This window comes from Brassica napus, chromosome C3, assembly GCF_020379485.1.
Source record: "Brassica napus cultivar Da-Ae chromosome C3, Da-Ae, whole genome shotgun sequence".
NCBI classification, from domain to species: Eukaryota; Viridiplantae; Streptophyta; class Magnoliopsida; order Brassicales; family Brassicaceae; genus Brassica; species Brassica napus.
Window position 1 is genome coordinate 17,220,522 of NC_063446.1, and position 72,089 is coordinate 17,292,610.

General features: G+C 36.5%; 6 protein-coding genes and 1 non-coding gene across 8 annotated transcripts; 5 read left to right on the forward strand and 2 right to left on the reverse strand.

Moving 5' to 3' along the window:
* Positions 1-819: 819 nt before the first annotated feature.
* On the forward strand, positions 820-926 carry LOC125584677. Its single transcript, XR_007321587.1, has one exon. It is a non-coding gene; the product is annotated as a small nucleolar RNA R71 (small nucleolar RNA).
* Positions 927-19,736: 18,810 nt separating this feature from the next.
* Positions 19,737-20,743, reverse strand: BNAC03G72760D. The gene has a single exon (XM_013877099.3). It carries the CDS (start codon positions 20,376-20,378, stop codon positions 19,920-19,922), a length of 459 nt encoding a protein of 152 aa, XP_013732553.1. The 5' UTR covers positions 20,379-20,743; the 3' UTR covers positions 19,737-19,919.
* Positions 20,744-28,210: 7,467 nt separating this feature from the next.
* LOC106436148 (structural maintenance of chromosomes protein 3-like) lies at positions 28,211-37,192 on the forward strand. The gene is made up of 27 exons (XM_048749422.1): positions 28,211-28,273; positions 28,712-28,787; positions 28,906-28,944; positions 29,070-29,137; positions 29,235-29,306; positions 29,454-29,533; positions 29,617-29,695; positions 29,793-30,197; positions 30,384-30,629; positions 30,787-30,908; positions 31,064-31,208; positions 31,365-31,537; positions 31,606-31,705; positions 31,788-31,924; positions 31,999-32,200; positions 32,368-32,455; positions 32,537-32,686; positions 32,781-32,932; positions 33,026-33,217; positions 33,282-33,465; positions 33,562-33,632; positions 33,709-33,860; positions 33,932-34,100; positions 34,173-34,328; positions 34,461-34,544; positions 34,630-34,804; positions 34,946-37,192. Exons 1-27 carry the CDS (start codon positions 28,211-28,213, stop codon positions 35,128-35,130), a joined length of 3,765 nt encoding a protein of 1,254 aa, XP_048605379.1. The 3' UTR covers positions 35,131-37,192.
* Positions 37,193-42,413: 5,221 nt separating this feature from the next.
* LOC106385518 (inactive protein RESTRICTED TEV MOVEMENT 2-like) lies at positions 42,414-43,483 on the forward strand. Its single transcript, XM_013825433.3, has 2 exons — positions 42,414-42,658; positions 42,757-43,483. Exons 1-2 carry the CDS (start codon positions 42,547-42,549, stop codon positions 43,335-43,337), a joined length of 693 nt encoding a protein of 230 aa, XP_013680887.1. The 5' UTR covers positions 42,414-42,546; the 3' UTR covers positions 43,338-43,483.
* Positions 43,484-52,611: 9,128 nt separating this feature from the next.
* Positions 52,612-54,456, forward strand: LOC106385517 (pentatricopeptide repeat-containing protein At1g08070, chloroplastic). Its single transcript, XM_013825432.3, has one exon. The coding sequence runs from the start codon at positions 52,612-52,614 to the stop codon at positions 54,454-54,456; it is 1,845 nt and encodes a 614-aa protein (XP_013680886.2).
* Positions 54,457-55,323: 867 nt separating this feature from the next.
* On the forward strand, positions 55,324-59,018 carry LOC106388401 (protein FAR1-RELATED SEQUENCE 3-like). 2 transcript variants are annotated; one of them, XM_013828465.3, is made up of 6 exons: positions 55,324-55,464; positions 55,543-57,625; positions 57,709-57,798; positions 58,004-58,153; positions 58,525-58,641; positions 58,724-59,018. In XM_013828465.3, exons 2-6 carry the CDS (start codon positions 55,601-55,603, stop codon positions 58,766-58,768), a joined length of 2,427 nt encoding a protein of 808 aa, XP_013683919.2. In that variant the 5' UTR covers positions 55,324-55,464; positions 55,543-55,600; the 3' UTR covers positions 58,769-59,018. The 2 variants fall into 2 exon arrangements, with proteins under 2 accessions (XP_013683919.2, XP_013683918.2); XM_013828464.3 differs by having other exon boundaries at positions 55,359-57,625.
* A 9,901-nt stretch (positions 59,019-68,919) lies between these two features.
* On the reverse strand, positions 68,920-70,012 carry LOC106385516 (NDR1/HIN1-like protein 13). Its single transcript, XM_013825431.3, has one exon. The coding sequence runs from the start codon at positions 69,873-69,875 to the stop codon at positions 69,105-69,107; it is 771 nt and encodes a 256-aa protein (XP_013680885.1). The 5' UTR covers positions 69,876-70,012; the 3' UTR covers positions 68,920-69,104.
* Positions 70,013-72,089: the final 2,077 nt, after the last annotated feature.

Consider the following 72,089-nt stretch of genomic DNA (forward strand, 5'->3'; position numbering starts at 1 on the left):
AGGTAACTCCTTACCACTCCTGAGAGTGATAGATTTCATGGTTTCCTTTGGGTTTTGCTCAGATTTTCCAGGTAGAGAACCTTGTTGGCGATTTTGTTGAGTGTTCATGGCAGCAAACTGGTTCTCCAAAGCTCTGAACTTGTTGTTGAGCTCATTGTAGCTCCCATCAATCTTTGAGTGAAGGTTCTTCAACTCATAGCCAACATGCTTCTCACTTCTTGTTTGAGACTCCAGGATTTGTTTCAGTACTGAGGAGTTGAGGTAGAGGGATTAGATTGCTGTTGGGAAGAATGGTTGCCCTTGTTGTTGAAACCAGGGGGAGGGTTTTGCTGAGGTTGATAGCTGCCTTGCTGATTATTCCGAGGTTGATAACCACTCTGTTGGTTGTTGGAATAGGATTTCTGTTGGTAGTTGTTATACTGAAAGTTGGGCTCTTTCTTGTACCAGCTACCATTGTTGTTGATGAAACACAGCTCTTCCTGACCTTCCAAACCCTCAACTTCATGGACAACAACTGGTGTCTCTTGGCTTGGGTTGCCAACAAAGTGCAGCTGCTCTTGGGTAGCTTTGTCAGCAATGAGGATGTCTATCTTATCTTGTAGAGCCTTCAACTCCTTCCTCGTCTGCTTATCATCTGTTCTACTACCTCTGTCGTGGTCTCCACTGTAGACTGCATCACTTTTAACCATGTTGTCAACCAGCTCCTCTGCATCCTCCTCAGTTCTCCCCAAGAAGAACCCATTGCTAGCTGTATCCAGTCTGGCCCTGTACTTAGGAAGAGCACCACGGTAGAATGTGCTCAGCAAACTCTCCTTAGAGAAACCATGGTGTGGGCATTGAGCTTGGTAGCCCTTGAATCTCTCCCAGGCTTCACTGAATCCTTCCAAGCCCTTCTGTTGAAAGCTGGAAATCTCATTTCTCAGCTTAGCAGTTCTTGAAGTAGAGAAGAACTTCTCCAAGAATGCTCTCTTGCAATCATCCCAAGTGGTGATAGAGTCGCTGGGTAGAGACTTCTCCCACTGACGTGCCTTATCCCCCAAAGAGAAAGGGAATAGCTTGAGCTTTAAGGCATCTTCGGACACACCATTGGTTTTTGACAACCCACAGTAGCTGTCGAACCTGTCCAAGTGATCAAATGGATCCTCTAGAGCCAAGCCATGATACTTGTTGTTCTCGATCACGTTGAGGAGTCCTGATTTGATCTCAAAGTTGTTGGCTGCCACAGCGGGTGCTCGGATTCCCAATCTATGACCATGAATGTTGGGGCGATCGTAAGTGCCAATGGGTCGAGCTGCTCGCTGTTGGTTAGCTGGAGCATTGTTATTAGCGCCATTGACGCCTGCATCATGCTGATGAACGTCTCCCATATCAGTGTTCAGTCTTTGCAGTTGAGCCTGTTGCTCTTCTTCTCTTCTCTTTCTAGCACACTCTCTCTCTAAAGCTCTGATGTCTGCAGCTCGTGGAACTAGGTTTGATGGACCGTTGCTCCGCAAGTTCATACACCTGTAGAATAAGAGGAGGTGAAAAAGAGTCAGTAACAAAAGAAAATAAAAATGACTTAGTCTCAAGCAATTGACTAAATCTCAATGTTTAAATCTACTCAGAATTTGGCAACGGCGCCAATTTGATGTTAGGAGTTTTCAAGGCTCCTAAGACAAATGTTGTAGTATAAATGATTGTCGAACCAGTTCTGAGAGATATGAAAGCACCGAGAATGCAAGTAATCACTTAATCTAAGTGCAACCAATGGTTTTTAAAAGGGTTTTTAAACTATAACTAACTAAAAGGAATAACTAAATGATACTCTCTTAACTATGGGAAAAGAGAACTCATGGATATAGGGATTAGACATCGGGTGATCAAGTTTCGAACTAAGGATGACAAACGATCAATCAAACTATCAACCTTAAGCTTAGACACAATCCTAAACAAACTCTATGTCTAGATGAATGTTCATTTACTAACACAATCCAAGCATCAAATGTCTTTGGTTGAATGATATGAAAGTAATCATAACTAGCAAGTCCAATGGCTATCTTAGCACCTCTAACAACAAATGTCTTTGGCAAAGTATGCTAAAAGCTAAGAAGAGTTGTCTCGGGCATTTCCTCGAACACCTTTCGGGTGAGAAATGCCTAAGGATCGATCAACAACTGAGTGGCCAACTCAGAAGATGCATTAGGTTCACTCTGCTAGCAAGGAAATATGAATGATCTACACTAAAACATCCTAGCTCTAACCTAATCACCCTTAATCTCCCTAACCCATGAATTCAAAGGGGGATTACTCACTAATCTCCATGATTCCTCTTAAACCCATGTTGGATTTCAGATTAATCATGTAGAGAAACACAAAGAAAATAAATATAAGAACACAGAATTTCAATAACAAAACTGATCAATTGATTCAAGAGATCACTTTCCAAGAGTTTTTGGTGGTTTTTCTTAAGAACAAAGATGATCTGCCTCCTGGTGGCTTACAGAGTATTAAAACATAGGTTTAGAAAATAAAAACGTGCATCATGAAATGACCAAAAGGCCCTTGAGAAATCATAAGTTCGAGCAGAAATAAGACGCGGAGCGACCTCCGCTCGTCGCTCCGAGTAGTCGCTCCATGCTTCGGGAGCGACCTCGCTGTGTCACTGCGAGAGGTCGCTCCGGACTCGTTCTCGCGTTTCCGAGTGATGAAAACGCGAGCGACCTCCGCTCGTCGCTCCGAGTAGTCGCTCCGTGCTTCGGGAGCGACCTCGCTGTGTCGCTGCGAGAGGTCGCTCTGGACTCGTTCTCGCGTTTCCGAGTGATGAAAATGCGAGCGACTCTTCCCTGTCGCTCTGGTAAGGTCGCTCTGATAGGGAGATCAGAGTGACTTGACGGTGTCGCTCCGGACTGGTCGCTCCGGTAAGGTGCTCGCCCAATGATCACTTTAAACACTTCTTTTGGACTCCAATTGCACCCAAATGTCTCCAAGAACTCCATGTGGTACTCCAATACCTGATAAGGACTCATGTATGCAAAATGCAACCTAAACATGGCTAAATCCTAATCTATATGATCAAAATGCACATGGGTGAATGGATAAAACATTAGAAATATGCAAGATATCAAAAGGTAAAGGAAAAGCACACGCTAATTCTCCTGCCAAGCCTTCCAAAACTAGGCTAGGTCATTTTAACCTGGACCCGAAGACCCGAACCGGAAGCGACCCAAAAATACCCGACCCGGAATCAGACCGGAAATTTACAAGTACCTTTTGGGTCTAAATTTTTTTTACCCGAAAGAACCGGAACCGAAAAGGAACCGACCCGAATAGACCCGGACCCGAAAAGAACCCCGAATAGACCCGACCCGATAAGAACCGATTTGTACCCGACTTAAGAACATGTATATCTAAAACTATAATGTTTTTGTGTTCTATTTTATATATATATATTATTTTATGATTTAGTTGAAATATCTTTTGTTAACAACATTTGTTATTATTTTTTAACATTTTTAAAGTAATATAAAGTTTTAAAATGTAAAATTTAGAGTTTTAAAATGTTATATTTTAATTATTAATAGTTTCATTTAAGTTGTTTTGTACAATTTTAGATATATATGACAAATATTCAACTAAAGTTGATGGAATTGGGTATATCAAATCCTTTTCAGATCTTAAATACCCGGACCCGACCCGGACCCGATATGGACCCGAAAAATTACGGGTATTTTATGGGTATTTTAATTATAGACCCGAACCGACCCGGATCCGAGAAGAACCGACCCGAACCCGAACCAAAAATTTCTAAGTACCTATTGGGTCTAAATATTTAGGACCCGAAAAGATCCGGATCCGAAAAGAACCGACCCGAACCCGACCTGAAGACCCGAACGCCCAGGCCTTTCCAAAACTGCTGCAGCCTTGAAGGCTTCTGGAAAAAACTTCAAGAACAAAGGTATTGAGATCAATGCGAATGTGGAGAAGTTCAAGGGAAAATGTCACTATTGCCACAAAGTGGGGCACAAGACTGTTGAGTGTCGCAAAAAGATCAAGGATGAGAAGGCTCAGCCAAATCTAACTAAGGAGGATCTCGTTGCTGTGGTGACTGAAGCCAACATGGTTGAAAGCAACAACCCCAAGGAATGGTGATATGACACTGGTGCAACCACCCACATTTGCACCGATAGGGCGATGTTCAGCACCTATCAGAAAAGCGAGACTCAAGAGAAGCTTAGGATGGGAAACACTGCAGTCTCCAAGATTGAAGGACACGGCAATGTGATTTTGAAAATGACATCTGGACGTGAGGTCACTCTGACGAATGTGAAGCATGTGCCTGACATGAGGAAGAACATGGTCTCAGGAACCTTTCTCAGCAAGAATGGATTCGCCACAAGTTTTGAGGCGGACAAGCTCGTGATTAGGAAGAATGGGATGTATTTGGGAAGAGGGTATGTTAAGGGTGGACTTGTCAAGTTGAATGTAATGACAGTCCCTCTGAAAGTTGTAGCTCCAAAAGTTTCAATGAATAAGAAACAGCCAGTTGCTTATTTGGTTGAGTCTTTTAATATATGGCACGAAAGATTAGGCCATGTAAACTACAAATCTATACAAAGATTAATGAATTTAAATCTAATTCCTAAATGAAAAACAAGTAAACAAAAATGTGAAGTATGCGTACAGGCTAAGCTCACAAAAACGCCATCACCTCGTGTTGAAAGAACTAATAAACCTCTAGATAATTCACGCTTATTTATGTGATTTAAAATACATACAAACTAGAGGTGGAAAAAAGTACTTTGTGACCTTCATAGATGACTGCACAAAATATTGCTATGTATATTTATTACATAGCAAAGACGAAACCTTAGAAAAATTTAAAGAATTTAAATTCGAGGTCGAAAATCAGCTTAAAACAACTATTAAAGTAGTTAGAAGCGACAGAGGAGGCGACTATGATGGTCCATTCAATGCATTCTGTAAAGAACATGAAATAATCCATCAAACTACAGCTTCTTACTCACCAGAATCTAATAGAGTTGCTGAACGCAAAAATCGAACTCTAAAAGAGATGATGAATGCAATATTTCAGGAATCTGGGTTACCCCAGAACATGTGGAGAGAAGCGTTGCTTACCATTAATTATATCCTTAACAAAATTCCACACAAAGTAACTGGCAAAACTCCATATAAATTATGAAAATGTAATTTACCTTCGTATAAATACCTCAAAGTGTGGGGGTGCTTGGCAAAAGTTGCGGTACCACCACCAAAAAAAGTCACTATTGGACCTAAAACAGTGGATTGCATCTTCATCGGATATGCACATAACAGTAATGCTTATCGATTTCTAGTACATAAATGAAATATCAGACATTCATGAAAATACAGTCATGGAATTAAGAAATGCATCTTTCTTCGAAATTTTTTTTCCATATAAGGAAAAACAAGGTTCAAAACGAACTCGAGAAGAAAGAGACAATGACAAAAACTCAGAAACTGAGACAAACGTCGAGATTTCTATAAATGATATTTCAAAAAATGAAGAAAAAGATGAACCTCGAAGAAGCAAAGGAGCTCGAAAGAAAAAATCTTTTGGAGAAGATTTTCTAATGGTATTTTTAGTAGAAAATGTTCCAAAAACTTTGGCAGAAGCCATGGCTTCACCAGAAGCTCCATTTTGGAATGAAGCTGTCAGGAGTGAATTTGATTCGATCATGCAAAATTATACTTATTACATAACGGATTTACCACCTGGTTGCAAAGCATTAGGGAATAAATGAATAATGACACGAAAACCTGGTGGTAAATACAAGTCTAGGCTTGTAGTTCAAGGATTCCGACAAAAGGAATGCCTTGACTATTTTGATACATATTTTCCAGTGACGAGAATAACATCAATAAGACTGATGATAGCAATCGTAGCCTTAAGAGACTTAGAAATCAATCAAATGGATGTAATAACTGCTTTTCTAAATGGTGATTTAGAAGAAGAAATTTACATGAAACAACCTGAAGGTTTTGTCATTCCCAGAGAGGAAGACAAAGTATGTCGACTTGTAAAGTCACTTTATGGGCTTAAACAAGCTCCTAAACAACGGCACGGAAAATTTGACAATACAATGATGTCAATTGGTTTCAAAATAAATGAATGTGACAAATGCATATACTACAAAACAACAAAAAATGTGTATGTTTTGCTATGTCTATATGTAGATGATATGCTCATTACTGGAAGCAATAAAGACATTATCAATCAAACAAAGAACATGCTCAAAGGGACATTTGAGATGAAAGACTTGGGATTAGTAGATGTAATTCTCAGGGTTAAAGTCACAAGAAATTCAAACGGAATTATTTTAACTCAATCTCATTATGCTCAAATAATATTAGAGAGATTTAAAAATTACTCTAATAGTATGCGAAAACTCCGTTAGATCCCCAAATGCACTTGACAAAGAATTTAGGTGAAGCGGTTTCACAAAACGAGTATGCACGTGTGATCGGAAGTCTCATGTACTTGACCAATTGTACAAGACCAGATCCGGCGCATGCAATAAACGTACTTAGTCGATATACAAGTAATCCAGGTCATACACACTGGAAAGCTATAACGAGGGTACTCAATTACTTGCGCTACACCAAAGATTTTGGGCTTCACTATGGTAAAGAACCAGCAATTTTAGAAGGATACAGTGATGCTAACTGGATATCAGACTCGAAAAACTCAAAATCGACGAGTGGATATGTATTTACACTAGGAGGAGCATCAATATCATGGAAATCTACCAAACAAACAGTGTTAGCCAGGTCAACCATGGAATCTGAGTTCATAGCCTTAGACAAAGCAGCAGAAGAAGCTGAATGACTTAGAAATTTTTTGGAAGATATTCCTATGTGGGAGAAACCTGTGCCAGCTATACGCATACATTGTGATAGTCAATCAGCAATAACTCGGGCTCAGAATAATCTCTACAATGGTAAATCTTGTCACATCAGCTGACGACATAAAACCATTAGACAACTTATCTCAACTGGTGTAATCACAATAGACTACATCAAATCGGCTGACAACCTAGCGGATCCATTTACTAAAGGTTTGCCACGAGATGTTGTTGCTAAATCATCAAAAGGAATGGGTTTAAAGCCTATAACGAATGAGGATGCTTGATTGCACTTGAGACACAGTAGTTTCTTCCCAGCTCTTAAGATGATAAAAGTGCTAACAAATGTGAGAAGGATAAGCATAAGCTTTTAATGATTCCATAGCTTCTAAGCGGAGTGTTACTCAATACTTTTCATGGTTAATCACCTAATGAGTGTGAAATGGGGCCGTTTCTAGGAGAATGAATGCAAGGCTATATTTATATTCTCTAAGTTCACTCATGAAAAACAGGAATAGTTCAGGGCCAAAATGAACACAATAGAGAACTAAGTTCTACGAGAAACACTACAAGAAAACACATGCTTAACAACGAAAATTAACGAGGAAAAACAATCCTCGTAAATTTGCGTCGAGTTTACGACGAATTTACGTGAAAAACTAAAGTCATCGTTATTTCCTCGTAACGTAACGACAAAACTGTTTCGTCGTAAAGTGGATGTAATTTTACGAGTATTTTACGAGGAAAAACTATTTCCTCGTAAATACGACGTAAACTTTGCGTGGTATTTACGAGGGAATAGTTTACGTGTATTTAGCGAGGAAATTTTTGAATCCACCAACTTCATAGGTGTTACACGTTTTTTTTGCCCACCTAATTAATTTTCGTCGTAAATTCATAGCAAAATTACAACTACCAGATTCGAATTTTCCTATAAATATGGATGTTTGAACATCATTTTAAACACACCAACAACAAAAAACGTGAAAGAAAAAAAATGGCTGGCTCCGGGACTATTTACGAGTTGCGGAAGTGGATGTATATGCATAGAGATGCTAACGGGAGAGTGACGAAAGAATACCTTGCGGGTCTGGAGACATTTATGCATCAAGCAGATTCAACACCGCTCGCCCAAGAAAGTGGTAAGATGTTCTGTCCTTGTCGGAAATGCAACAATTCGAAACTGGCAAACCGTGAAAATGTTTGGAAGCATTTAATAAATAGAGGTTTCACGGCAAATTACTATATCTGGTTTCAACATGGAGAAGGTTTTAATTATGATCAGAATGAAGCTAGTAGTAGTAATAGCAATTTTCAGGAAAAAGAACCGGTTGATCATCATTTGCATAATGAACATAGTTACCATCAGGAGGAGATGGTAGATTATGATAGGGTTCATGATATGGTAGCTGATGCATTCGTAGCTCATGATGAAGATGAAGAACCTAATATAGATGCAAAAAAGTTTTACGAAATGTTAAACGCGGCGAATCAACCACTTTACAGTGGTTGTAGAGAAGGTCTCTCTAAATTGTCGTTAGCTGCTAGAATGATGAATATTAAAACTGATCACAATCTACCTGAAAGTTGCATGAACGAATGGGCGGACTTGTTTAAAGAGTATTTGCCGGAAGACAATGTGTCTGCTGATTCTTATTATGAGATTCAGAAACTGGTTTATAGTCTTGGGTTGCCTTCGGAGATGATAGATGTTTGCATCGACAACTGCATGATCTATTGGGGAGATGATGAGAAGCTAGAAGAATGTCGATTCTGCAAGAAGCCACGATTCAAGCCGCAAGGACGGGGACGTAATAGGGTACCGTACCAAAGGATGTGGTACCTACCAATTACAGACAGATTGAAAAGATTGTATCAATCAGAGCAGACTGCTGGAAAGATGAGATGGCATGCCGAGCATACTCAGACGGATGGTGAGATGACTCATCCATCAGATGCAAGAGCCTGGAAACATTTCAACAAAGTACATCCAGATTTCGCTAGCAATATCCGGAATGTGTATCTCGGATTATGCACAAATGGATTTAGTCCGTTCGGAATGTCAGGGAGACAATATTCATTGTGGCCAGTCTTTCTTACTCCATACAACCTGCCACCGGAGATGTGCATGCAACGGGAGTTACTATTCTTGACCATATTAATACCTGGTCCGAACCATCCAAAAAGGTCCCTGGATGTTTTCCTACAACCACTGATAAAAGAGTTGAAGGATTTGTGGTCAACAGGGGTGAGGACGTATGACTGTTCAACGAAGATGAATTTTACGATGCGAGCGATGCTTTTGTGGACCATAAGTGATTTCCCTGCCTATGGGATGTTGTCTGGATGGACTACACATGGGAGACTAGCTTGTCCATATTGTAATGGAACGACAGATGCGTTTCAACTGAAGAATGGTAGGAAGACAAGTTGGTTTAATTGTCACCGTCGATTTCTTCCCATTGGCCATCCTTACCGAAGAAACAAGAATTTGTTTAGGCACAAAAGGGTTGTGAGAGACACTCCTCCTCCATATCTAACTGGAGAACAAATTGAAGCGCAAATCGACTACTACGGAGCTAACGAAATAGTTCGTTGGGGTGGTAATTGGCATGTCCCTCGTAATATGCCAGATTCTTACGGTGTTCATCACAACTGGCACAAGAAGAGTATATTTTGGGAGTTGCCATATTGGAAGGATCTTCTTCTGCGCCACAACCTCGATGTGATGCATATAGAGAAGAATTTCTTTGAGAACATCATGAATACAATATTGAATGTCCCAGGGAAGACAAAAGACAACATAAAATCGAGGTTGGACTTGCCGGATATTTGCTCAAGAAGCGAGTTACATATTAAAATCAATGGACAAGTTCCCGTTCCGATATTCAGATTATCTTCAGAAAAAAAGTCGGTGTTGTTCAACTGGGTGGCATCAGAAGTGAAGTTCCCCGATGGGTATGTTTCGAATCTCTCTAGATGTGTTGAAAAGGGTCAAAAGTTCTCCGGGATGAAGAGTCATGATTGTCATGTATTTATGCAACGACTACTGCCCTTTGCATTTGCGGAGCTACTTCCAACAAACGTACATGAAGCACTTGCAGGTACGTAGTGTATTATATCACAATAATTTATAAAATAATATATGACTAACAATGTGTTTAATTTTTTTTTTAATATAAAAGGCATTGGAGCATTTTTCAGGGATCTGAGCACACGCACTCTTAAAGAAGAAGTTGTGGAACAGCTTCAGGAGAACATTCCCATCTTATTGTGCAACTTGGAGAAGATATTTTCTCCCGGATTTTTTGACGTCATGGAGCATCTAGCTGTCCACCTCCCATATGAGGCATTGCTTCGTGGACCTGTACATTACGGATGGATGTATCAGTATGAGCGAGCCATGAAATATTTGAAGGGAAAAACAAAGAACCTCGCCAAAGTTGAAGGTTCTATAATTGCTGGAAGTTTGACGGAAGAAGTTTCTCACTTCACATCGTACTACTTTGCGTCAAAAGTACGTACACGGAGAAGAGCTCCAAGAAGATATGATGATGGTGGTGTTGCGCCAACATATGCAGTTGCTGGTGTTCCAGACATCTTTAGCCAGATTGGGCGACTCGGTGGGAAGTCTAAAGAGGTTTGGTGGTCGAGTGAAGAAGACGCTCATAGTGCACACACCTATATTCTACTCAATTGCGAAGATCCATTGATGCGTTATTTTGAAAGGTAACATATATTGACACTTCGAAACACATATAAGTATAATTAATTGTATAATTGCGAGAGATTCATTCCTATAAAATGTGATTTTACAGCCTATTTGTTTCTCAAGTCGAAGAAACATTTCCTGGTATATCCACAAGTGACGTAGACAAAAGGAAAGATCAACACTTCATTAAGTGGTTGCGGAATCAGGTATTAACTAAAACGTTTTTTTCATAAATTATCTGTATTTCATTAACATTCTCTTTATTTTTGCAGGTTGATTATGACGACGACGATGCAGATTATCCTAAGTGGTTACACGAAGTAATTCAATCTCCACTTGTAAAGGTCACCACATCACAGATGTATTTCACACGAGGCTATACTTTTCATACATATGACTATGGTAGACAGCGGGCGACCAGTAACTATGGAATATGTGTGAAAGGGGAAACAGATTTCTACGGGATCTTGACGGAGATTATTGAAGTCGAATTTCCAGGGATACTGAAGCTGAAATGCGTCCTCTTCAAATGTGAATGGTTCGACCCCGTCGTCAACAGAGGTGTTCGGTCTAACAAATTCGGTGTAGTTGATGTCAACGGTGGACGAAGGTACAACAAATTCGAGCCTTTCATCTTAGCTTCACAAGCAGACCAAGTTAGCTTCCTTCCATACCCTCGGATGAGAGATTCAGGTATACCTCGTAGTGTAAAAACTAGAAAAAAGGGAAAAGGATCAAAATATCAGAATAACATGTGGCAAGACTTCCAGCAATTATAATACGTAAGTCTCGCCCACATGAATTCTAATATCTTATCCTTTTCCTATTTTTTTCAAATATTTATAATTTGAATATGATTTTGCTGAGGAATGTGATTTCAGATAGGTGTGTGATTTGGGAGTTTATGTGTGGTTTGAGAATGAGAGTTGTGGGTATATTTATAGGAAAGCAAGCCTCGTTAATTCCACGTAGGCAAAATCGTCGTTAATACCTCGTAAACAAAAACACGGGCCTTTGTGATTCCTCGCAATTTCCTCGTAAAAAAAAACACGGGCCTTTGTAACTGCTCGCTATTTCGTCGTAAACTTACGACGAATTTGCGACGATATGTAATCTTATATATACACCCGAGCGCTCACTCTTTCTTTCCTCTCTACTTCCTCTCTACTTCCTCTCCATTTCGTAGCAATGGTAAGTCTCTCTGATTCCTCTCTAATTTGGTTAGTTTAGGATAGATTAGGTGGTTAGTATAGGGAATTTAGATAGGTTTGCGGATTTATGTTATTTAGTGTTGATTAGGTGGATAATGTTGGGAAATATATTGTTGATGTTAATTTTAAAAATTTCATTTTTTTCCCAGGTTCGAAAAGGAAGACTTACAGCCCATTACAGAGAGATCTTCGGTGAGCCGGGTTGTCGTTTAGACCCGGCCTCTTCTTCCGCTCCCAGTTCTTCGGGCCAGGAGACTGTCCCCGAGACTCAGTATACTCAGAGAGTCTCTGGGTCTACTTCTTCTAGTGCACCATCGGCTCCTCATGTGCCTCCTCCGATGCCTCCTCCTGTGCCTCCTCCGATGGCACCTCCGATGGTCGCCGATATTCATCCTGATCTGATGGTGCCTCCGAGTGCTCCTTACTCGCAGTACACTGTAGAGGACATTCTCAGTCTGCCAGGCAGAGAAGGTTTACCAGTCATCGACCCAGACCGAACGGACGGAACGTTGTGGTATGTTGCATTAATTTTTTTTTTAATTCGTTTAAATTTCTTTTATAACATTAAAAATAATTTATATTTTAAATTTGTATTTTCCAGGTGGGGGGTTGACGGATGTCTTGCATCGGACGTAACCGACACGATCAAGGGTTACTTCTCCATGGCACATCCAAACTGGAGTAAGACGCCTCACTACGTCAGAAAGACGTGGTTCAAAATTTACGCCGTAAGTTTCTATTAATTAATTATATATATTTTAATTTTTTCATGATTTATATATATACTTTCTAAAAAACTAATTGTTAATTTATTTTTTCCAACAGCAAAAATATAATTGGGCCTTGGGGATCACTGAGAGGGTGAGGAAGAAGTTTAATGCGAAAGCGAAAGTTCGCTTGTTGGACACGGTCTCCAACTGGAAGGGTGACTGGATCGTGAAGGGGTATGAGCGTGGCAAACCCGCTGAGCTCACCACGGATGTGTGGGATGGCCTCATCCGTTATTGGCGCCTTCCTGATTCCATTAGAATCGCCCAGGCTTGCTCTAACTCCCGTAACACGGTCGATGAGCACGGGAACGGGCCGATGCTTCACACTACGGGCCAAAAACCCCACGCCGGTGTCCGTTTGGAAATGGTAATTAAATATTTTATTAAATAATTTTTTTAATACATATATTAATTTATTCTAACTTTTTTTACTGTTTTTTAGGCTAAAGAGACATGACATCTCCCGTCTCTTATGGAACTTTACGAGAGGACCCACAAGAACAAGGCGGGCGTATTTGTAGATGGCAAGTCCGAGCAAATCTACAACGACGTAGTTGCTCGGGTTGAAGACCGCCAGACTCAGCTGACCCAGCAGTCTACCGACGGATTACCCGTCACCTTATCCACACTTGAAGTGGATAAGATTTACGAGGAGGTAAATTTTCAAAAAAATTAATTTTTAATTATTCATTTAATTTAACTTTAAATTTTTACTTACAATATTTATTTTTTGTTTTTAAGGTTGTCCCTAAAAAAAAGGGACGGACGTTGGGTATTGGTTCCGTCAACGATGTTCCGAGAGCGACATCGTCTTATGGTCAGCGACGGGATGATGAAGTCACGGAGCTGCGTAGAGAGTTCGCTCAGCTGCGTAACGAGTTGACCGCGACAAAATCTAGTATGGGTGGAGTCGAGGGCTTCTTGGACGTTATTGCGGCCACAAATCCGGAATGGGAGTCCATGTTGAGGAACATGCGACAACAACATCCCATTCAAGGCAAGTCATCCGACGTACATAACGAGGCGGATGTTACGAGGAGGAGTGATGAATTCTACCGGGCGATGAACGACCCTTAGTTTTTTTTTTTGGTTGTTGTATTATATAAATTCAAAACTTATTTATATATAAAATATTTTCATATTGATTTATTTTTATTTTGAATTTTAATTTATTATTTAATTAAATAATTTTAATTGTTTTTTAATTATATTTTTAAATTCTGTAAAATAATAAAAACGAAGTAAATTCGTAGCCAATGTACGACCTCTTTACGTGGAAACCTTACGAGGAAATGACGAGAAACATTTAACGAGTAGTTTACGAGGAATCATTTACGAGGAAATAACGAGGAAAAGTTTACGACCATTTTACGAGGAAATCATTTCGTGGTTGTTACGTGTATTTTGCGAGGAAACTCTTTCAAGGTATTTACGTGTAGGTTACGAGGAACTATTTTCCAGGTATTTACAAGGTATTATAGCGACGTCCTTACGTGGAATATTGATGTGGTCTTTACGACGAATCGTCCTACTTCGTCTTTACGACGAAATATATTCCTCGCTAAGTTACGACGAATTAGCGAGGAAATATGTGTTACGACAGACGTGTAACGAGCAAACGCGTTTCCTCGCTAATTCGTCGTAAAGCCTTTTTTACGACGAATTAGCGAGGAAAACCGCCCTCGTTAAGATTATGTTTTCTTGTAGTGAAAATGAAGCTGCGTTATGCATGTTGTCTCGGTCTACATAAAACACCGGTTGGTTCAAGACATCATGTTCACCTTCTGGTAAAGTAAACCCGACAGATATTAACTATGAGTGGTTCAAGGCTTAAAAATGCCACCAACTCAAACACAGTGAATTTTTCGCAAACACTCTCGATAAGTCTGTCTAGTCTAGTCAGGATTAGAATAAGTATAGTTTTTTAGAGTCTATCGAGTCTTCATTTAGTCTGCATATGTTTAGAGTCATTTCTATTCATGTGGGGGATTGTTGGATTAATTAAATGCCTTTGGGCTTTAATTAAATTGTGAATGTAAATGACATGGGCTTTAGATATAATAAACCCAAGTTAATGTCAAGTAAATGAAAGATGGCTAAGGGGAAGAGTCCCACATCGGCCAAGAGGAGAGAATTGGAGTGATATAAATATGCCTTCTCACTATGAGAGCTTAAACAGTTTAGAGAGAGAGGAAGGCTTCCCACGCGCGCGCCGCCGCCGCCATCCGGTTCGGCTCGGCTCGGCGTGGGCGTGGGCTTGGGCGTGGGCTTGGGCGTGGGCTTGGGCGTGGGCTTGGGCGTGGGCTTGGGCTTGGGTCTTGGGTCTTGGGTCTTGGGTCTTGGGCCTCCGGCCCAATAAGATTCTTTTTGGACCAAGTTAAGCTCAACGTTTTTGCCATTTCATTTCTAAAAAACAGCATGACATTTGTGTATAAACTACATGTAGTTTGTCTAAAAACGACACGAAGTTTATCTGTTCAAAATGGATCAGAACCGAGTCAACAAGAGAGAAACTTGCAGAGAAAGTTTCTCAACGTTCCACTCCGAGATCCTTGAGAGATTTTCGGAAACGTTGGCAACAGTTTCGAAAAACCGCTCCTCGTCTCCTCTTTATATATCGACTCTCTTCCTTCATTTTTTGAACGTTTTTCCACAACCAAAAGCAGCAAATCCTTTAGCGTAAGTTCTAGAGAGTGTTTCGTAGAAATGTTAGTTCGTAGAGGTTCTTCACTAGTGCTGCGTGATAACCTATCATGGTTTTATCCTGGGACTCATATTCGTACAGATCTGTCGCACTAACGGAGCGAATATTAAGAGTTAAGGAAAGAGATTCGTCTCGACTCCATGCTTTCATTTTCGTTACGGTTTCGAATCGTCTATATATTTTCCTTAACATCGTTTATATTATATCGTTTCTTTTCATCCGGTTTTCCAGCTTCTACACCCAGCGCCTCCCTAACCATCCATATATACTTGACTTCTTAACTCTTTCATGATCTGTGATATCCCCCAATATCTCAAAACCCCTCATCGATATTTAGTGTGATCCATCTCGCAATCGAACAATGTTGATCAATAGCGGTTCTGGTTGGACATGTACACAACATGAGGATCATCAATAAGAGGCGGCTTATCAAGAGAAGTATGCAATCTCACACGGGCGTCTCTCTTATCAACGCAAGTGCTAAGTCTCAGTCTCAAAGTCAAAACGCTGCAGTTTCAAGGCCTGCGAAGCCAATTCAAGCCCAAACAGAGAAGACCCAAACCGAGAAGATTCAAATCTAGCTCGAGAAGAGAAAAGAAGAGGAAAACAGATAGCGGCGTGCAGTACGGAACTGCGTGGTGGTCCTAAACTGTACAACCCGTTTGAGGCCCTTGGATCGCTAGAAGAAGAAGGATGAAGACACATCAATGATAGACTAGGGCTTTCATCATTTACTATATAAGTTTGTAATGAGATTATGTAAGAACTCAAGAAATCTCAGTTTCTATTTCAAACTTAATCTCATTACAAACTTATATAGTAAATGATGAAAGCCCTAGTCTATCATCGACGTGTCTTCACCCTTCTTCTTCTAGCAATCCAAGGGCCTCAAACGGGTTGTACAGTTTAGTACCACCACGCGGTTCCGTACTGCACGTCGCTATCTGTTTTCCTCTTCTTTTCTCTTCTCGAGCTATGTCTCTGTCGTCTCATGACTTAGCCGTTGCAGCTTGTTGACTAGTCATGATTTGAATCTTCTCGGTTTGGGTCTTCTCTGTTTGGGCTTGAATTGGCTTCGCATGCCCAGTCATCTTCTGACTTGAAACTGCAGCGTTTTGATTTTGAGACTGAGACTTAGCACTTGCGTTGATATCTCTTTCTATTTCTGTGTGGTTCTATATCCAAGCAAGAGAGCCACGGTCATTTGGAGTTTGTGGGCATCCTCTGGTTGGTGTCGGTGGTCGATTTGCATTCAACTCCTGACAACAAAATGCTCAGCTACAACATTTTCCAACTGTATAAAAAAAGAAGGTTTGACATTTTTTTTTAAGATTTAAGAACATGCATCCATGTGTAATCTAAATGTCTTTCTGGTGAAGCTTCAGGTGATGTAATTGCTGGAGGTAGCGAACGAATAAGTTTAGGAACTACCACAAGATTAGGGATGTTAACATGGGTAATTACCCATGGGTTTACCCAAACCCACTAATAATGGATTGGGTTTTTACCCATCTAAGATTAATTGGATCAACTATGGGTATTAATTTTAAAACCCATATTTATGTTGAGTAAATACAAAAGGATAATGGTGTACACATGAGTTTTCAATTATATATATAGATTTTCACCATTTTAATTAAATTATATAAAATTTGCAAAAACGTTTTTTTTTTTCGTCAGAACCAAAAATGAATTTTTCCGCCAAAACCGTAAAATAAATTTTCTCGCAAAAACCAAAAACGAATTTTTCCACCGAAACCGAAAATTCGAGTTTTTCTGCCGAAACCACAAAACCGAGTTTTCCCGCCAAAACCATAAAACCAAGTTTTCCGCCAAAACCGTAAAACCGAGTTTTTCCGCCAAAACCGCAAAACAGATTTTTCCCGCAAAAACCGTATAATCGAGTTTTCCGACTGAAAACCGCAAAATCGAGTTTTCCCGCCTAAACCGCAAAGGTGTTTTCCCGCCAATACCGTAAACCCCAATTTTCCCGCTAAAACGATTTTTCCCGCCGAAACCGAAACACCGAGTTTTCCCGCCAAAACCGAAAAATCGAGTTTTCCCGACAAAACCAAAAACCGAGTTTTTCCGTCAAAATAAAAACGAGTTTTCCCGCCGAAACCGAAAAACCTAGTTTTCCCGCCAAAAACAAAAAACCGAGTTTTTCCGCAAAAACCGAGTTTTCCCGCCAAAACCACTAAACCGAATAGTTTTTCCCGCCAAAACACCTATAAACTATAGATGAAAATGGGTCAAATCCATAGTCTATCACTTGTGCGTCATATCAAGCAACAACTGAAGTCTGGTAGTATCAAGAGACTTTCCGCACTTCTTGTGTCACCGTTCAATCCACCAGTTCTCCCTTTTGGCGAGTTCATGTCCCCTTAGTCCGATTGAGTGATCCTTCCCTATTTTAGGGCATATCAAAACGATTTCCGGCTTCTGGGTTGGATTTTCCTCTTGCCTCTGGGTAAAATGAAAACTTCTACTAAAGGAGATATTTTCTGATTTCAGGATATGTAAGGATCTAACCTAATTCTCGACAAAGAGATGAAGTATACAAGGTTTCAGCTGTAAATGTAATATCTTTCTTATTGAATAATGATGTGTTACAAGAGGAATATATACAGAGCCGTAGAGAGTTCTAGGTATTGACAATTACAGAAACTTCCTAAAGATGATATAGAGAATATTGACATATTAATGAGATGAATATCGAGTATCCTTAACACGCCCCCTCAAGATGGAGGGGCGGAGACGACTCCAATCTTGTTACAGAGTTCGTGGAAGCGGCTTCGTGGCAGCGGTTTGGTGAGAGCATCAGCCAGCTGATCTCGGGTGTTGACGTGTGAGACACGAAGCATTCCATGTTGAATCTGACCACGGATGAAGTGGTAATCAAGTGCTACATGTTTCATTCTAGAGTGGAACACTGGGTTGTGACAGAGAAATGTAGCACCGAGATTATCGCAGTAGATGACCGGTGGAGCAGTAAGAGAAATGCCAAGTTCAGTTAGTAGATTGCAAATCCATCGAATCTCAGCAGAAGTATTCGCAACATAGCGGTATTCTGCTTCAGTGCTCGATCTGGCAACACCAGACTGTTTCTTTGAGGACCATGCGACCGGTGTCTTACCTAAGTACACAATGTGGGCATTGGTAGAGACATAGTCGTCCGAATCGCCTGCCCAATCAGCGTCACTGAAGGCATGAAGACAGAGTGGGTTGGTCGCAGAGAAGTAAATACCATGGGCTGGTGTAGCTTGCAGATATCGCAGTATTCGTTTTGCAGCCTGCAAGTGGGCATCAGTTGGACGGGGCATAAATTGAGATAACCTGTTAACTGCATACGAGATATCCGGTCGCGTGAATTGCAGGTACTGAAGACTCCCAACCAGTTTGCGAAAAGGAGTAGGAAGAAAAGAGATCGTGAAGAGAGAAAAAAAGAATTAGGGTTGGCGGCTACTGAGAAAAGAGGGTTTTAGCCTGCTCTGATACCATGTAAATGTAATATCTTTCTTAATGATGTGTTACAAGAGGAATATATACAGAGCCGTAGAGAGTTCTAGGTATTGACAATTACAGAAACTTCCTAAAGATGATATAGAGAATATTGACATATTAATGAGATGAATATCGAGTATCCTTAACATCAGCTTTAGAGGTAGGCGGTTAGAACTAAGGTTCCTTAACCAATATGTCGTAGTCCCGGATTTCTTGATCAATATAGTTGAATCTTATCTTTTTACTGTTTACTTTGTATTACAAAGAGCATGCACATGACAATAGCAAAAGCAATAGATGCTCAATAGTTTCTTCTATTATACATCATCTATATGTCACATCTCGAATTATACCTCTGTGTTTGAGGATCAATTCAGCTGCCATTGCTTTTCAAAGTATTTGCCAGAGGAAGACATTCTAATTCTTCAAATTGCAGTCTTGGGCTCTAATGAATCCGGGGACTGTAAGATGCCATCCTCCTGTGCGTTCAAATGAGTAAATTGCCAACGATCATATTTAACTGTGTACATACCAAACAAGGTTGGATTTCTAGTAGCACTATGTTCCATTTGCTTGAATATCTGTGCATTCTCTACTCTCTAGGACCATTATGCCATCAGTGAATTCCGTATTCTACAATTTAATTCTTACCATTACTCATCTTTTTAAAATTCAGGGTTTTATTAGATAAAGTAATTGAAATAGATCTAGGTTATCTATTAGTTATGTCTTTCTTTTCTTTCTTTTTTCTATTAGTTATGTCATAGTCTCTAGTTCTCTTAGGATTGTCCAGAAGATTCCCTTTACGATAAACACTTTGTTAAACTCTGCAGCAGAGTCTCTCCTGACACGATTATAGCCAATATACATAGTTAGCATAAGGTTTATGTATATGATTGTGTTAGCACGGACCAGCGCAAAACCGTACGGTTCAATTATATCCAATTCATGTTCTTAAAAGATAATGAAAGATGAACTTTTTGGTCTGCAAAAGCCACCCCAAATCCCAATTGAGACGTAGTTATATTTAAATCGAACGAAACAAAAACGAACAATGTATAAATATTACTACATTTCTCCTATTCACATACCCGCATGATAATTTTAAAGAATCACATATAAATCAAATTAATTATTAATATTTTCACAAAGAAATCATATACTTCCTGATGATGTGTCCCTCTGTGACGGGCTTCTCCAAAATCCTGCCCCATAGAAACGTTCAAACATCTCATCCTCAAGCACGACGACGTCGTTTAACTCGACATTCACTACATTTTCTTCGAAAACAATTTCAGCCGTTGGATCTTCCTCCTTTAGTCTAGCGTGCACGGTGCTCTCGGCAGCCGCTGACGCAAGTAAACCGTGTCGTCTCCTCATAAAACGTTGCCGTTTGGTTTGTCGCCAAGCTTTCTTACAAACGGCCGCGGGAACTCTATACACAGCGAGAACAACTAGGTTAACCACGGCGCAAGGACCGCAACACCACACGGCCGCACACTCAGCTGCGGCTCCTCCGGCTACCTCTCCCACCTTCCTCCTCTCCGCGTGTTTGATCATCGTGGTCGGTGGAGAGTTTCTTTCTTCTGATGTCAGTATCACGTGACGAGTCATACCCGAACCGAGAGAGAGAGATGAGAGCGGCGAAAGTCTCAGGGACTTTCAGATGATAGGGAAGATAACCGTCTCAGAGAAACTTGATTTCCCCAAGAAAATAGAATCTAGTGAAAATTGACCTGTATTTGCTCAGGTCATTCATCATTGATTCTGGTTAAGTTGCCAATCAAATCATGATGATCCCTGGACGAGAATTTTTTCAAAAAAGGGTGGATCACAAATAGAAATAGGAGGAGGGGAGGGTGCAGATGAAACAATAATAGCACTTCTATGGATTTTCTCGAAATTGGCTGGAATTTTCTGTGGAAGTGAAAGAATTTTTCCCAAACGTCTGGTCAGGGAAAAATAGAAAATAACGAATTTGAGATTTTGGTCTTTTTTCCTAAAACTAAATGACTAAAAATAAAAATTTGGGCCACACATGACGCAACTGATGTTTGGAAGAAAGTCAATTTTGGAGTTCTCTTCTCGACAGTAACCCACCAATCGTTTGCTTATCAAAGCTCCTGAATTTCTATCTGTCTGATTGTTTTCTTTTTTGTGGAACTTCCAGCGGTGTAGGACCATTCATTAATCCAAAACTGAAATAACAAAAAAAAGAAAAAAAAATCAAATGACAAAACAAAAATATATTTGCTTTATCACTTTCGTATGATAAAGTCTTCCAATGGGTCTACGAGGAAAGATATACGATTATCTTCAGTCTATTATTCAAGTTTGACATTGTTTGGCAAACCAAATCAGAATAAAACAGCCAACATAATACAAATCTGTATGATATTCTCTTGATATCTTAGATAATGAATGTCACATGTTGTTTCCAAAACAAAAATGATAAACAATAGAGAAATCTACAAATCTACTTTTTAATCTTATAGCTCATTTAACTTCGTTAAGAAGTTTGGTCATGCTTACAAGGGCGAAACTAATATCTAATGTATGCATATTGCTATAATATGTAAATAAGATATAAGTAAGCATCGAACTTGAATTATTAGGAGTGCATTCTCAACTTTTGCCATCTCATACACCAAAGTTGTAATGATTTTGTATAGAAAATTATAAGTAATAATATTATTATGGGTGCACATGCCCAACAAATATTAACCTGCTTTGCCCCTGCACGCTTCGGTCTCTTGTATCAATTAGTACCAAAATGTTGTCACATCAATAATTGTAGCATGCAATCTGTAGTCCAAGAAAGAGCCTCAGGCTCCACATGTATCAATGACAATCTTCTCATTTGATTCTTAGCTCCCCGAAGTTTAATTTGCCATGTAGATCATTTCCAAACACATTCACAACCATTAAGAATGAGTTATGTTTCCATAATCCATCAACTGTACAAATCTCTTGGCTTGGATAGATATTATGTTGTTCCTCATGTACTTCTATCCTTATAATATTAGCCTCAGACCATGTTTGGTATTCTAATTCCCCATGTCTACCTGTCTCCAAGGGATCCATGTTGATTCCTCTAAATGATTTATCATTTTTCTTTTTCCACATATATCAAATTATCCATGAGTAAGAGTTTCTAACCATTTCTGGATCTTCAATGTTGTTCTTACACTAAAAGAGATAATTTGTATTTGTATATGCACTCGAACTGTGGAATACTAACGGGGAGGAAGGTGTTTCTACTAGGGCCCGTGTTTGTATAGCTAAGAGACACTTAAAAGTAGCATGTTAAAGGATTCATCATCTACTCCGCATTTGAGTTAATATGACATCTCATATGACGACATATTAAATTTATGGCTATAACTAGGTGCATGATAAGATTTGCCACATAAGATGGTGAATTTTATGCGGCGCTTTAACCTTCCAAGAAAAGGATTGAATTTTTTTATGCTAGCTTATGAATACATCACATTTGTTTCCTTTTCAAGTATATTCCTAGCAATTCAATACCCTGATTTGACTGTGTACCCGTATAACTCTCGCAAGACATTTTGCGATGTAGAGATTGACTTATGGCCAAGGAATGTATCAAAGGGATATCCTCCTAGGAAACATAATTTTCTAATAACCTTATATTTCATTAATTGGTTCTCCAACGAGAAGAACACTCAAGGGATATCCTCTTGGAATGGCTCTGCCATGTCTTACCATAATCGTTGGATAATACAATAATCGTTGGTATCCATGGATCATGCCCGACTCTAATTTTATTTCCTGGATGCACCTTATGTCCTATTACCATAGCTATTAATGGCTTCGCTGCCATAATGCTTATCCAACCATATTAGGGATTGTACAATCGAGTTTGATCACAATGGCGAACTTTGTCATAATATTTGCCTCGCAACACCCTTGGTAGTAGTGATTCTGGGAATTAAACCAATATCCACAGTTCATTTTCCAATAAAGAAATATTGAAATCATGGATCTGACAGAATTCAATACCTCATTCCTGTTTTAGTATACAAAGTTTTTTTCCATTTTTTCCAATGAATTTTTTTCTTAGGTAGTTTAAACTACCTAAGAAAAAAATTCATTGGAAAAAATGGAAAAAAACTTTGTATACTAAACTATGTATAATAAAACATTTTTTAAAAAAATATTTAAATATTTAACAACATTTTTCTTCATTTATAAATTTTTAACAACATTTTTCTATATTTATAAATTTTTTATAATTTTGTATACATACATATATATATATATATAAATCATGTATAATAAAAAATTTTAAATTTTTTTATTATTTTTTATAAGTTTCTAGTAATAAACTATGTATAATAAAAGGTTTAATAGTTTTTTTAAAAACGTTTATAAAACCTTTTGTAAATATATAAATGAAAACATTAAAAATAGAAATGATTTGAAAATATGTTTGATGTATTAATTTTTTTTTTTAGGGCCGAGGATGAAGCCCGCCCCGCAGCCCGTCTTCGACGTAGTTCGGTGAGCAGTTCCCGTGCATCGGGATCGTCTCATGACTCGGTTCCCGCATATATTCCCGCTCCAGCTTCCGCTGCCCCTCACGCTGCCCCTCACGCTGCTGCTCAACAGGATCCGGGGGTCATGCCGGTTCATCTATTGGTTCAACAACCAGGTTGAGAGCATCTCCCGTTTCTCCAACCCAACCCACGACGAGGCCATAGCACTTGGTTAGTATTTTTTTTATTTGTACCGTTATATTTTTTCCTTTAATTAACTTGCTAACTTGTATTTTTTTTAAAGTTACATCTCCCGTTTCTCCAACCCAACCCACGACGAGGCCAACCCACGACGAGAGCATCTCCCGTTTCTCCAACTCAATCTCAGCCTCTCTCTGATGACGGCGACTCTACGGGAGCTTCAACCAACCTGTCTCTATTGCAAATAAATGAGATGGTTGAAAAGGTAATTTTTTTTATTAATATATTTTTTTTATAATGTCGATTACTTACTTGTCCCTATTTACTTACTTCAAATATTTTTGTAGGCGGTTCCTAAAAGGAAAGGAGGCCGTTTAGTTGGGTTGGCCCGTCATGCTTCTTCGTATCCGGCATCTTCTTCGGAAGCTCCGTATGCCGATCCCATGATTCTCGAGGAGTTACATGACAAAGATGAACGGATTGGGGCATTGGAGGAGCAGAACACCACTATCCTTTCGGAGAATGCCACTATCCGTTCGGAGAATGCCACTATCCGTTCGGAGAATGCCACTATCCTTGCTGAGTTGGCATCCCAGAAGAAGTTCAACACCGAGATTATGCAGAAGCTAGATCGTTTGATGTCTTCGAGTTCATCTTAGTTTATTTCGGCTTTTTAAAACTTTCAGAATTTTTTTTTTCTATTTCGGTTTGTATGAATTTTAAACTTTCTGAATGTTTTTTTCCTATTTCGGTTTGTATGAATTTAAATTATATAATATTATTAGTTTTAAATTTCTGATTTTTTTAATTTATTAATATCAAAAAATATATAAAAATGCAAAATTAATTCGTTTTTAAAATTGGTATATACCGACGGACAGGGTCGTCGGAATATACCGACGGACATATATCCGTCAGAATGTACCGACGAACCACATTTCGTCGGAATATACCGACGAACCACGTTCGTCGGTATATTCCGACGACCATTGTCCGTCGGTATATTCCGACGCCGAATGTTCGTCGGAATACACCGAGGAACACGCTACGTCGGAATTGTCCGAGGAGCGTTCTCCGTCGGTACGTAGTTTTTCCGATGAACTCTGGTCTCGTGTGTCCGCATCGTAATATCGTCGGAAGTTCGTCAGAATGACGTTTCTCGGTATTCGTCAGAAAGTCGTCGGAAGTTCTGACGAAATTCCGACGAATTTTTTTTTTCCGACGAAACGATACCGACGGACGGGTTCGTCGGAAATTCGTCGGAATCGGTCTATTCCGACGAATTTCCGACGATTTCGGCCATCAGAATCCCCCTGTTTTCTTGTAGTGTTTGAGCTCCATCAGAATTGTGTAGTGGCACTAGATAACTTCTCACAGTTTTCAAAAGAGAGCAAAAAAGTCGCCATTACACAAGAAGTAAGGGCCAGCGCGATACACATTATTAGAATTTCCTTTCCTCCCTTTGATAACTACCTTGCAGTCCACCCATTTACTTGACTTTGTAATCTCTCTTTTAGGAAAAAAGAGTTTGCATTTTGATCCACTAATATCCTCTGTAATCTCCAAGTATGATCCCATGCCACCCTCATCAATTATTACAGTTGAAAATTTGATCATTCCCTTCACATTTCCAGACACCTCTTTACCAAAGGGTAGTGTGATTTCTCAAAATTTATGCATTGGCTCGAGGCTTTCCATATGTCTAATTGCTTTCATTACTTCATCACATTCATGAGGATCCGACTTACAACATAAAAAGGCTATCATCAACAAAGATAAGGTGTGATACCAGGGGTAGCACGTGAAACACACATCCCATTTATTTTTCCTTGGCTCTCTGCATGATATAAAAAAGTTAAGAGCATTTCCGAGCATAGAATAAAGATGAAATGAGACATATGATCTCCTTGACTTAGTACCATTTTGGGACAATGTTTCCTCTTTGCTGACCATTTAAAAGGACATTTTATACAAAGTTACGCACCGCATTATCCATTCAACCCACATATCTGAAAACCCATCTTTTTACATGACAGCTGTAATAAAATCTCGTTCCATTTTGTCATACAGTTTTTATCATGTCTGTCGTAATAGCCATCCGCTTGTTTTTTCTCATGGGTTTGTACGTATAGCATGAAACATATCATGTGCAATCATTACATTATCGAATTTCTGTCATCCAACAGCAAAATTGTTTCAGATATTCGGTTTGGCAACACTTTCTTCGATCTTTGGTATAAGAGACTTTTGATATTATTTTATAGCTCACATTACAGAGACTGATTGAACTAAATTGAGTTTAGTACGTTTCTCCTTCTTCGGGATGAGACATATGTTTGTGTCAATTAGTCATTGTGCAATGATACCATTGAAAAGGAAATCATTAATCAAACGAGTTAAGTCATCCTTTACCATCGGTTTGTGATGGGCCTTCATTCTTCTACAGTTTGTTATCTTCTTAATAGGTTTTTTGACTAGTCCCGATACAAATTAAGTTGAGTGGGGTGAAACTCATCTCCTACATCGACTACATATTTTTTACTAACTTCCATTTACTAAATGGATCGATTTGAATTTATGAAAAGTTTTGCAAGGTATGAGCCCTCACCTAGTGTGTATTGATAGACTAATTATTTTTTTCCTCAGGTAGATGTCTCTTTTTTAACATCAAAAGTTTATTCCATTACTCAAATTTGAGATTTGTGAATATTTGAGTCATTACTCAAAAAATAGTTTATATATACAATTTAAAACCGGATCAGAAGCTGAGCCGGAAAATATTTGGTTCATGGTTCAATATGGTTTGACTCGGTCAAACCTAGTTTAATAATTTGGCTCAATATATTTTAATACTATATAAATTTAAAGTAATATTAGTAAATATGATATATAATTAGTATATAAATAATATTGTAAATATAAACTATTTTTTGTTTATATACAGTAGTTGGTTTATGAATTTTTGATAGTTTAATGATTTTTATTTAGTTTAATAGCTTTGAGACTTAATCCAATTATTTGAACGTCTATGGCCAAACCATTTATTAAACTCAACCCTGCTACATGACCGGCTCACAGTCGAACCTGGTCTAACCATCGGTCCCGTTTTAAAAACACTTACTACTATTAGCAGTACCGGCTTAGAAGGGTTGCAAAGGGGGCGTGGGCTTAGGGCCCAAATTGTTTTTTTTGTATAAATAACTAGGGCCGGCCCGCCCTACGGGCGGGATAAAAATTTAAAAACAATTTAAACAGTAAGAATGAATGTTTAATATAAATTTGTATCATATAAAAATATACATATTAGTTAAATATTGTACGTGTTAATGTATTTGAATACTAAATAGACTATGAAACTACCAATATTTGCTTTGATTAGGGATATTTGCTTGCTTTGATTACTGTTAAATGAACTATGTAAATTAAATTGGTTGGTAGGCTGTTAGTACAAAACTATATGTCATGTCTTGGGATTTTTGCTCTTATACCATCTTTTTTTGCAAAAAAACTCTTATACCATATTTCTTTTGAGGTTGGGACGTTCATCGGGTTTAGTTGTACGTGGTTGTTGTTTTGATTAAGTTATTTAAAGTAGTTTTCTTTTCATGGTTATATACATGCATGTTTCCTTTTTCTTTATTTGGCTAAATATTGGAAATTATAAATATACCCTACCACTAAAAAAATTTCTATGTATATATAATTTTTAAAAAAATATTATTCAATGTTTATTCCGCCTTGATTAGGACAATAAGTTGAATATATCTTAGACCACAAATCATAAATATTCTCAGTCTTATACATTTTGTTCTTCAAGTTATTGTTACTTTTATTTCCTGTTATACATTTCTCTTAGTATTTATGTATGCATCCATAATATTTTTTAAAAAGGATTTTTCATTAACTAATGTATTTATTGTAGTTTTAAATATATTATAGTTTTCATGCACTTGATTAAATTTTTTTGGCGTTGGTGGTATTTGAAGTGGTTGAGAACCTGAATGGATATTTACTTTCATAAAGTTTTTGGTGTATGTTTAAAAATAAAAATTTGTAAAGGCTTTTAAATCATATGAATATAATATTCAACACATTACTGTTGAATGTTTATATAATTAAAATTCTGACGTAAGTAATTGCAAATTTTCTGAACTCATAGATTCGTCGCTACTTTATAAATTATCGCAGGATGAGGTACATATGGTAAACATTGCTTTGATGATAATATAACGTCCATATCGTAATGTGTGTTTTTTTTTATCTACTATGTATTAGAAATAATTAACACATTCAATAATATTAAAGAGTAAAAAGTCCTGTCAATTGTTCATAGTATAAGCCCAAAGTTAAACTCAAGTCCAACCAAAGAAATAAAACCCAGAAGACGGATACGTGTCGGCCTGTCAGAGAATGACTTTCCACGTGGCATCACAGGAGGGTCACCAACATATTTTTATATATATAGAAGATAGATATTGAAAAATGGCCCAATTTTTGTAAAATATTAAAGATAAAGGCCCAAAAAAAATAATTTACCATAGATATATATGTTTAAAAAAAATATTATAACATTTTGCCACGTGTCCAAAAGTTTTTTGAGCCGGGCCTGACAATTAGTCTCGGTCAAAACAAGGGTTTATAACTTTTACAAATTGCTAAATTGGTGTCATCAATCGTTAACCTTCGGTTATTTGCTTGTGATTAGTAAGAAGCGTCGTTCCCTTTCTTTTAGTTTTAGTGAATATGATCCTTAATCTTGTTCCAGATGCTTTATCACAAAACCTTGACGATGATGATCACGTTCTCGTTAGATCTTTTATTTGTGTTATTTATTAAAAAAAAAAAACAGGGCACACTTTTTAGTTTTGGAGTAAGGCCTTCAATAAGCATGGACCCGCTGATTCCAATATACAAAATAATCCGAATGAATAAAGTACAGATTAAAGGAAACGTGTATATATTTATAAATATATGATTTCTGTTTTCAGTTGGCTGATCTTTTTCCCGGTCATTTGCTTCGTCGTTTGGCTAGAAAACCCTAGAGTTCAACTTCCGAAATTAGGGTTTGGAGTTTAATCCATCTTTTATCTGCTTCGATAGGTGGGGAGTAGCTAGTGTGACCTTTCGCCATGTACATCAAGCTGGTGCCATTCCCTCCCTCTAAAATTGTATTAGGAACTGTTTTTCGTCTGCTATATAATCTCTACTGAATTTCTTCTCGGGTTTTGATTTTTGGCATGCAAGGTTATAATCGAAGGTTTCAAGAGTTACAATGAGCAAACTGCTACTGAGGATTTCAGCAGCAAAGTTAACTGTGTTGGTAATGTTCATTGATCTACACGTTTGATAAATGATATGTCCTTGTTGTTAATTGTTGTACCTATGATAGTCTCAACTTGTCGCTGACACTGATGATCACTTCTTCTAATCTGTTTCAGTTGGGGCAAATGGGTCTGGGAAAAGCAACTTTTTCCATGGTTAGATTGAGCTTCTTCATCATCCTCTATTATTTACCTTTTCTCTCACATATGTGTATTTCCTTGTATGTAAAGAAAACATCTCCAGTTTTTGATTCTCATTGAATTCTTGGTTTCAAATGCAGCAATTCGTTTTGTATTGAGTGACTTCTTCCAAAATCTGCGTAATGAAGATAGGAATGCGTTACTCCATGTATGTCCTTAAGTTTGCTCTGTTGACTCTTGACTGCATTTGGTGCTATAGCTAGGTATCCTGCAAATTGTTTAACTACGAGCTTTTTATTGGACAGGAAGGTGTTGGTCATCAAGTTGGATCTGCGTTCGTGGAGATTGTCTTTGATAATTCTGACAACCGCATCCCTGTAATAGTTCATAATTGATCTTTTCAAATTATGAGTAATATATATTTTCCGCACCTTTAAAAATCTGAAGTTAGCAAGAAAAAAAAACCTTTAAAAATCTGAACAGTTCATTTGTTGTCTGATCTTTGGCTTATGCTTCTCGACTAGGTTGATAAAGATGAAATTCGCTTGCGCCGAGCTATTGGTCTGAAGAAGGATGAATATTTCTTGGACGGGAAACACATTACGTTCGTAACTCTTCTATAAGTTTTCCATTAATTGCTCTATTTCGCGGATTGGTGAAAAGTTTAATTTTAAACAAAATTTTCAGAAAAAATGAAGTTGTGGATTTACTGGAGAGTGCTGGATTTTCTCGTTCTAATCCTTACTATGTTGTTCAACAAGGAAAGGTACGCTCCTGCAAGAGAAAATATTCTTGGGTTATTCTTGTGTTGCTAAGAACATTAGAGAAGATACAATGTGGGCTTAACAAATGTACGTTTGTAGATAGCCTCGTTGACAATGATGAAAGATTCAGAACGGCTAGATCTGCTAAAAGAGATTGGTGGTACCCGTGTTTATGAGGAGAAACGCTGTGAGAGTTTGAAAATTATGCAGGATACAGGCAAGTTATCAGTGTGCACTGCAGTAATACTGGAACCTCCTTCATTATTTCTCGTGCATGCATGGGTATCTCGAAAATCTAATACATATAGCCGCATGACTTGTCTCACAGGGATTAAACGAAATCATATCATCCAAGCTGTCCAATACTTGGATGAAAAACTAAGGGAACTGGACGAAGAGAAAGAAGAACTCAGAAAATACCAACAACTTGATAAGCAGAGAAAATCACTCGAATACACCATTTATGAAAAACAGCTTCACGATACTAGGGAGAAACTGGAACAGGTGAACCAATAAATTTAGGGATATGTTTTCAGTATTGTCTTTCTAGTTTTATAGGTAGTTCTGTTGCTACTCGAATTTTAATGTTTTATTGAGTTCTGGCAGACTCTCAGCTTTTATTATATTATCGGTTCACTCATCACTTAGGCTTACCTTTTCTACATCTGGGCGTTTTATGTCATGGTCCAGACTGAAGCTGAAAGAACTAAAGCATCCGAAGAGTCTACAAAAATGTATGACAGAGTTGAGAAGGCCCAGGACGAGTGCAGGAGCTTAGATGAGTCGCTGGCAGGACTGACAAAGGAGCTTCAGACAATGAACAATAAGAAAGAAACTGTTGAAGCACTAAAAACTGAAGCTATAAAGAAGAAGACAAAACTTGAGCTTGATGAGAATGATTTAAAGGAACGGATTGCTGGAAATATCCAGTCAAAGGTATTTGATTGCTTCACATGTGATCACACAAGCTGATACTCAGTCACTTTTTTTATAAAATCTTTGGGAAAGAAGTGTACATAAGTATGCATTTAAAGTTGTCAGTTTTCTATATATTTGTAGCTAATATGCACTAATGAAGTATTATGCCTTTCAGAATGATGCACTTGAGCAACTTAGTATGGTGGAAAGAGAAAGGGAGGATTCTTTGAAGGAACTAGAGGCGATTACTCCTTTGTATGAAAGTCAGGTTGACAAGGAGAAGCAGACGACCAAAAGGTAAGCCTACATATTGTCACGATCGAAAAATAGCTTTTTTATCTCTGATAATGAGTGGGTTGTATGTAGCAATAGATGCAGATTGTAAACTTTTTTGTGTTTTTGTTTTTAAATTAGAGTCCTCTTACTTAGACAACTAATTTTCTTTCTTAAAGAATCATGGAGCTGGAGAAGAAGCTTAATATTCTTTATCAGAAAAAGGGACGTGCAACTCAGTTCTCAGATAAGGCTACTCGAGACGAATGGCTCCGGAAAGAAACTAAATATCTCAAGCGTGTTCTAGACTCAAACATGGGTCAAGTGAGTTTCTATTATTAGATATGGAAGATGAAGGGATGGGATGGGAAATTTACCAAATCTTGTGTTTTGTAACATTTGAATCTCACTATTTTTTTTCATGTTTTCCAGCGGACAGTTTCATTTGACTAGTGATATAACATGTTTCGTCTATTGTAGGAGCAAAAACTTCAGGATGAAATTTTTGGCCTCAATACTGATTTGAAGGAGCGTGATGCACACATCAAGAACCATGAAGTTGAAATTAGTGAACTGGACACTCACATTTCCAAGTCCCATGAACAATTCAATATTAAAAAGAGGGAGAGGGATGAAGAACATAGAAAAAGAAGGTAAAAATATTGCTGTCATAAGTATAGCAGAAAGTTTCTTCAGTATAACAAAAGATATGTTAATCCAGGGAAAAATGGGGAGAAGAAAGTCAACTATCTTCTGAAATTGACAAGTTGAAAATGGAACTTGAGAGGGCAAAGAAAAATCTTGATCATGCAACTCCAGGAGTGAGTAATAGATTGATTGGGCCCTTCAGCTTAGATACGTCTCTGCTAGTTTGAAGTAATTTCAGCTGTTTCATTGTCTCAGGACGTAAGGCGAGGACTGATCTCTATCAAACGGATTTGCTCTGAGCATAAGATCAATGGAGTTTTTGGTCCACTTGTTGAGCTGGTTGATTGCGATGAGAAGTTTTTCACCGCAGTTGAAGTCACTGCTGGAAACAGGCATGCTTGAAACTTACTATAATGTTCACTCAATTTACTATCTCTGGCTTATAATTTTCTCTTTTAATCTGCAGCCTATTTCACGTAGTAGTTGAGAATGACGACATTTCAACCAAGATAATTGAACACCTGAATTCTCGAAAGGGTGGACGTGTGACCTTCATACCGCTGAATCGAGTAAATGCACCTCATGTAAACTATCCACAATGTTCTGATGCAATACCACTGCTGAGGAGATTGAAGTTCGACTCCAAATTTGCACCAGCATTTGGCCAGGTGCTTCTTTTGCTCTCTCACGTAAACTATTTCTTGTCACCTTCTGAGCTAAACTATGTGCTTTTCTGTTATAGCCCTCTTATTTAGGTTTGTATACATCTTAAATGGAACAGTTCTGCTTATTATTTTCGATAGTGTCATTATATATTTTCGTTGTCTTGATGTAGGTTTTTGGTAGAACAGTTGTATGTCAAGATCTGAATGTAGCAACAAGAGTTGCTAAGAGTGATGGCTTGGATTGCATAACTTTAGAAGGTTGGAACTGAAAAATGCATTTATATTTACTACGCTTCCCATTTGACATGTATGTGATAACGTTCTGGTGTGCCATGACAGGTGACCAGGTGAGCAGAAAGGGTGGCATGACTGGTGGATTTTATGACCACAGGCGGTCGAAATTGAGATTAATGAATACCATAATACAAAATATGAAGTCTATAGATACGAAGGAGAAGGTGTTGGAGGATGTTAGAAGACAGCTACAAGATATCCTTTCCATAATTTACTTTGGTTTAATTGTGTTATTTTTTTAAAAAAAATTTCTTTCTCAACTCAAGGCATTCTACTTAACATTTCTCACTGATAGATCAGCAGATCACACAGATTGTTACTGAGAAGCAGAGACTTGAATCAGACTGGACGCATAGCAGATTACAGGTGGAGCAACTGAAGCAAGAGATAGCTAACGAGACTAAGCAGAAACATGCTATACATATAGCCCTTGAACATAAGGTCATTCTTTTGATGCTTTTTTCTCTCTCTTTTGATTCATTTTTTTAGCAGCTTTCAGTGTGAAATATAATATATTTGTTCACCTGTTTGCAGGAGAAATCACTAGGTGATGTTAGAATACAAATGGAGCAGTTAAGATCTAGCATGGCCATGAAGGAAGCTGAAATGGCCACGGAACTTGTGGATCACCTAACCCCAGAAGAAACGGAAGAATTATCACGATTAAACCCAGAAATTGAGGATCTTAAGGACAAACTTATTGCATTCAAGACAGATCGGATTGAGGTTAGTTTGAATGTTTGCTTTCTCTTTTGAGTTAATTTCTAATTTATGTCTGATTTACAAACAGACAGAGACAAGAAAAGCAGAGTTGGAGACTAATTTGTCTACCAACTTAAAGAGGAGAATAGATGAGTTACATGCTACTATAGCTTCCGTCGACGATTATAGTTTGCCTAGTTCAGCTGGCTTAGAAACACAAGAACTTGATGATGCAAAACTATTGGTTGAAGAGTTCACAAACGAGCTCCAAGGTGAGCCCCAAACACTCTTATCTACATTGCTTGACATTTTCTTAAGTTTCGTTTACTATTTGGGCTAGTAGACTCAATGCCATTTCACGGGTTTAGGTCTCTGTCGAAGCATTGATGAGAAGACTAAGCAGGTCAAGAAAATTAAAGATAAGAAGGCGAAGTTAAAGGTAGTAATACAATCTGTAGATTAAGAGAATATCGTTATTCCTATTAGGTATCTGACAAGATTTCTTGTTCTCTCAGACATTGCAAGATGACTGTGAGATGAAAGTGCAAGATGCAAATAAAAAGTTGGAGGAACTATTCAGCCTTCGTAACACACTCCTTTCTAAGCAAGAAGAGTATAGGAAGAAGATTATGGGATTGGGTCCATTTTCATCCGAATCTTTTGACATGTATGTTTGAGCTTTGTTTGATTTTTTCTCCTAAGAGTCCTATGATATTTATAAGCTATGGTATATTTTAGGTATAAACAAAAAAGTATAAAGGAGCTGCAGAAGGTGCTACACGGGTGCAGTGAACAGCTGCAACAGTTCAGCCATGTTAACAAGAAAGCGCTTGATCAATATGTAAATTTCACAGAACAGCGAGAAGAACTTCAGAAACGGAAAACTGAGCTTGATGCAGGAGATGAGGTAGGCGTCATACTCCTTACTGAATTCTATGTAGAAAGTACAAGTTAACTGACACATTTGACGTTCCTGCAGAAAATAAAAGAATTGATTACAGTTCTGGATCAGCAGAAAGACGAATCTATAGAACGTACTTACAAAATGGTTTCATTTCACTTCCGGGAAATATTCTCTCAGCTTGTGCAAGGTGGACATGGTCACCTTGTCATGATGAAGAAGACTACGAAAAAGGCATGCTTCTGCTTTCCTTGATAACACTCTTTTTCCACTCCATCTTTTATTTAATTTAATCCCTTGTGAGTTTACATTATCAAATGGGCAACTAAAATTATGTGGGCATTACACGTTTTGTGTGCATCACAGGACCGTGATCACGATGACGAAGATGGGTGTGGTGAAGCTGCTACAGAGAGAAGGGTTGAGAAATACGATGGTGTAACAGTGAAGGTACAGAAAGAATCGTCGACGCTAAATATAAAAAAAAGACATATCTAGTTTTTCAGGCTGATCACATTTGGGATTTGTGTGGTAGGTGTCGTTTACTGATCAATGGGAGACACGGTCAATGAAACAGTTGTCGGGAGGACAAAAGACCGTTGTTGCTCTTGCATTAATATTTGCCATCCAGAAATGCGATCCTGCACCGTTCTATCTCTTTGATGAGATTGATGCGGCACTTGATACTCAGTATCGAACTGCTGTCGGCAGTATCCTTACTTATCTATCTTTTTTATATATAATCTTTTACTTCAACTTTCTCACACATGCACAAAAACTCGCTCCTCTCTCCCTCAGTAGCATGCTGTACTTGGAATTATGATGATTTCCTAACCAAACAATTTTATCAGACATGATTCGTGGTTTAGCTGATGACAGCGTAAGCACGCAGTTCATAACCACAACTTTTCGTCCGGAGCTAGTGAAAGTTGCGGATAAGATGTATGGAGTGTTTCATGAGAATAATGCGAGTATTGTGAAAGTTATTTCAAAGGAACAGGCGTTGAACTTCATCCAGAATGATCAGTCGCCATGATACTTGATTATCACACACTCAGGTTGTTTACTCTTTCTTCTAAGTACTAATCTCTTTTTAGACTGTATGTAAAGCTAAGAGCATCATTATCCCTAAACCCTTTAAAGGGTCTTTTATTTAATTTTTTTATAGTTTTTAAAGTGTAAAAGTGAGTTAAGAGACTTAGAAAGAGATTTGAACATTTATGTGGTTTATTGCAAGTCTCTTAATTATGGTTCTTAAAAAAAATATATAAAACATTCTCTAATACAAGTTTGTTTTTAGAGATCATAGTTGTTGTCACTCACCCATGTACACAAAATAATCTAGGAACACAGGTAAATGTATACATAAAAGTAGACGGAATCATCATTTGCTTATATATATATATATATATTATAACTTTGTTTGTAGACATCATTACATATATTTAGCTTTTGAAGGTTATGTATATGTCACAACACGACACAAACACATACAACATCTATCTATCTACGGAAGCAAGAAATGGTACTTACAAGATGGGCAAGCACTTCACAATCACTCCCAGTATGGTACTTGTGAGACTTCAGACTTTCACTCTGCTCTTGGGAACGCATACCAATACTTGAAAAACTAAAATTCAAAGAACAACTTCATTTGAATTACGGTGGTTACATAAATAAAAAAAGGAGAGAAACCCATACGAGCAATCAAATGGATAGAAAACACATCAATGAAGTTAAAATTCAAATACTATTTTACAGCATCTCTCTACTGAGTTTCATAGGAAACATGAAACAGAAGATCATTCACTGGTATTCTTAGGACTAACCATAGCAGTTACAAGGCTTTAGATTTAGTAGTACGGTACTACTAGTACCTATCAAATCCGTGAAGAGCACCACAGGACTTGACTCTTTCCTCACCAGCGGCGTCACACAACTGCTCATGATTCTATCTTCCGAGAAGCTAACCTACACATTTCCAAATTACAATGACTGATCATAAAGAGTTATTGATTCTATGTCAACGTGTAAGAAGAAGAAAAATTCACTTTTACGGGAAGCCTCTCGATTCAGAGCAAACGTGTCTATGATTCTCTCAACATCTCTCGGCAGAAACGTCGGTGATCAATCCGCGCCGCATCGTTAAGCTTCTTGCTCCGTCCGTCATCGTGGCAGAGCAAGCGACGCTGCTTTCTTTTAGCGGTTGGTAATCTCGAACAGCGTAGACGATTGATTGCTTACGAGAACCATTCATCCTTCCTGTCAAAAACATTACAAAATTGATTCCTTTACTAATCGATTCAATAATCAATTGGATGATTTTCGATTTCTCTACACCAATCAACACAGATATATATACTTTTGAGGATTTTTACTCCGAAGCAGTATGTGAGATCATTGAGAGTGAGAAGACTACATCAATCTTTCTCTATCAAACTTCACAAGGGTGAGCCAATTCATATAAACAAAAAAAGCACAAAACTTTCAGCATCAAATGGTTGGACCAGAAACAGAGGATAACAGAGTAATCAATTACTATCTTCTTCGTTCTCATGAGCTAACTGAGAGAGAGAAATCAAAACCTCTTTGAGAAGAATGGATTCAGGAAACGGGTCGTGGCTTCGTCAGGTCTCGAGGAGAAGCTGTGGCTGTCGTCTTTCTTGCTTTTCTTCTTCTTAGAGACGAAGACGCGTGGAGGAGTGACTCCATTTTGAAGGAAGCATGAGAGAAGTGAGATGGAGAAGAAGAAGCTACAGGGGAAGGGAAGGAGAGGAGTGACTCCATTTTGAAGGAAGCATGAGAGAAGTGAGATGGGGTGCTTATTTTTTTTTATTTTTTTTTCTTTTCTCTGATTAAAAAAAAAATTAAAAACCCACCAATCGCGGACCGCCACGTGTCAGTGGATCCGCGAACAGTTGAAAAACTTCTCCAAGATCGCTGCTTATTTAGGCAGCAGAAGCACCCCTATTTTCGAAAATGGTGGGATCCACCCACTATTTTATTCTTATTTTTTAAGCACCTCCCTTAAGCTTCTATGGTTAATGCTGATCTAAGCGATGCTTTACTATTTTCCAGGGAATTGGTGTATTTGCATGTCTTCGGAGATCTAGAGTGGTTTAATGTGCAGTTAACACCATCCGGTTTGCTTGTACGATATATATATATATATAGAGAAATTCTCTATGATAACATTTTTAAAAAAGAACTATTTTGGTTATTTTTGTGACAAAAACTTAATATTGTTATTTAAGAGAATTGCCATATATATATATATATATATATGTATTTAAAGTTAGCTTTTCACTATTTTGGTGATGAATCGTATCATCCACATCCATGATACATCATCTCTTTTCCTTTTTTTAATAGAATAAAAGAAGCATATATAGACAAGGAAACGTGTTGGCAACAAATGAGCAAAAGAATGTGAGACACAAACAGACGGTAACACAATTTTACCACACAGTAACAAAGCAGAAACAAGAACAAAATATAAATATTCGCTTACATAATTATGCGGGGGACTGGCTTTGAACAGAGGCTGTGATCACATATGTTGCAGACTTGCAGTTCAGTATTTTAAAAATTAGTTTAAAACAATTTTTCCAACGAAATTTGACGATGATTGTTGGTGAGAGCATCTTTATCCCACAAACTCAAAACTGGGGTTTTTATTTTTTTATTTTTGTTTATTTTTCTTTAAAAAAAATATTAAAAAGTTAACCAATCGCGTGCCGTCACGTATCAATGAGGTCCACGAACAGTGCAAGAATCAAACAAAGAACGGTTTTTATTTGGCAAACACAAATAACGGTTTTATCATTTTAGTGGGATCCATGACACTAAAAACCCCACTAAAATACCTGGATAAAGATGCTCTGAAGTTACTAACCTTGATAAAGAATATGAGGAGTGAAGACAATTGGAAAAGAGTAGGGTCAGTTGACCTCAGTATTTTTTTTTTTAAATATGTGTTTTTGTTTAAGAAAAATTGTAAAATATTTATTTTTATTTAAAAAGAAATTGTATTGTCTCCATTAAAAATGAAAATTTATCCCACTAATTTTTTTTACCTGAGTACAAAATATTTCTGACTCCGCCGTTGGATATGAGTGATTGTTTAACTGTAATGGCAACAAAAGAAGAGGTGAGATTAGCTCAGTTAAAAATGTGTTCGTAGAATGAACCCGGTACAGGTGGCATGATATTGTTGTTCTTTCAACATTCATGGTTTTTTTTTTTTGAAACACTTTTGTCTCTATTTTTTGAAACACCAACATTCATGGTTAGTCATCGAAAACGATGTGGTGGATATGATTGGTAACTTTCAACGATCTGGAAAATTGATAAATATCTTTTTTTTTTTATTAATTATACAGAGGTATTCTGATTCCACAGAAATCGTCCAGAGTGGTCACGTGTTACCACGTGTCGGTCCTCTGTCTCTGGTAATGCCGATATGTTAATTCTCCAGTGACCGGAACTCGAATCTTGGTAAAGCAATTCCCCAGTGACCGGAATTCGAATTTTGGTGGATTTTTACCGTATTAAGTTAATCACCACCAGACCACGAGCTCTGGTTAATTGATAAATATCTAACAAGAAAAGTTGATGATAACTCACAATTTAACACTACGGATAGAAATGACTAAGTAATTAGAATATATTACCTATTGCAAGAACCAAGCTATCAGGATCAGTAACAGGTTCAACTTTTTCTTGGTGCCTAATAATCCCATTTACAGGTCCTCGGGTCCTAGAGGAATTGTGTCGGTAAAGGAGTCCGTTGAAGACAACGTCTCATTGCTTAGTTCCATCAGTAAGGACGTGAGGACCTCTGCTTAAAGTCATTATGATCTCCTCAAGATTTTCCACCTCTTCATTGTTAAAAATCTCCAAAGGAACACTCACTTGAGTTGATCCACCCTTGCAACCACATTTCTTTCCAAACATTGTACCATCCATTCACCATAACATGGATTTTTATTTTCGTGTATTGACTAAAGAAGATTATCATTACCCCTAAACGGTATATGCTTGGGTGGTGCGTTCCCACTTGAGCTTCCACCTATAGCATAATTATCCTCCTCTGAAAAAGATAATGGGAAACAACATTGTTTCATATTGTAATCAACATCCTCATCTCACGACCAACTAGGTGGGTTGACATTAAAAGCTCGTCATCTGAATCTTCTTTTATGTCTATGGGAGGTGTTGTTAAGTTACCGAGAACCTTCATACAGCCTGGGAAGTTGTATGTTAAAGCAATGGAGGTCCCTGATTCAATAATCTATCTTGTCTTGACAAGCTCCATCATCGATTCATATGTTGGTTCTCATGCATCACCACCTCACACACTCTCTCTATTGCGTCGTCAGTGAAACACCAATCATTCGCTCCTATTTTCTCCCACATGCCGACTACAAGTCTCACCGTCTCATCTTCACACTTTTGACCTGAAAATAAGAAACCATATTTGACAACAAGTCATAAGCACATTCCACGATTAACGACTGTTTCGGCTATATAAACGTGATAAAACAATATATTGTGTACCTTAACAAGACCACTATAAACCACACTATAAACCACCTTCGATGCTTATCTACCTCAAAGATAATCCACAAATGAACAGTTTTCTAATTAATAAACTCGGTCTAAACCGACACATACCTCGTACTGACGGGATAACTGACTACTGTAAAAAGAGTTGCGCGAACATTAATTCACTAACTCTAACAGTTTTCGTTCTCTCTCTGTTTCTTTGCTCTCCAGTTCTCTGAATGATACACATATATAAAACACTTAAAACCCCTAGTACCCACTATTTCCCGCCATGTACAAGATCCATTGATATTTTTGCCCAATTTTTTAGATTTCCTAAACAATGCGGCGCGAAAACAACCACTTTTATATGATTTAAAATCTAGCTATAGAAAACCTATGACGTTACATTGTCCTAACGATATTATCAGGCCATATATTTAAACTATCAACATCAGTACTTCAAGTTAGGCCTGGGAGTTTTATCCTCGATCCGGATTCGATCCGAGATTCGATCCGAGATTCAATCCGGATCCGATCCGAAAATCCGGATATCCGGAGGGGCCGGATCCGGATAGTAAAATGTTGGATTCTTCAAATCCGGATCCGGATATCCGGATCTGTAAGTTTTATTAATAAATATTTCAAAAATAGTAATATCTATATATAAAAACTAACTTTATTTAATATATTTTCATTTTTATAATAGTATATGTAAATTTTATGTAAATTTTGTAATATTATACATAGAAATAATTAAAAACATTAAATATTTTTTTTATTTTTAAATTATTTTTAATATTTTATATATATTAATATTATTTTTTATTTATTTTAAGGATCCAAATCCGGATCCGGATATCCGCCGGATATTACAATTTTTAGAAGGATATATGATACCCGGATATCCGAAAACCCCGGATCCGGATAAGGATAGTAAAATTATAGATCCGCCGGATAAGAATCCGGATCCGGATACTTTAAAATTGCTCGGATACCCGATCCTTCCCAGGCCTACTTCAAGTATGTGAAACTGAGAGGGATATTTTGGGCAACCAACTTGTAATTTCTTAATTTTGGAATCAGTTATGTATATAAACTGAATTGTCTGAATTTTTCTGTTATTTTAATATCATGTATTTATATTTTAGTAAATTTTTAAAAATTGTAGATGGATAATACTTATTTTATATGAAAATATCTTTACATATGTCTTAAGTTTTCTATGCACTTTTATTAGTTAACTAGGTGATTCTCTCGTGCTCATGCACAGAAATAAGTATTTTAAAAATATATAATTTATAATATTTGTATAATATTTTTTTATTAAGTTTTAATTTTTTTTGTAATTTATATGTATGAAAAATGGGTTTAAAAAAAGAAATACCTGATTTTTCTTATACATAATTTGATCAATTATTTTTCGGATATATGAGATTGCTTGTTTTCATCTCAAGTACATATTAATGTTTTGTGTTCTTAAAAAGTTAAATCCGATTAAATTTATTAGCTGAATTTAATTTGATTTATTGTCTTGTATTCATAATATATTTTCATAAAATTATGCCTAATTTTGATATATGTTATTTTGGGAAACAAATAAAATAGTGTTGTTAGTCCGAAGTTGCATAAGTGAACATGATAAGTAATATTTTGAAATTTTATGCATGTAAATGAATATTTTGAACCAAACTAAATCGTAATAACTCATTAATATATTTTCACTTGATTATTAATGTTGAATCGTTTGTAATTTACATAGATAAAAAATAAATAGACCACTATTTTAAGTAATAATATGTCGCTGACTTAAATGAGTTTTGATTTTGAGTATATGAATCATGATCAATTCACTTGCTCGATCTTTAAATATATTTACTTTTATATATTTGTCTAAAATATATATAAAAAAATTATTCTAATTATTAATTTTCTTGCATATACTTTAGTTTTAAGTGTGAGGTATGAAAATCTATTGTTTTCTTTTCAAAGAAAATTATCTATACTATTTTTTGTGAACCTATGTTTTGTGTCTAAAAATCTATATATTTTAAAACTTATAGATATTTACTTTTTTACTTATGTTGTTTTTGAAAATATGAAAAGAAATAAAACTAAAACTAAAATTCGTTATTATATATATAAATGTTATAATTATTATAGATATTTATTTTTTATAATTTATATGAGTTTTGTAAAGAAAATTAAAAGAAAAAAGAAATAAAGTGAAAAGCCCAATTAGAAATTCATCAATCGAAAAGAAAATAGAAATAATCTTAATAATGTCAATTATGTATAATTTATAATTCATTAAGGCTATGTTTGTAATTGACCACTCTGAGAATTAATGTAAGAGCGACACATATGAAACCGACTTCTCAAATGATATTATAGAGATAATGGTAAATTGTAAATTTCAGAAATTTTGAAAAAACAAATCTCTTTTTGGTGTGTTGTAGTTGGGTTTTTCTTTTGTAATTTTATTTAGATTTTTATTACATTAAATATGTAACCATCTAAAAACTCATAAGGGGCTAAATGAAAACCCTTACTCTTTGAACATCTATAGTGTGAAATTGGGGTTTGGATGCACGTTAAACTTAAGAGAATCTTTTGAGAAAAAGTATCATCCTGAATAAAAAACTTTGGTCGTTCAATCTGAACAATTAAAACCTTTTGCTTGTTCTTTGCATGAAGCCGCCGTCCCAACAAAGCAAAGCATTTTTCAACCCTGGGGAGCATAACAGTTAGGCAAAGAAAAGGAATAACCCAATCTCAAAGAAAACAACTTGCAAAAAAATCATTTGAACAGTAGTATATAATGAAATAGCTGTGCACCCTCTAATTATCAACATAACCTAAAGATCCTTATTCCAAATCCAAATTCGAACCAAGAAACTAAGAGATGGAGAGAAAATCTGATCATGCTACTGTTAATCGCATCTACGATGAATTTGATCCAATCTTTAATCGGAAAACTGAACAAGGCTTCGAAACTCTCACTATTTACCTTCCAGGTATTAATTACTTCTCAACAAAATCTTTGGCATAATTTTTCATGATTTTTGTTTACTCTCGGTTTTTTAATTGTGTAAACCGATTCTTGAAATAACAGGCTTTAGGAAAGAGCAGCTTAAAGTGCAGGTAACCACAACGAGGAAAGTAAGAGTGATGGGAGAACGTCCAGCGGGAGCCAACAAATGGATCCGTTTCCGCAAGGAGTTTCCTATTCAAGCAAACATTGATGTTGACTCCATTGGTGCTAAATTTGAAGGCGCAAATCTTGTTGTGAAGCTCCCTAGACTACCAATGGGCAAACAAACTTCTCCGATGGGTACAACCGCAAAACCTCCTCCGGTTCCTAAGGAAACCGAGAAGGTACAGCCAACAAAAGAGAAAGAAGCGGGAGTAGAGAAACATGCAGAGAAGGCTCAATTGCCAAAGCCATCAAGAGAGGAAGAGACCAAGCGGGATGAGAAAGAGAAAGCTCTTAAAGAAGCAGAGAGGGAAAACGTTTGTGATGGAGTTAAGCAAGATTACAGAAGTAATGTGAATGCATACAAGGAGAATCTTGGAGGATATGTGGCTTTGATTAAGAATAACAAGAAAGCAATCACTCTTGGTATGGTTGCTCCCGCGGCCGCGGTTCTGTTGCTGTCGCTTGGATTCTATGCTGGTCAAATGTTTACTTCTTAATTAACAACCCCTTTGAAGAGTCCTAAAAGGCAGATAAAAATGTATTAACTTTGCATATATATAAGAAATCATATTAATAAGTAATAACGCAAAAACAAAGGAACAAATGTTGTTCAGAATAATAAGAAATTTCTGTTAGAACTTCATTACTTTTCAATAAATACATTGTCCAGAAAAACAAAACAAATCAGGACCTGAAAAATCAGTTATATTCACCAAAAACAAAGAGAATTTGTCGTTGTTTGTGTTTTCACATTATTCGTTCTCTGCTAAATTTCGTAACGAAATTACTTAACAAAATTTGACTAACGTAATATTTGGCAGTTAAAAAGGAGAGCTTTACATATGTAGTTACTTTGGACTCTCTCTTTAGCACCGTAAGGTACTTTAAGCATATGATATACTTGGTTATACCATTTCTATGATGAAAATAACTTTGATGGCAAAGAGATCTCGTATGTGGATATGATCACGTTTCGTGCGGTTATGTTTAACTATGTAGGCAGAGCCGGATCTGAAATTTTTTGGTAGTAAATATTTATTTTGGCCAGCTACCTTTAATCAGAAAATGACTAAAACTGCAGTTTTATGAATTAAATCCAAGACTTCAAGTGCACAACCTGACGTCATTACCCTATATATATATATATATATATCAGGTTTATTTTTTAAACACATGCTCAGGAGCGGATCCACTTTATGATTAGTGGAGTTACCTAACACCACAAAAATATGATAATATTAGGGATGTTAATATGGGCTCAACCTAACAGGGTTAGCCCTAACCCTGCAAACCCATTTGTAACCCTAACCCTCATTTTTTAAATAGGGTTTAAACAGGGTTGGTCCTAATAGGACCAGGGTTTAAATTCTAACCCTTTTATTTTGATTCACACAACTATTATACAATATTTAATAATGTTTTTCACCAAAAAAAACTTAGAGTCGAGTTTTCTTGCCTAAAACTAAACAACGAAATTTTCCGTCGAAACCGTAAAATCGAGTTTTCAACAAAAACAACAAAATCGAGTTTTCTCTCCAAAAACGCAAAATCGAGTTTTTCGTCAAAACTTCAAAATCGAGTTTTCTCGCCAAAAAATCAAAATCGATTTTGCGGTTTTGGCGGAAAAACTCGATTTTGCGGTTTCGGCGGGAAAACTCGATTTTGCGGTTTGGGCGGGAAAACCCGATTTGCCGGTTTCGGCGGAAAACTCGTTTTTGATGTTTCGGCGGGAAAACGCGATTTTGTAGTTTTGGCGGAAAAACTCGATTTGCCGGTTTCGGAGGGAAAACTCGTTATTGCGGTTTTGACGGGAAAACTCGATTTTGCGGTTTTGGCGGAAAAACTCGATTTTGCGGTTTTGAGGGGAAAAACTAGATTTTGCGGTTTCGGCGGAAAAGTTGATTTTGCTGTTTCGGCGGGAAAACGCAATTTTACAGTTTTGGCGGGAAAACTTGATTTGCCGGTTTTGACAGGAAAACTCGATTTTACGGTTTTTGCGGGAAAACTCGATTTTGCGGTTTTGGCGGGAAAACTTGATTTTGTGGTTTTGGTGGAAAAACTCAAATTAGGTTTTGGTGGAAAAAACACAATTTTTGTTTTTTGACGGAAAAACTTTATTCTTAGTTTTGGAGCAAAAACTCGATTTTGCGATTTTGGAAGGAAAATTTTTGATTTGATACTCAACAAATTGGCGGAAAGAATCATATCATATCTTAATTTTTCTAGTTTTATCTTTAAAATTTAAGAACAAAAATAAATAAAATATTTTTTTCAATTAAATGAGTTAACCCTGGTACCAACCCTAACCCTTGATTATAATAGGATTAAAATAGGGCTGGGTTAAAATAGGGCTGAGTTTATAATAAACAAAAGAGGGTTGAGCCCTAACCCTGTAGTTAACATCCCTAGATAATATGTTGTTTTTGTATAAGTAATTGTCCAAAAGTTCAGTAGCATAGTTGGTAAATTATGATTTCTGACCCTATAAAAACCCGGGTGCCCTATGTGTAGGCTGCCACCTCCGTCTCCAGCTGAATCACCTTCACCACACTTCCATATCCTCCAGCCGCACCACTATCCACACCTCCTTCACCACTACCACTTCCATAACCATTTTTATGAGCCCACCTCCACCATAAGCTCCTTCGCCGCCATCATATATAGTAGATGTGGATGCTATCCCAGTAACCACGTCAAGAAGGATTGATCCACAGGATTTCGTTTGGGTGTTTCATAGGTAAAGACGGACAAGCGTGGACAATACAGGTGTGGACGACATAGGTGTGGGCATGGACGTGAATGTAGTTGCTGATGTGTATGACAAAAAGCTTTTTTTTTTGTGAGTTCTACATATTGACTGATCAGGTCATCAAACAATGGTTATAAAACTGCAAAGGCTCATCAGAATTACAGCTCAGCGCCCTATCCTCGTTTCCAAGATCCCTGCAAGAATGAACAGAAGTAAATAAGTTGGTGCCCCCTACAAGCTACGCTATGCTAGTGCAGAAAGAAACACTAATATCAAAAATACTATAATTCAAGGTTAACTGTGAGTTTAACCAGCACATAACCAATTTGAGGGATAGTCCACGTACAAAATAGCAAAGAATCAGATTTCCATATATAAGATTCCCAGCAAATCATTTCATCACTCCAATTAGTAACAACACTAACTAGATTTCTGATTACCTTACGCTAGTGATTCAAAACGAAACACGAGTACACCTCTCTAACCTACTATATACAGCATGGAGAAGGAGAGACAATAGAACACCTCTCTAAGCCATTGTTTTCCTTCTTTTTTGGATCAGCTCTTTTTGATTTTCTCTTTTTTTAAAAAGAAAAAAAACTCTAACTTGTTATAAATCCAATGGTGAATGTCCATAACTAGGCCCGGCCCAATACATAGAAGATAGAGAGATGGCCGAAATCCTAGAGAGAGGAGAGAAAGAGAGAGCCGACTTTAGAGAGAGAAAGGTGGCCACACATACAAGACTAGGAGAAAAGGAAACCCTATTTCCTTTTCCTTATAAATTTATGTTTTACTAGTTTTCCTAAATCTAGATGGATTAGGATATATACTCTTTCCATTTATCTTTATCTTGTAATCCTTATATAAGAAACCTCCATTGATCATTAATAATAACACAGAAATATTCAGTCTCTAAACTCGCTAATTACAACACGTTATCAGCACGATAGACTCCCAAAATCCTGAGAAAGAAAATCGCCAATCCCTAACCCTAACCTAAAATCCGTCACACATAAACCCTAAATCCGGCGCAACTTAAAATCGATCGATCTCTCAAACCCTGAGGATCCAGACAACGATACACATATCATCGTGAAGCCCTTGACGAGACGAATCCATCAGCACAAACGGTTCGTCGATCCGATCTCAGACGCGCCCTCACGCTCAGCTACAATACGCGTCGCCGTTTTACTTTTGGAACCCTAATCCGACTACCTCAGCACACATCCGCGACCAGACGCCAAACCGTCCGAGACAACTCGCGACCCGATAAGGAGCCAACGTCCGTCCACGTGCAGATAGAGGTTCAACTCACTTGGTGGTCCGGTTCAACCCTGCAAAATAAAGGTAATTCGAAATCTGAAAACAAGAATCGAATCTGGTTGTTTTGTAAAGATTGAAACCCTAAAATATAATATCTAAAACTAATAGCCATAGGTTAATAGATCAATCCCCTATGAGTAAATCGAAGCTCTATAAGTTCGATATAAACCCTAAAAACGAGATTGATCCATTGATCAATTAAAATCAGAACCTTAAAGGTTTTTGAATCTCAAATCAAATCTCTTTGATCAAAGATCAAAGTTTTTCGAAATCCCTAAAACCCTAATTCGAAAACTATTAAAAACATTGATTAATTGAGATTAAAATTGATCACCTTGAAATCAAAATTGTTTGATTAATAAAATGAAAACCCTAAAACCCTAAATTGAAAATTGATTTTGAAATTGAATGAATATTGATTGATAATATGAGATTTTAGGTTTGATAGATTGATTGATAGATCTAATTAAAATCTTAAGGCCTTGAAACCCTTAATCTCGATTATTCCTAAAGGCCCTGAAACTTTAAATCTCACATTACTTGAAAGATTGATTTAAAGTTTAGGAATATTTACATATTGAATGAGAGTTAGGTTGCTAGATTGCTTGATTCTAAAATCTAATATTACCAACCTTGAAATTGGTAAAACCTAAGAGATATGCAACTAAATGCATCTAGATTGATAATCTCATTTAGTATGATTGAATGCATTTAAATTGATTATCTTGCTTGCATTATATGGCCGTGTGGCCTTGCTTGATTGAGAGTCGTGTGGCTTAGTGCATATCTAAGTGGCCGTGTGGCCTAGTATCCGGATGGTCATATGACCCGGATTGCATTATGATCCAATCTCTAGGATTGTTGTATCACACTAATATGGCCATGTGGCCTAAGCATCACATTGCAAAGCCGTGTGGCCTAAACATCATAGACAGACTTATGAAATCACATGCACTGATTATTTAAATTGGTTGCAAGAATTCTAAATCATGAATTGATTGATGATTTCAGATGTCGAGATTTGAGCGTTCGGATTATGCTGACCTAGATATCTCTGGAAGATATTATCCAGAATGGGAAATGAACACTTCAATTGCCCTGAAGTCTAGAGGACTCGGGAAATGTATCATTGAAGGCAATGATGAAATTGAAAGTGAAAAGCATAGAGCCATAACAATTATGCGCTATCATCTCACTGAGGAACTGAGAAATCAGTATGAAAATATTGAGGATCCTTATGATTTTTGGATAAAGCTAAAATCCATATACTTAATGGAATTATGGCGAAAAGCCATGAATGATTGGAAGATTCTCAGGTTCCAGGATTTTAAATCCGTGGAAGAATATAATTCTGCTCTAATGAAAATAGCTCATAGTCTTGAACTATGTGATGAAGTGGTTACAGATAATGATTTACTGTATAAAACATATTCCACATTCCATCAAAAGGATCAGTTGCTATTACATAAGGCTAAAGGTTTCACAACCTATAATGACCTATTGTCATACCTATTGGCAACTGAGTAAAGAAAGCAGAAAGTTAAAGATACCATTTACAGATTTGAGAAACTTCAGAAAAGATACATTGAGCAACGAAACAGTGAGATGAGACCTCCTGAAGTCAATGAGGCTAAGAATGATAAGGAGGAATCCAAGGAAGCCGTGTGGAAAAATATAGATTGTGAGGCCGGCTTATACATTGACTTAAGAAAGATCTCGACATGATAATTTTATTTTAAGTATATGATTTTGTGATTTGCTTTTAAACCTATTTGATGTTTCACGCTTTTATATATACAAAAGAGTTTGTTTTGATTTTATTATATCTTGCCTGATCTTACTTGAACATATGTATGTTTTTATTGATAAAGAGTTGTCTAAAGGGCATAATATCAAGTAAGAAATCGTAAAAGGGGTATAGTAAGCCTAGTAAAGAAACTATGGCTAAGGCATTGCCTATAAGGCATTATACACACCCAATGATATGTGACCCATTGAGTTATAAATGGTTTCCAAATAGAAACAATGGGCAAAGAAGGAAACAAGTTCTTTCGGATTTAAAGAAAGAGAAAAAAAAAACGCTTAAGACCTTATAAGAAAGTGGTCGAGACTATACCTATGATCTCTACTGATTTAAACTATGCCAAAGATCACGAGAGGCAAGAGCCGTGGTGATCATATTGAGATACACCACGAAAATTATACACTATATGGCATGATAGGATTAGCCATCCTAGTCTAAAACTTGATGCAAAGATTAATATTGAAAAGGCACAAAGAGTTATCCCATAAAAGATCTCACGTTGTGAAACATGTACACAAAGGGAAACTCATTAAGGCTTTATTGTCCTAAGCACCACAAAATTATAGTATGTTCATGAGGGGGAGAGAGGATAAAACCCTAAATCCATGATCACACTACAAATTCGTGAAGCATGGTATAGAACCATGTTATAAACGACTTGGCCGTGACTTGGCCGTGAATTGGCCGTGACTTGGCCGTGAATTGGCCGTGACTTGGCCGTATAGTGCAGGCTTGACCGCACACAATCCATTACCTATAAAGGTTCGGCCAAGTAAGCTATTACCTATAAAGGTTCAGCCATGTAAAGCCATTATCTATAAGGATAAGATTATAAAGTCTATAAGCTTGGGGACATTATGAATTTACATGTATAGAATGATAATATGCATCAGGCCATATAAGTGAGCATAGATATTCTCATCTCAGATTATATACGGGTCATAAAACCAGACATACACCATCTTAAGAGATTTTGAATAAACCACCACATACATATGTGTGCCGTCTAAGATGGAATCTCAGAAGAGGATTGGGAATATATAAGAATAAGAACTTTCTCCACAAATTCAAAAGAACCGTGAGCCAAAATATGGGTGATCAAAATAGTGGCCAGGTACGGATTGCATGAAACAAATGAATCCGGATATTCAATATTAAAGGAGAAAGATTATAAGCTGGATAAAGAAAGATTAAAAAGTAAAAAAAATGATAAGAATGGTTTTAACCATCATTGTCTTGGAATAGATCCTCGGACTAGAGATTATGATTTAAGACGTCCAAAGAAAGATTATACAAAGTTAGATCATCGAGATGCCAGACACTGACCCGAAAAAGAATGACTAACCAGCTTAGCACCAAACAAAATCTAATGTCCTAGAAGAGACATAGTCAAGTTGCTATAGAGTCTATACAAGATAGACCAAGTGTTCTATAAGATAAAGGAATCTCAGATAGAAAAGAATGGTGCATAGAATACAGATCCGAGATTATAAGAGAAACCATACCAGACATTGAGAAAAGGCTGCGCAGCTACACATCTAAGGTACCAAACCATGTAGTCTTGGGACGCCAAAGCTACTAGGTAACAAAGGTCCTAGATAACGAAATCTCAAAGTGATTAGATCATGTCTAGAACATAATGGAACCACATATGAAGGTGTCGACACACACATGAATGTTATATAAAAGATGCATAAGAGAATAGCACTTGAACATAAAGAGATAAGCGAGGATCATAAACCCACGAATGAGTACTCATACAATCATAAAGATCATACAATCAGAAAGATAAACGTGGAGGTTCAAAGTATCTAAAGGAGAGATGGGCGTATTGGCCTTATACATATACAGAAACGCCATCTGATAAAACCAGTGAAATAGATGGATCTTGTGAGATAAAGAAACCGTGAGAAAAGGCACATGATCACGAGGTCTAGAGTGTTCATGTTTCCTAATAACAGCATTAGATCATAGCTTGTTACACAAGGTACTCACAGAGATCAAAGGAACAGATTATAAGGAGATGAACTCCTATGTGGTGGTTGCTTCTACAAAATTTCGAAATTAACAAAAGGTCTGGTCATAAGAAAATAGATACAATGATGTAGTAAAGCAGCATATGGATCACTGAATAAGATGAAAGAACAGCTTCGTTCCTAAGATGATTCATGGACTGAAAAGCAGTTGCATATAGTATGTAAAATAAATTGATCACGACATGATCTTGGAGTTGTATAAAAGAAAATCCAATAACAGTCCATATATTTATAAAGATTCGATATTCCTTGTGCTTATACTAAACCTAAAAGAGGTTAGAAGACTGATACAGAACAAATCTGTAGGCGTCTGGCCCTTATTCTTCTTGATCACGAGCAAGTAGAAAAGATCAACCATCAGGTTGCAATCCGACATCAGATCCCTTAAGGATCCAGCATAGCAGAATAGTTTACTGCTGCTGTATGACTTACTCCCACAAGGCTTTGTCGTGAGGATAAGAGGAGATGTTTAATCTATCCTTCCCTGTCGGATATAAAGTATTGTAGTCCATAAGCTCGTGAAAGCCGAGATTCATGACCTAATAATGTATACTTAGCGTGTGATATGATCCACAGCAACTGAGGTCATGAGACGCCATCATCATTATTAAGATAGGAATGAAAAAGAATAATGAGTACGGCATTACCTAAGGCAAAAGAGACCAATGTCCACATATGAGATCCATGAGTGTGTTCGGCCAAAGAGCCATAACTTAATAAGAGATTATAAAACTCACAGCAATGATCATTGATCTTGAACACTCATGAGAAAAATAGTACAAATGTATAGACGAGGTATATGACCCGGACATGGATCGGCCAGATTGAAACATGGTCGAATGGTAACCATAAATCGCCAAAGTAAAGAGTTTGACAGTAGACAAACACGTCTAGACCATGGACACATGCAAATACGATTTGCAAAGACCAAATAGTGATCTCCGAGAACAATATGGTTCATATTGTTTAAACCACATTCTTTACCGGGACACTCGATGTCAAGAGACATGAGAAACGACCTAAGAGGTCAAAGTGGTCTAGTTACGGCTTAGTAATGAAACTAGCTGATTACTCCCATCCTATATATACATGAAAGATCACGCATCAAATGCGTAGAATGTAGAAACCTACAGTGAGGTTCACATCAAGGGGAGTAGTGCGTGTTGTACTCTTTTTCCTTCATCATGGTTTTGTCCCACTGGGTTTTCCTGATAAGGTTTTAATGAAGCAATATGAAGCGTTCTACAAATCATGTATGGTTATGGCATCCAAGGGAGAGTGTTATAAATCCAATAGTGAATGTCCATAACTAGGTCCGGCCCAATACATAGAAGATAGAGAGATGGCGGAAACCCTAGAGAGATGAGAGAAAGAGAGAGCCGACTTTAGAGAGAGAGAAAGGCGGCCACACATACAAGACCAGGAGAAAAGTAAACCGTATTTCTTTTTCTTTATAAATTTATGTTTTACTAGTTTTCCTAAATTTAGATGGATTAAGATATGTACTTTTTCCATTTATCTTTATCTTGTAATTCTTATATAAGAAACCCCCATTGATCATTAATAATAATACAGAAATATTCACTCTCTAAACTCTCTAATTACAACATAACTCTGTTTTTTTTTTTTCTAATTACAACAGGCCAAGCTGGTCTTTGTCAGTAAACCAGTAAATACAATTTCACATGTATCAAGCAAATATACACAAAACCCAATTTTTATTTTAATATTCATAAGTTTGCTATTAGAGATTATTAATCGGGATATCTTTTTTGGCGTAATCATAAACAGCACTTCAAACTTAATTTCTCTGGTTTTTTACCGCCAAACCACTGAGAAACACAACACAAAGCAGTATGAGTCTAGGATTAGCCAGATCGAGAGGAAGAGGAAACTCGATTTCTCTTGATAAATTCATCGAATGCAGGAAAAATCTCTCAAAACCATCGCCAAGACTCTGGCCTGACGATCCTCGACCTCAAACAACACATCTCGACGAAACAGGAGAACCCATCGTGGAAATTCATCATCCCTTGCTCCAAAAGCTTGAATCTTTAAGATCCTTGAACGAGTTTGATCAAGTCTATGCCCAGGTTGTAGTCTCTGGGCTCCTTCAACACTCTCTTGTCTCAGGACGTGTGATCAAAAAGCTCTGCACGTGTTTTCACTCGGTTTCACGAGCTGCTTCAGTTTTCGATTCCATCCATGAACCTGACGCATTTTTGGGTAACACTATTCTGAGATGTTTATTGACTTCAAGACAACCGTTGGGTGCGTTGAGGTTTTACTACGAGAAAATGGTGGCTAGATGCGTTTTGCAGAACCATTACACGTTTCCGTTGATGGCAAAGGTGTGTGCGGAGATTGGGTTTGTAAAAGATGGGGAAAAGATTCATGCTTTGGTTTCGAAGAAAGGGTTTGATTTAGATTTGTTTGTGAGGAACTCTCTGATTCATATGTACTCTGTTTTTGGGCGGATACAAGATGCACACAAGGTGTTCAATGGTGGGTATATATTGGATTTAGTTAGTTGGAATTTGATGATCGATGGATATGTCAAGAATGGTGAAGTAGATATTGCACGCAAGCTGTTCGACGTAATGCCTGAAAGAGATGTTTTCACGTGGAACTCCGTGCTTTGCGGTTACGCGAGAGTTAAAGATATGGAGGAAGCTCGGTATTTTTTTGAGGCTATGCCTGCTCCAGATGCTGTTTCTTGGAACTGTATGATTGATGGTTATGCAGCAGCAGGGGATGTTGTGATGGCGCGCGTGTTTTTTGATAGAATGCCGAGAAGAAATGTTGTTTGTTGGAATACTATTTTAGCTCTTTATGTGAGGAACAAGAACTATACAGAATGTCTTAGACTTTACGAGGAGATGGTGGATAAAGGAGATGGATTTAAGCCAAACAAAGCGTCTATTACAAGCGTCTTGACAGCTTGTGGAAAGTTAGGCCGGGTTGATATAGGGAAGAGGATACATTTATATGTAACCAGCAATGGTATTAAACCTGATATGCTTCTCTCGACTGCTTTGCTTACAATGTATGCTAAATGTGGTGTTATGGATATGGCTAGAGAGGTCTTTGATGGGATGAGAGAGAGAAGCATTGTGTCGTGGAACTCTATGATCATGGGATATGGCATGAATGGGGATGGAGAGAAAGCGGTAGAGATGGTTCTAGATTTGGAAAAGCATGGAAACGTTGAACCCAATGGTGCTACTTTAGTTTGCGTGTTGTCTGCTTGTGTAAGTGCAGGGATGGTTTTAGAAGGCTGGTGGGTTTATGATCGATTAACCAGAATCTATAACGTTGAACCTAAAGTGGAGCACCATGGCTGCTTGGTTAATCTCCTTGCTCTAGCAGGTTTGACCAAAGACTCAGAAGAGCTTAAAGGAAAGGAGTCTCAGTCTGTTATTTGGACAATCTCGAATCTCGACATTGGAGAAAGCTTGGCGAAGCGGCTCATGAGATTACAACCAAGTGAAGTGGGACCATATGTGTTACTATCATATGTATATGCTAATGATGGAAAGTGGGAGGAAGTGGAGAAAGTGAGAAGGATGATGGATGATGCAAAGCTATGTAGAATAAGGAAAGAAAGTAGTAACTCAAGTTGCATTACAAAGATTTTGTACTCGATGTTGTGTGAGATAGGCTTGGAACTGAAGATTTTGACGCAGCCAATTGCAATTTGAGTCTTAAGAGCATGGCAAAGGAGAAAGAAGGCTTCACAAGCTATTAACAACAGTAGTAGTATTTGGTTGAGAAAAGATTTTCTGACTGTATTAAAACTTCTCTTTCACAGATTCTAATCACTGGTTATCTCATTTATAAATCTAGAACTCAAATTCACTAAACTATATAAAAAAAATAATACAGAACGGAAATTCTATAAGAAACACACATGAGATTCTTACAATGAATCACAGAGGGAGAAGAGAGTAAAATTTATGATTTACATATACGCTGCATCACCTAGTAAACACGGCCAACATAATAATTTCTGGTTATACTTTTTCTTATTCTTGTCAGAACCTGGAACTTTTCTATCCGTTAAGTGTTTTCTTAGAAATAATTAATTCTAAAAATTTGTTAGACAATAGGATTTTTCATGTTGAGCTCTAAAACTACTTTTCCAATGAAAAAAGCAGATAAACGAAGATACCATACCTATGATAAAGTTACAAGATAATCAAGGTCTTAACTAAACAACAAATGCTCTAGACTGTTTCAATAACCTTATGTCATGGAGATCTCAATAGAATAATGCTCTGCAAAGTAATTTTGCTAAATCAATGTTGCACCAATTTTAGCAATACACTAAGCAATATTTTGATTTAACAAATATTTTGTTTTATAATTTCTTGTTTTTAGATTTCTTTTAAATGTAGTTAATAAACATTGCGATGATTAAATATTGTTCCAAAATCAAAATATTTCTGTAGTTTATATTTAAGGTTAAAATATGTAACTTTAAATTTGTATTCAGATTCTGAATGATATTTGTTATAATATAAAGTGTTAAAATAAGATTTTTGTGAAAGGGAAAATATGTATATTGTACAAACTAAACTATACAGGTTTGGAATTGTTGTTAGCTTTGCAACTGGTAAATTTGTGGATGTTTTTTGGCCTCAATTTTCCGTTTTTTTTTGCGCAGCGCAACACAGCGCCGAGTTGTTGAAACTTATATGCTGATTAAGGTAAACCTTGTTCGATTGCCATTTCTCCTCTGTTGGCAGTTTGTGCGATTGCATCTGTAAAGTTTCCGACTTTTCTAGGTTAGTCGTCGATCTCAAAACCCTAAGAACACTATTTAGTCGGAAAGCAAGTGTGAAGATGGATGATATTCATTTGGAGATGGACAATAATCCAGTGGGAGTTCAAGACGAGATCGGAGTAGCGGAGCCATGTGTTGGGATGGAGTTCGATTCGGAGAAAGAAGCCAAATCATTCTACGACGAGTACGCTAGGCAGCTCTCCTTCACTTCCAAACCCCTTACTGTTACCACAGATTCTTCTTGTGCTCGTGAATTCGTATGCAGCAGCAAAAGGTCGAGACGAAGGCCTGCTGAAATCTGCGATGCAATGCTTAGGATAGAGCTCAAAGGTGGTGTGGATAATAACAACAAATGGGTTGTCACCAAGTTCGTCAAAGAGCACAGCCATGGACTAGCAACTCCCACCACGCTCCACTGTCTTCGCCCTCGCAGGCATTTCGCGAGTTCCGACAACTCTAATGTGCCTAGCGGTATGATGTATGTTTCCATGGACGGGACCCGAGCTAGAGTTGCTTCTAAGGATTCCAAGAGAACGCTCGGGCGTGACGCGGGTAACCTCTTGGAGTATTTCAAGAGGATGCAGGCGGAGAACCCTGGCTTCTTCTACGCGGTTCAGCTTGATGATGATAGTAATCAGATGACTAATGTTTTCTGGGCTGATTCTAGGTCTAGGATTGCTTATACTCGCTTTGGCGACACCGTTACGCTGGATACGAGGTACAGGTGGAGTCAGTTTCTTGTTCCTTTTGCGCCCTTTACTGGTGTGAACCATCATGGTCAGGCTATCCTTTTCGGCTGTGCGCTGATTCTTGACCACTCCGAGGCTTCCTTTACCTGGCTCTTCAAGACTTTTCTAACCGCCATGAGAGATCACCCTCCTCTCTCTTTGGTGACTGATCAAGATAGAGCCATACAGGTCGCTGCTGCTCAGGTGTTTCCCGGTGCTCGTCACTGTATTAACAAGTGGGATGTGCTTAGCGAAGGTCAGGAAAAGCTGGCTCATGTCTGTCTCGCCTATCCTAGCTTTCAGGTGGAGCTGTATAACTGTATCAACTTCACCGAGACGATAGAGGAGTTTGACTCATCTTGGAGTTCCATCATTGAAAAGTATGACTTAGGAAGACATGAATGGCTTTCTTCTATATATAACGCTCGAGCTCAGTGGGTACCTGTTTTTTTCCGGGATTCATTCTTTGCTGCAGTCTTCCCTGCACAAGGTTCTTTTTTTGATGGGTATGTGAATCAGCAGACAACACTTCCCATGTTCTTTAGGCTCTACGAGAGGGCTATGGAGAGCTGGTTTGAGATGGAGATTGAAGCCGATCTTGACACTGTCAACACCCCTCCAATCCTGAAGACTCCATCGCCCATGGAGAGCCAGGCTGCAAATCTGTATACACGGAGAATCTTTGAGAAGTTTCAGGCAGAGTTGGTGGAGACATTTGCTTACACTGCAAACAGAATTGATGATGATGGTACTACCACCACTTTTAGGGTTGCGAAATTTGAAAATGACAACAAAGCTTATATGGTGTCCTTTTGCTACCCGGAAATGAGAGCAAACTGCAGCTGTCAAATGTTTGAGCATTCCGGCATACTCTGCCGACACGTTCTGACAGTGTTTACTGTCACAAATATACTCACTTTGCCACCGCATTATATCCTGGGAAGGTGGACTAGAAATGCCAAGAGCCTTGCAGAGATGGATGAGCATGTTAGTGATGGCTTGTTACACCGCTACAACCATTTATGCCGTGAGGCCATCAAGTATGCTGAGGAAGGTGCGGCTACACCTGAGACTTATAATATTGCTTTTGGAGCACTAAGAGAAGGTGGAAAGAAGGTTTCAGCTGCCAGGAAAAGTGTTGGTAGAGCTGCACCTCCTAGCTCACACGGTGGTGATGCAAAGACCTCGCTATCAGCATCTGACTCAACCCCTCTGCTGTGGCCCCGTCAGGATGAAATGACACGCAGATTTAAACTTAACGATGGTGGGGCCAGAGCTCAATCTGTTGCTGATTTGAATCTGCCGCGTTTGGCACCAGTGTCCCTTCACCGAGATGATGGTGCTCCTGAGAACATGGTACCCAGAGTAAACCGTTTCACAGAGTCATTTGTTTTATTCTGTCGGTGCTGGGTTATAATCTGACTTGCTTTGTCTTGCAGGTAGCTCTTCCATGTCTTAAGTCAATGACTTGGGGGATGGAGAGTAAAAATACAATGCCGGGTGGCAGAGTTGCGGTTATCAATTTAAAGGTGTGCACTATACCCAGAGTATGGTTTTTGTGTTCATTAATTTTTGATGAAACGATATTAGATATCTGTAAGAATCAGAATGCTGAAGATTTGAACAGTTGACATTGGCCTTCGTGGCAAGCTAAATATGCATTATTGATAAAGTATAGGGACATCAAATTTGTGACCGCATAAGTGAGGATTTCTTTTTCACGATGTGTTACAGTTGCACGATTACAGAAAGTTTCCCTCAGCGGATATGGAGGTCAAGTTTCAGCTATCTAGCGTTACACTTGAACCTATGTTAAGGTCTATGGCTTACATCAGCGAACAACTCTCAGCTCCAGCGAATAGAGTTGCTGTCATCAATTTGAAGGTATGCTTCTTATACTTCTATAGGTCGGTTCTCAACTAGTCTTCACTTGCTCAGTCGGAAGTCTATCTGTATGTCACTTTCAAGTAAAGACTATAGAATCAGTACTTATCTGAATATGTAAAAGTGCTCTTTTGGAACCCACTTGAATTTAAGCAACAACAAAAACAGCTCGAGAATTTTGTTTCACCACTGCATAGGGACTCATGTTCATGAAAGGCTGTAGTAGCCATCTTCTTTCATGATGCATTCATTATTCATGGGATAACAAAATTACTGTCTTGTCTCTCTTTGGTAGTTAGCGAGACTTGATTGAAATAAAGAGTTTCAACTGAGTGAAAAAAATACGTTTTTTGTTTAATCTTATACTCCAGCTGCAAGATACTGAGACAACAACAGGAGAATCAGAGGTCAAGTTTCAGGTGTCCCGGGATACACTAGGGGCAATGTTGAGATCAATGGCCTATATCCGTGAGCAGCTCTCTGTTGTTGTAAGCAAACACTCCCTTTTATTTACTTACAAACCATATTTGCTACTTATCAAGACTTTAAACTGTAACTTCGCATTTGCAGGGAGATCAACCGACAGAACCACAAGGGAAGAAGCAACGCAAGTGATGTTGAAAGGGAGAAGCAACCACGGAAACCTTTTCTAAAAGAACTTTTTAAACGTAGGAAGATTCCTCATTAGGAATCGTTTGTTCAATCTTTGTGATTGATGTTGTACGATACAACGTGTAATATGTGCAAATGTGGAGAAACAGGTGGGGGCATTGAGTCTTGAATCAAGCCAGGTTTTGAATTGTATATATCCTTTTTCAGACATTGATGAACCCATCCGCTTGAATGCAACATTAGATTTGATTGATGGTCACAGTGAATTATTTTTTTCTGTTTCAAAAAAGAAAGCTGCATTGAGGAACAAAATAAAGATCCAAGTCGATGGGTTCTTCTGCCACAAACAAACACTGACTATGAATTTTTTTTTTTCAAAGACCGGAAATTATGGTGAAGTGTGATTGTTTGTTAGGATTGCGTGTTTAGTTAAATGTTGTTTCAGTTAATCGTTAGACTATCGTTAAATGTGTTCTGGTTGCTTGTTAGGACTTGCATACTAGATTGTATTGTTTTATTCGATTACTCGGTTTTGTGTAAAAGAGTCATTTTATCGGAAAATGAAGTTTTCCTCGTGATTAGGTGTCGTATGATTCGATGTAAGTGGTGGGCGGTTCGATTCTACCTAGCCTCACTATATGGTTGGATTAATTGGTGGGAAGACTCGGAGAGACATGATTGTAGCCAATGGCCGAGTACAATCCTATGGGATAGAGATGACGTGACCAGATAGGACCAGAACAGCTAGTCGATGGCTAATTGTCATGTGCTTTTGTTGTATTTGATTTTGATTCTTGAGTTATGTTTTGGGTTACTGGGGGAATCGATCACCTCGTTAGAGCGAGCTGTAACATACTGAGCAATTAGAGCTCATTAATTGCTGTAAACTCGTTTTGTTTGCAGTTAACCAGTAGTTGTGCGCAAGGAATGTTTGGCGAGCCGGTGTAGTTTTTGTTGCCTTTGTAAAATGTAGATTTTTGGTTAATATGTTTTATTTTTAGGATTTTGCCCAGGCTTCAAAACACTCTTGTATTTATGAAACATTGTTGTAATCCAAATTGTTATAATAATTATTATTTTTATATTTATATATATATATATATATACATATATACTAGGTGGATGTCCGTGATTTCGCGGGTTCGAATGTTTTGCAACAATATATTTATTATAATGTTTCAAATCAAAATATGTTTTTATCATTATGTGTTTTTTGTTAAATATTTTTCTAAGAATGATTGTTTTCTAAAAAAAATAAATATGACTATTTTAAATATTTTTTGATATTTTGTATTGATAATTGTACTAAAATTAGTTATATATGATATTCATGATTCTGTTTTTAATAAAATTACTTAAGTTTTGAAGGTATATTATACTGAAACTTTTGAAATATTTTATAAGCTTGTATAAATGACTTAAAACCTCTTATCATAATTTAAAACATATGATGAGCTAAGATAAATAATTTTATAAATGTATTTATAATTTTTATAAATGAGTTATAAAGCGTGTATAAATTTTATTAGACATTAATAGTTATTATAATACTTTATATACAAATATAAGGCTTTATATAAGAATATAAAATCATTATATCAATTTTAATAAAAACATTGTTTATTATTTTATGTAGTTTACAAATATATAAAAATTGATCAAACATTATTATTCTTTCTACAGTTTCAACAAATAGTTACCATAAATAATTATTTGTAATATTATGTAGATTTTTGACAAGTGATATTAACTTTTTATAGACTAATTTTTTTCTATTAAATCTAATTAAAAACAATTAAAAATTAAAAATTATCGACCAATCAATTTATAATAATTTTTCAAGATTTCATAAATGATCGATAGAAAAGCAAAAATCTCTTAAGTGACTTCTCAATTAATATATAGTAGGATAGTAGGATGAGATTTGTAAAAAAAAAATTATAAAGTAATTTATAACTTATAAGCTCTTATAGATGACTTACAAACTTTTATGATAATTTAAAATATATAATAAGCCAAGATAAATAACTTGATAAATGTTCTTATAGATGATTTATAAAGCATATAATATGAACTTTAGAAGATGTTAATGGTTATTATGATAATTTATATAAAATATAATGCTTTTAAATAACAATATAAAATCAATATATTGATTTATATAAAATCATTATATTGATTTATATAAACTGTTTGTCGTTTATTATTTTATGTATTTTAAAAATATATAACAATTGATCTATATTAAATAATATCGACCAATCAATTTATAACATTTTTTTAGGATTACATGTATGATCGACACATAAGAAAAAGTCTCCTAAGTCACTTCTCAATTAATATAAAGCCCTGTTCGGGAACGCGCTAGGCGCTAATCGGACGGTTGGGTTGGGCCTAGCGCCTAAAGAGAAAATCAAGGATTAATCGGAAATTATGCGGGGCGGAATTTTTAGATTGTTTACTGTGTTATAAAACATGTTAATCTTTAATTGTGTATAACATTAATACATTTTCATGTTTAAGATTGTATAAAACACACAAATAGAATATATAAACTTAATATAGTGTATTTTCATAAAAATTATGAATATAAATGATATTTATAAAATTTTAGATCAAATAAAAAATAAAAATATTATTAAAAAAAAAAATAATAATAATAATAATAAAAAAAAAAATAGATTAGGCGGCTAGGCGGTCATTTAGGCGGCTAGGCGGTCATTTAGGCGGTCTAGGCGGAAAAAATCGGATATCCGATTTTTTAAACCGATTTGGCATAAATCGGGGCGGAAGAGTGACGCGTAGCGCCTAGGCGGCTAGGCGGCCGATTTTTAGAACAGGGATATAAAGTAGGATAGTAGAATGAGATTTTAAAATAAATTTTATAAATTAATTTATAAGCTCTCATAAATGACATACAAACTCTTATAATAATTTAAAATATACAATAACTAAGATAAATAATTTGATAAATATTTTTATAAATGATTTATAAAGCATGTAATATGAACTTTAGAAGATGTTAATGGTTATTATGATAATTTACACAAAATATAATGCTTTTAAATAAGAATATAAAATAATTATATTAATTTATATAAACAGTTTGTCGTTTATTATTTTATGTATATTATAAATATTGAAAATGATCAATTTATTTCTCTTTCTATAATTTAAACATTTAGTTACCATAAATCATTATTTGTAATATTATGTAAACTATTTAGCAAGTGATATTAATTGGTTATAGACTTAACTTTTTTTCAGATCTAAATAAAATAAATAAAAATTAAAATCATCGACCAATCAAATTATAACAATTTTGTAAGAGTTCACTTATGATCGACACGTAAGCAAAAATCACTAAAGTGACTTCTGAATTAATATATAGTAGGATGATTTATAAAGCATATAATATGAACTTTAGAAGATGTTAATAGTTATTATGATAATTTACACAAAATATAATTCTTTTAAATAAGAATATAAAATAATTATATTAATTTATATAAACAGTTTGTCATTTATTATTTTATGTATTTTATAAATATAGAAAATGATCAATTCATTTCTCTTTCTATAATTTAAACAACTAGTCACCATAAATCATTATTTGTAATATTATGTAAATTATTTGGTAAGTGATATTAATTGGTTATAGACTTAACGTTTTTTAGATCTAAATAAAATAAATAAAAATTAAAAATCATTGACCAATCGAATTATAACAATTTTATAAGAGGTCACCTATGATCGACACGTAAGCAAAAGTCACTAAAGTGAGTTCTCAATTAATATATAGTAGGATGATTTATAAAGCATGTAAACTTTAGAAGATGTTAATAGTTATTATGACAATTTACACAAAATATAATGCTTTTTATAAGAATTTAAAACAATTATATTAATTTATATAAATAGGTTGTCGTTTATTATTTTATGTATTTTATAACTATAGAAAATGATCAATTCATTTCTCTTTCTATAATTTAAACAATTAGTTACCATAAATTATTATTTTTATTATTATGTAAATTATTTGGCAAGTGATATTAATTGGTTATAGACTTATTTTTTTCAGATATAAATGAAAATTAAAAATTATCGACCAATCAAATTATAACAATTTTGTAAGAGTTCATCTATGATCGACACGTAAGCAAAAATCACTAAAGTGACTTCTCAATTAATATATATTATGATATAACTTGGGCTAATGCCATGTGCCAAAAACTAATTTGGTTAGTCACTACAACACAAATCCGGGATCCCAAATCCCTCAAGATCACACGTTGAGGCGGGCGTTCGGATATCCGTTCAGTTCGGGTCTATTCTGATTTCCGGGTTCAAAGATTTCAGTCTCATTCGGGTATTTCTAAATTTCGGTTCGGATTCGGTTCGGATCTTTGCGGGTTCGGATAACCTATTTAAATTATTTTAAAAAATTTTAAATTCATTATATACTTTAAATTTCTCAAAATCTATAAAAAAATAATATATTACATATAAATTAGAATAGCATATGTCAAAATACCTAAAATTAACATATAAATTGGTTTTGTTTGAATATTTGGATTGAGAATCAATAGATATTTTAAGTATTGTTGGTGTTTTGAGTATACTTTAACTACTTTAAACATGTACTTTTGACTATTTGTATATATTTATAAGTATTTTGGACAACTTAAAAGTATTTTATATATTAAATCTAAAAATAATTAATATATATAGGTATATAAATCAATTTCAGATGTAATTGGGTACCCGAAATACTTCGGTTCGGATCGGGTTCGGTTCGGTTCTCTAAATACCAAAATTTTGAACTCATTCGGATATTTAATAAATTTCAGTTCGGATTCGATACTACTTTTTCGGATCGGGTTCGGGATCCGGTTTTTTGCCCAGCCCTCAAAGCCTCCTATTTCTAAAAGCCTGGAAAATGTAAAGGACAATAGTTTCTCTCGACTCTTACACAATAAGGATTTCATTTTTGGGCTTTTTAACGGTCCAAACAAAAACCACATGAAAGGATCCCTAAGAAGTTATGCCATGTTCGTATTATTCAGAGACCTGCTGTATGACTCCGTTCGAGCAAAGTGCATAGGTTATCTGTCGAATTCACCATAAATCGAGATAGGGGCAAACTTTTGGAAATAATTAATCCATGAAGTCATTCACTGCAAGAAAACAGCGACATGTATGTCGTTGGAATAACGATATTCCGACGACATACCGACGAAACAAGTCCTCGGAAATAACTCATCGGAATTTTTTCTTTCCTCGGAAATCCCTCGGAATTTTCCCACGGAATTCCGAGGAAACAAATTTCCGAAGACATTCCGAGGACAACTAGTTCGTCGGAAAGCTCCTCGGAATATACCGAGGGAGAACGTTGTCGGGATATTTCCTCGGAACTTCGTCGATCGATGCGTTTTTGGACATATATCCATCGATCGATCCGTTTATAAAAAAATGTTCGGAATATTCCGAGGAACATGTCCCTCGGTATAAACGGATCGATCGATGGTTATATGTCCAAAAACGCATCGATCGATCGAGTATATCAAGTGTTCCTCGGAATTTCCTCGGTATTTCATTTCCTCGGAATGTAAAAAATATTAATTTTTTTTAAAAAATAAAATTTTTGAAATTTAAATTTGAAATTATAAAATTAAAATTAAAATTGTAATCATATTAATTAATATTCAAAGTTTCACAAATAAAAATAAAATATTCCGAGTTTTTGGAAAAAAAAAAACTACGGGTCTGGCATGTCCGGAAACACCTCGTTCGGGTACATCCTCTGCATCATCTCCATCATTTGCTGGTTCAGCCCTCCTCTGTGCCTCATAGCCCGCCTGTTGAGCCGCAATCTGGGTCTCCAACAAAGATATGCGATCATCCTTACCATGTTTGACCCCGTACCACCACGACCACGACGCTGTCGAGGCCGGGTCTGATCATCATGAGAGCTGTAAATTAAAAAATATATATTTAATAAATATAGAAATATATAAATTATTTTTTTTATATAAAAAAAAAATTTTTATATAAAAAAATCCCAAATAATAGTTTTTAATCATTCTAAAAAGATTTATAGATATTAAAAATGTTTAATAAATATATTAAAATAGTTCTAATAAACAAAAAATAGTTTTAGTAAATAAAAAATCCCAAATAATAGTTTTTAATCACAAAAGAAGTTTTATAGATATTAAAAATGTTTTGTAAAATCAAAAAAATCGAATTTATATACAAAAAACATTTTGTAAAATCCAAAAAATCAAATTTATATACAAAAATCGTTTTGTAAAATACAAAAATCGATTTTATATACAAAAATCGATTTTATAAATACAAAAAAAAAATAAAAAAATTATAAAAAAATTCTAAATCAATTCAACAAAACAAATTATTCAACCAAATCACAATTCTAAACCTATTATACAACCAAATCACAATCCTAACCAATCACCCTAACAAAAATCTATCAAAACTACACAAAAACCTAACAAAATAGAACCTAAGAGAGTGAGATAGGGTCCTTACATGATTTGTGTAAGAGAAGGGGGAGATCGCCGGAGATATCGTCGAAATTCAGGGAGAAATCGCCGGAGAGAAGAGAGGAGTCGCGCAGAGGAAGAAGAGAGAAATGGGGAAGAAGAAGGGGCTCGTGGTTATAAAACCTAGGGTCTGACGGACATTATCCGTCGGAATTCTAATTTCAATTTTTGCGAAATATTTGTCCGGTAAAATGAAAATATTCCGAGGAAATACCGAGGAACTAGTGTTTGGGGTTTCAAAACATCAATTTTTTTTGCCGTATTTCATTTCTTATACAATTGTAATGCATACCATTGAGGATTCTTTGTATAGATGAGCATATACCATGAAATAACAAATTTCAAAACGAATTGAAAGTATTCCCTTTACCGTTCATTAAAGTGTATAAGTGTTTCTCTTATGTTGTGGGATTTCGTTCATACAATCGGAAAAGTGTTTATTATAAGGTAAGGAACAAATTTTTGACTTCATAATGAACGTAAGACACTTAATAAGGGTTATATAGGTGTTATTCAAACCGCAAAACGTTGTTTTCGGTTTAAAAACCCTATTTCCTCGGAATTTCCTCGGAATATTCCGAGGAAATACCGAGGAACTAGTGTTTGGGGTTTCAAAACATCAATTTTTTTTGCCGTATTTCATTTCTTATACAATTGTAATGCATACCATTGAGGATTCTTTGTATAGATGAGCATAAACCATGAAATAACAAATTTCAAAACGAATTGAAAGTATTTCCTTTACCGTTCATTAAAGTGTATAAGTGTTTCTCTTATGTTGTGGGATTTCGTTCATACAATCGGAAAAGTGTTTATTATTGGGTAATGAACAAATTTTTGATTTCATAATGAACGTAAGACACTTAATAAGGGTTATAGAGGTGTTATTCAAACCGCAAAACGTTGTTTTCGGTTTAAAAACCCTATTTCCTCGGAATTTCTTCGGAATATTCCGAGGAAATTCCGAGGAAACCCTTTTCTTCCCTAGTGTTTGGGATTTCAAAACATCATTTTTTTTATAAACGGATCGATCGATGGATATATGTTCAAAAACGCATCGATCGATCGAGTATATCAAATGTTCCTCGGAATTTCCTCGGAATATTCCGAGGCTTTTCCGAGGAAACAGGGTTTGGGGTAACAAAGTGATCGATCGATCCCACAATGGATCGATCGATCACTAAGATGGACCAAAGCGTAACAATGTGATCGATCGATTAGATTATCCCATCGATCGATGTGGATATCCAATAGATCGAATGAACAAAATCTCGAACGATTTTTTATAAACGGATTGATCGATGGATATATGTCCAAAAACGCATCGATCGATCACTAAGATGGACCAAAGCGTAACAATGTGATCGATCGATTAGATTATCCGATCGATCGATGTGGATATCCAATAGATCGAATGAACAAAATCTCAAACGTTTTTTTATAAACGGATCGATCGATGGATATATGTCCAAAAACGCATCGATCGATCACTAAGATGGACCAAAGCGTAACAATGTGATCGATCGATTAGATTATCCGATCGATCGATGTGGATATCCAATAGATCGAATGAACAAAGTCTCGAACGTTTTTTTATAAACGGATCGATCGATGGATATATGTTCAAAAACACATCGATCTATCGAGTATATCAAGTGTTCCTCGGAATTTCCTCGGTATTTCTTTATAAAAAAAAAAATCAATTGTAGTTTGTTTCCGAGTCATCATCGTCGGAATTTGCTCGGAATTTTGTAAAATCCCCCAACGGCTCTCCAACGGCTATAATATTTCCTCGGAATTCATCGGTTTTTTCCGAGGCACACATTTTTCCTCGGAATTTCATAAGAATATTCCGATGGATTGATATTTCCTCGGAATTCCGTCGGTATATTCCGAGGAAATTTCGAGAAAGCCAAATTTTGGGTTTCCTCGGAATATCCTCGGAAATTCCTCGGGAAATTCCGAAGATTTCATTTTCCGTCGGAATGTCCGTTAGAATACCGCTGTTTTCTTGTAGTGATTCCTGTTGCTTCCAAGTCGGACGACAGCCTTCAATTCCAGCCTAGATGAATTTCGGTTCCTGGTCAGGGGTTTTCCATGGCTTCTGGTAAAATGAAAAACTTCTATTAAAAGAAAATGTTTCCATATTTTGGGATATGAAAGGATGTAACCCAATTTTTCACTAAGAAAAAACCTATAAAAGGGCGACCCAAATTCTAGAATAAGGCATCACAATAGTACAGAGGTAGACGGTTAGAACTAGGGTTTCTTATCCAATATGTTGTAGTCTCAACTCTCATGATCAATAGTGAACTATTTTGATCATTGATCATGTTCTTTATTGTTTACGTCCTGTTTCGTAGCATCACAGAGAGCATGCACAAATTTACCCTAACAGCTTGGATGAGCTGCACCATTCAGAGAGAGTTGCACAATAACTTAGAGTTTTCGTAAAGTTTATATATGCTTAAAGTGACAAATACAGAATCAATCAAACTGCTTAAGTTTCTATAATATTTTTTGACGGGTAGGGTCTCGGCTTTGAGGTTTCCGGCGTGATTCATGAATTACGTCAGAACAATTACAGCTTAGACACACAAAAAATCAGACAATTAAAAGAGAAAAACTTTTACTTGATAATTCAAGGTGGTGGGATCATGTATAGACCAGAACAACTAAAGCAGACTCGAAGCTACACTCTTTATGAAAATTTGAACACGAACAACCTCAAGGTAATTCGATGTGATGACCGAACAAACATCCTCGTAAGAAGGGTTATTTGTGATCTCTTGAGAACACCCGACTTCGGTCTGAGTCACTCATGTCTTCTGGAACCCTCTGCCTCTGGTAAGCTAATTCGAAGCTCCAAAAAAAACCATCATCGAATTGAGCAAACTGGTTTCTCATTTGGAGTTTTGTTGTGAAGGCTTTGTGCGATTGGAGAAACCATTGATCGTGGTTTTAGGTTAGAGTACATGCTGTATGATTTTGAAAATGACAAAAATGTCATTAATAAAAAACTCTAGGAATAGTTATAATTTCTAAATTTTAATGATATTGTAATATACCACATGAGAATAAGGTTACATCTTTATTGTGATTTTGTTTTAATTTACTCCATGCGTTCTTTAATGATAGATTTTTTAGAAAAAAATTTGTTTTAAAAAGATGTATTTGTTGTGTTTTCTATGAAAAAATTGTGAAATTACTACTGGTTAAAAGTTATTGAAAATTGAAAATTACAGAAAACGATACATTTATTATGGTAGTTTAATGTGTTTTCTTAATATATGTGAAAATACTAAAAAATCAATATTTTAGTAACGTATTGAGTATTATATAGGTATAGATATTACAAAATCGATTTCTTCTCTTTGAGCTGGCAGCCGTTTGACATGGGAGCTTCTCTGGTTGCGTGAAGAGGTTCAATTATATACTCTGTTTGACTCTTTCAACATAACATAGCTCTAAGCATCGTTTTTTTGTTTATTGATGAACTGCGTTTTAAATGCATCTCAAACTTGAACAAAAAAGAAGTTTTCAACATATCATCATCAAATAAGTTCGGTAAAAGAAAAAAATATCATCAAATAAGTTTCAATTTGGAATCTTCTTCATTTCACAAATACGTGCCATCCAATTACAAATTCACAATGTATGATTTTATAGATTAAAATTTTCCAAAAATACGCAAATCAAACAACCAAAAATATTTAAAAGTACATAAAAATCCTACGATCCAAAATGGCTTCTGTACTTTTTTTTTGTTTTATAAATCACCAAAGGTCCACGTCATGGCTACACTTGCCCGACACAATTCTGGATGGTGCCGCCAATTTATCAACCGTAACATCGCAGTTAACATTAACGGTTATCGTCCACGTCTTAACGGAACCAATCTTAATCTTCACAGGCGCTCTAATTTTCAGTTTAAACGGAAAACTTTTCCTGCTCAGATCGTTACGCATCTCCTTTCGTATACCACTAGTTAACTGGATTTTCGATCCCGCCAACACCGTCTTAACCACCGTTACATTCTTAGCCGGCTGATAAAACACCGGCAAGGCACCGTTACAGAGATCCACATCTTCGTAGAAAACATCCACCGTACTTCCTTTCTCATAGTAGATCCCGATTTTCCCGTTACCGTTACGTGACATAAACGTGACATTGAATATGGGTGAATTTGGAGACGGCGACAACAGATTGATGCCCGAGACTGAGAATCCTTCGACGGAGTATTTTGGAGCTTCAGGACGGAAGAAAAGGTAGATAACCGCGAGGGAGATACCGGCGAGGACGATGAGAATGAAAATCGCGGCGAGGACGGAGCAGAAGCAGCACCTGCAGCGACTTCGATGGACTTTCTTCTGAGAAAGGTGTTGGAAGCGGTGTGCGTTTTCTGGAGGAGGAACATGGTAGATCTGATCCTTGGGGACTTGGATGACGTAGGTCGCTGGTTTTCTTGGAAACTCGCCGGAGCTGAAATTGTCTGAGAATTGACCGCTCACTGGAGGTGAATCGGCGGGATATACTCTTTCAGCCATTTAAGAGAGAGACACTAACTGACAAACAACTGAAGACTAACAAGGAAAAACAGGAAGTGAACGAAACCGAATTTGAAAATGATAAAAACGCACAAAACTGTGTTTAGTACAGAAGCGTTTATGGGGACATAAATGCAAGTATTTAAGCGGCAGAAACCGCGTAGAGAAAAAATAGATCGCGTGAAGGGTCCACATGAAATCCTTTGTTTGAAAAAAAAATATTTTTATTTTATTTTTACGATTAGCAAATAAATCAAGCCGTGATTAGTGATGAGTCTGTCCATAGATTTTCTTTCTAATATAGAATTATAAAATAAACATTCTTTTACTAACCAATAAATTTTTGAATATAATATCTCAGACAATTTATGTAGTTCCTAAATTTATATGATGCAGTTTTGTTGCCTATTTTTTCTTTATTTAATATAACCAGAGGCAAGCGCGGGGTTAAAGAAATTAATCTCTGGTTATAGCCTCCGCGCAAGCGCGGAACCGGATATGTTATTGATGCATTGTGTAGTCTTATATATGGTATTTTGTTTTTTTTTTAACTTTTGTTTTTTCCTGTTGTATATAATCTATATTACAATAGATTGATTAGGTTGATATAAGAATAACCAGTGATTTCTTATGTGTTGATATTTCATATCTTATGTGTGGACGTCTAAAAGAGTTTCCGATTTATCTTCATGAATTTGACATCTAGCAACATTTTTCCCATGAATATGTCGGACAGAGACCCACACATCCGCTGAGATTCAACATCTGATACGCTGACTAATTGCCATCCTCATTAGCTATCTAGTAAATCCGCAAGTTGTGCAAGTATAAGAAAATAATTATCTACCACAGTTTAAAAACCCCAAACAATAGTGAAACCTTTTATTAGACATAGAGCAAGAGAATATAAATAAGGTCGAGGCAAGATCTTTTAACATAAATATAAAATGAATCTCCATGAGCTCTTCTCAGGTCTATGCGAACTCTCTTAGTCCGTCCAAGAAGTTGTGTTTCTTTTTCATTAGTTGTTCTTGTAGTTATCGGATGTGTAAACGATTTTGTTCACCTCCTCTTTGAAACTACCAATGTGTTCTAATTCGGATTTGAAGTCTGGGAAATTAGTGAATCCCTCCTTGGCATACAAGTCTTACTGGAAAACTTCGGAAAGTATAACAAACAACAAAGAAAAGTTGTATTAATCAAGTTTTCAGTGGGACTATGAAATTCTATCAATTTAAAGAGTTTCAATGATATGCGACATTGAATAGAGCGGTTTAGAGTGTAATGGTTTATCATCAGAGGTGAGAGTTAAGCGATGAAGTGGGAGAACCCTAGGCCCTAGCTCAGAGACGGTGAAAAAGAATAGACGATTAGGAGGCTTCTTTGGGTATGTATGACGCATCAGCCTTACCTTTTAAGGTTTATGTAGAAACTGGGTGCAATATGCCACGAGTTAATTAAAATGACGCAACAACTATTAATTCATTACACATTCTTGTTTGAAAACTCACCGTAGAGGACTGTAAAATCGCCGGAGAAACGTAACGGAGAAACGTAACTCGGGCACCAACAGTGACAATTCGGTCCGAAAATCGGGATTCTTTAAGAAAATTAATTTTTACTCGTTTCATCCTATAATCGAGTAGTATATATAAAGATTCATGATGTTTTCATGAAAATGACAAAAAAACGAAGAAAATGATGTATAACTCGTGAAAATTATGAGCCACCGGAGTCAATATTGCAGAAAAATTAGAAGTCTAAAGAGGAAGACGACTTGTAAAAGTCATAATTGCCTTTAATTAAACTTAATCATAAAAACATGCAAAACACACATGGTTTCTATTCGAATCCGGGTTGTTAGCCTTTTTAAAGATGTGTAAACCGTTGCACTAAGCGATATTTACTGTAAGTTTTACGAATAGATAATATATTAAAACAAAAGCATAAAGATGGATCTCACCAAAATAAATGAAATGCCGAGGTGGACAATTTAAGGAGAGAACAAAAACTCAATCATTATAATATAGAAAATTAATTATAACTGAAACTAAAAACATGTGATTATTAAGATGTATGTTATGTACTGTAGATAAATGATTAATATTGTTTTATGAAATAGTTATTATCCATCTATATATAAAAAAAAGTTTCATTCACTCCTAGGCCATCTACATCAGATTTCATGTCACTAAGCCAGAGTCTGTGGTTGCG

What these genes read in the sequence shown, in the direction of transcription:
- BNAC03G72760D (XM_013877099.3), bottom strand. Translation starts at nt 20,378, where the DNA reads ATGACTCGTCACGTGATACTGACATCAGAAGAAAGAAACTCTCCACCG.
- LOC106436148 (XM_048749422.1), top strand. Translation starts at nt 28,211, where the DNA reads ATGATCCTTAATCTTGTTCCAGATGCTTTATCACAAAACCTTGACGAT. An exon ending in ACGATGATGATCACGTTCTC is followed by an intron (nt 28,274 to 28,711) that starts GTTAGATCTTTT and finishes TTGGCATGCAAG; the next exon opens with GTTATAATCGAAGGTTTCAA. An exon ending in GTATCGAACTGCTGTCGGCA is followed by an intron (nt 34,805 to 34,945) that starts GTATCCTTACTT and finishes CAATTTTATCAG; the next exon opens with ACATGATTCGTGGTTTAGCT.
- LOC106385518 (XM_013825433.3), top strand. Translation starts at nt 42,547, where the DNA reads ATGGAGAGAAAATCTGATCATGCTACTGTTAATCGCATCTACGATGAA. An exon ending in TCTCACTATTTACCTTCCAG is followed by an intron (nt 42,659 to 42,756) that starts GTATTAATTACT and finishes TTGAAATAACAG; the next exon opens with GCTTTAGGAAAGAGCAGCTT.
- LOC106385517 (XM_013825432.3), top strand. Translation starts at nt 52,612, where the DNA reads ATGAGTCTAGGATTAGCCAGATCGAGAGGAAGAGGAAACTCGATTTCT.
- LOC106388401 (XM_013828465.3), top strand. Translation starts at nt 55,601, where the DNA reads ATGGATGATATTCATTTGGAGATGGACAATAATCCAGTGGGAGTTCAA. An exon ending in TTGCGGTTATCAATTTAAAG is followed by an intron (nt 57,799 to 58,003) that starts GTGTGCACTATA and finishes GATGTGTTACAG; the next exon opens with TTGCACGATTACAGAAAGTT. An exon ending in TTGCTGTCATCAATTTGAAG is followed by an intron (nt 58,154 to 58,524) that starts GTATGCTTCTTA and finishes CTTATACTCCAG; the next exon opens with CTGCAAGATACTGAGACAAC.
- LOC106385516 (XM_013825431.3), bottom strand. Translation starts at nt 69,875, where the DNA reads ATGGCTGAAAGAGTATATCCCGCCGATTCACCTCCAGTGAGCGGTCAA.